The sequence below is a fragment of the Balearica regulorum genome, chromosome Z (assembly GCF_011004875.1).
Source record: "Balearica regulorum gibbericeps isolate bBalReg1 chromosome Z, bBalReg1.pri, whole genome shotgun sequence".
In the NCBI taxonomy this organism is placed as follows: Eukaryota; Metazoa; Chordata; class Aves; order Gruiformes; family Gruidae; genus Balearica; species Balearica regulorum.
Window position 1 is genome coordinate 43,427,875 of NC_046220.1, and position 72,089 is coordinate 43,499,963.

At 38.4% G+C, this 72,089-nt stretch overlaps 1 long non-coding RNA gene across 2 annotated transcripts; it reads left to right on the forward strand.

The window, feature by feature from the left end:
- Positions 1-25,193: 25,193 nt before the first annotated feature.
- On the forward strand, positions 25,194-58,025 carry LOC142599566 (uncharacterized). 2 transcript variants are annotated; one of them, XR_012833137.1, is made up of 6 exons: positions 25,194-25,320; positions 28,276-28,470; positions 31,691-31,771; positions 31,853-34,280; positions 35,026-35,094; positions 55,429-58,025. It is a non-coding gene; the product is annotated as an uncharacterized LOC142599566 (long non-coding RNA). The 2 variants fall into 2 exon arrangements; XR_012833136.1 differs by having other exon boundaries at positions 31,691-34,280.
- The last annotated feature ends 14,064 nt before the right edge of the window (positions 58,026-72,089 follow it).

The window sequence follows — 72,089 nt, forward strand, 5'->3', positions numbered from 1 at the left end:
AGGCTTAAAGACAATACAAAGTTACATTGTTTTTGTAGTTTGTCCTGGAGGATTGGGTACTTATCCCGGTTGCCATGAGCCCTGGGACTCGGGGAGGAGACAGGATTGCTCATCCAGCTATGTTCTTTGTGCTTTCATCAGTCTGGGGGTGGATGCACACTTTGCATACCTGCTCCATTGATGAAGATACTGTCTACAGTTCTAAAGATGTTCCCTATGGTCATCTCTTTATCTACCTTGCTGAATCTCAGATTCTAGGCTCCTAAGCTGTGACTCTGAAACTGATATGCCAGGCTGAGCATCAGGAATCTATTTTAGAAACACTAGTGCCTGAGGATACTAATGTTCTCACAGCCAGCATGCTAATCTATCTTTACAACCATTCCAGCAAAGGAATTTTGCTTATTGGATTTATTCTAGAGATTAGTGTAGTTCAGTGAGGATGCCATGGAATGATACAAGTTTTTGAGTGTTGTGTGCTGCTCTCCTTTACCCCTCAATTGCTATACATGTAGAAATGAGCCTGAAGGTCCCAGGCACTAGTGAGACATTATTTTGACTGAAATAACCAGTCAAAATAATGTGGGTGTTTTGTTTTTTTTTTTCTTTTTGTTTTTTGAAGACAAGAATCTGCCTCCTATCAATCAGAGCAAAGTATGGGCAGTCCTATAGTTAGAGAAAAGAATCTTCACTTCTATTTCCTTTGTATTTTGAGCTGTACTAATACCGTTTATTTGCATTCACATTATGTGGAGTCATTTAGCTCAAGCTGGAGGATGTGGTGTTATTTAAAGTTTGTACATGCAAAATTCACAGAAAGCTTATATTTAACACTGGTGACTTTCCTTGCCAAAAAATCATACCAGTGGGAAGTGTCACCTGATAGGCCTTGGTCAAATGTCGCTTTGTAAAGGCCCTTGGCTTCTACTTGTATTGACTCAGAATACATAATAGTAAAGAATACGTGTCAGCACTGTTCTCATGCCTTGCCACCCTGAGGAATTAGTATAGATTTAGTAAGTTCCAAAAGGTCTTCAGGATGATGGGAATGTACTAAGCCACATGTTCCCCAGGGAATGAACAGAGAATATTTGGAGGCAGCCACACATTTCTGTTCATCCAGAAGATAACCTGAAGTGTGACATCCTTGTGCTTCTTCAAAGGTTACTGGGCTTTCTCCGCAGTTTTTTGAAGACGAGTGTGAGGACGTGTGATATAAAATTTTCATAGAGGTGCAAATGGACAGCTAAAACCAGAGCTCCTGCAAACTACGTATCCAATCTAAACTATTTTATTCCTTTAATGACAATTTATAAAGGAAATAATTTCCTTAAAGAAACAAAATAATCTGTTTTCATGGAAGAATACCTTGCTATTTTCCACAAGTGATATGTAAATTTGTGATATTTTATTCTGATTTGTGAAATGCAGTTCTGGCCTCCATTTAGTTTTTGCTCCTGTGGTAATAGTCTTGGTTAGGCTAAGGTCTGGCTTTTACACTTCAGCAATATTGCAATGAGGTAACTGGCCAGAAAAGTTCCATTTAAAAATGTGTCCACCAGGCATAGCAAGACACAGTTTCTGGGCTGGCTACTCATGTCAAGTCTCTAAATACTCAGAGGCACAGCTGTCATTGGCAGGTCTGCAGGGCCTGACTCGGGATCATCTTTCTGTTTGAATCTCAGCTATAAGCCCTTTCCTTGGATTTTCTTCCAAAATTTCAGCTTTCTGCTTTTGCAAATTTAGAGTTAAGACACGGCGAGGAGCATCAGTGGAGAGTTTGGAACCCAAATGATCTACAAAAGTCCAAACACTGGCCTTTAGATGGCAGTGTGTACCTGTTGAATAGGAATTTTTACGTGACAGAGTAAATCTGTGAAGCAGAAAAAATTTTCTAAGGTGGAACTGAAACGAGGTTATTTTATAGAACTAAAATGAAGTGGTGATTCCACCTGAGATCCCACCTTATCAGAATTTCATTGTTGGCTGGCTGCATACGACTAAAATTTAGTAAACAAACAGGAGGAAATGATGAAAATGGTATGCTTATTTTTTCTTTTAAATTTGAAGAACATATATTGAAACTTTTGATTTGGATTTACGAGAGCAAACCTAGATTGATAGTTGCCCTGTGATACTTTTGGCCTCTCCTTCATGCTACAAGGAGTTTGAGGAAGTTAATACCATAGTTGCATGTGATGTGTTAAGTAGATATCATACATCAAATTCTACCTTTGAACAGACAGACAGTGCCATCAGGGAGGGAAATCCATACATATACATAAACCCAGAGATTATCATGTGCACTTAGCAGCAAAACAGTGGTCTAATATATTGTCTCTTTGTGCTTTTGGGGAGGAGGGGAAGAAGAGGCTAATTTTTTGTAAGTGTCTTCAAAGAGTCATTGTGCCTGTCACTTAGAAGATATGCTGTATTTGTACTGTACATAAATATACATCATATTTTATTTATCTTGCAATTGTATTACATTCGTATTATAAAGACCTTTTGGTTTTCCGAACAGCTGAAGTTTTGTTGCATTCTTCAATTTCATTACTAAGGGACAGAATGGAGGTAATATTTGGACAGAAATAAAATTACTCAGTGAATTTTACTTCACATTTCTTGTGAACCAAATACATTTTGCTTAGAGAGTTTCTATTAAGCCTTTGGGGTAATCCTTGTGTACTTGAGAGGAGAACTTTCTCATCTGTCTATAAAGGAAAATGAGTAGATATTTAGAATTCTGTTTGAAATACACCAATTTTTACAAGTGAAGCTCTAAAAATGTAGACATACATATGTGTTTTCAGCTCTAAAAAGCATTGGATTCTCATGGTTAAAGGGTATAATTTATTTCTAAAGAATCTCTGGAATGCATATATCCACCAGATAGGAATTTCTAGTCCTGCCTATCAAAGAATACTCTAAGGATTGCAGATGTTTCCAAAAGGAGTCATTTATTTCAAATCAGTGACAAATGAGTATCCATGATTGTACAAATGTTTATCAACAATGCATGTGGGTAATCTTAAAATTCACCACCAGCTAGCAGGTAACTTCAGCAGACAAAGGCTCATGTGACCCTATTTTTGCCCTGAACTTCATCTTTATTCAAATAAAAGACATTTAAGTTGCCTAAAAATATTCCATGCTTTACAGTCCTGTAGCTGTGATGATCTAAGGATTGCAAATACTGTGCAAGATATGTACAGGCTAGTCTGCATGAGCCACCCAATGCCAATTTTTATGCAATTGTATTATCCAACTCAAGAAAATGTATTGGCAAATGCATTTACTTTAAAATTTGTGTGACTTTCTACAGATGCGAAATATTTTCTATTCCTGTTTTTATTCACTTGAATAGGAAACTTCTCATTGGTTTCAGTGGTGAAGGATTTAGGGGTTTATCTTACTTCTGTAGGTGTTATTGAAAAAAACTTTCACTGAATTTAGGGAAATCTGATGTGTCCTTAGAAATTTTTAGAATTAGGCTATTTATTTAGGTTTATTCATAATAATGAATTTAGAAAGGAAACACTAGGAAATACCTACTTGAAACTGCAAGGGCCTGCAATATGATCTAAAGCAGACCAGAATATCCAGCCCTTTTCAATATGTCACTTCAGCTCTCATACTTCTCTTTGCTGCCTGATGGTCTCTCTCAGGTTTTTATCTATTATGTAGATCTTTGGGAGTGGAATCTCTTTATGTGTTTTTACAGGGCCTACCATCATAGCTTTCTTCACCTTGATTTTGAAGAAGTAATAATAATACTTCTGCCCATATGGCAAAATACAGAAGTGCTGAGAATCTTGGAAGGTGCATGTCCGTTCTAATAGGAGCAGATGAGTGAGAATCAGTATATGTGCTCATTTTTCTAGCATTATGCTTCAATTCAAGAATCCTTAATGTCAGCACCTGTCCTGTTATACCGAAGGTAAATTAAAAAATTACAAATTTATCTGGTTCAAAAGACATACTCTGCAGGTTTATTTAAAACACTTTTACTGAATTGCAGTTATACAGTGACACAAAAAACTCCAGGGTAGTCTACACTTATTCTGAATCCAGTCTTCACGTGCAAGTACTATTCTGTTTGAAAAGCTGTGTTTAGCTCTTGTCAAAATCTTTCTGCAAAGGTTAAAGTTTGTGGCATGTTTTTGTTTGTTTTTTTTGTTTGTTTGTTTGTTTTAATTAGTGATTAAATACTATTAGTTTACCATTGACATAATCTGATCTAATTTGATGTAGAAAAAGTATGTGTAATTATGGCTTCCTCTTGGCCAAATATGAAATTGAACCTTTCAGCAGCTCTTTCCTATCAGAGTAAATACAAAATTATAAACTTCATTTAATTTGGGCAATAGTTGTGTTTTTCAGTAGTGTCTTTGATACAGTGTTTAAAATATCTCAGTAATAAGGCAAACTGTAAAAATTTAGACTAATTCATTATAAAAATACTTAAAAAACCCCAAATCCCCTAACATCCAAACATCATCATGTTTTTGACTCATCTTGAACTACACCTGTGTGCATACTGTAGTTTTGTATAAGCCTGCCCAACAACATCTGAAAACAAACAGAGATGCTGTCAATCTTGCTGCTTTTTGGCAGAGAAGAAAGTAAAAAAAAAAAAAAAAAAAAGGCTCTGGAGAGTGGTCTGAAATCTAGAATGGGGCCAATTTTCTTATTCTAATAGGACGTAAACGATAACTAATGATTAGATTTTGTAGCCCTTTGTCTTTTCCTGTTCCTGTGATACTGTTCATATGTGCCATGAAATTAAATATCTGTCTTTGCTCATTGCCATGCAAACACACCCTCTTGGCTTAGGGACACACAGCATTTGAGCAGGCTTTGTAAAAAAGAGAAAGGTGTGTAATTTGAATGCAACTACTCTACTACCTTTCATTTATGGAGATTATTCCTCATGAAGTGCCTCCTGTTTAGGTAAGAATCCAGACAGAAACAAGCACAACAAAGGGAACTAGGGTAAGAAGGCAATTAGCTATCTTTTACTGGCAGCTAGTGCTGTATTAGCTCCTAATCTTTGGGTTTTTTTCAGTGCGTGATCCAAGTGGTAGCTGGACAGCCACATTTGGTACCCAAGATGCTTCCACCTGGCCTGCTGATGTTCCAGGAAATAGAGCTTACCACCTCTTACCATGGCTGTGTGCCATGTTGCACAGTGCTGCTCCTACCACTGCACCAGCTAGGCACAAGGAAGGGAGAGAAGGGCTGTGCTGGTGGGAGGAATATTTCCTTCTGCATGTCTGTACACTTCAGCACAGAGAAGCTCCAGATAGCGTCTGAGGGACCAAATCTCCAAAAGCCTGTTGATGAAAATCTTGGATTTCTCTGTTTTCCAGATATATCTTAGTCAAGTGTGTGTGGAATGGACCAATTCTTTGTTTCTCTAAGAATAAACATGTCTCGACTCCTATTTTATCCAGAATATTTACATTAGTGCTATTGCATCTGAGAAAATTGCTGAAAAATAAAACTGTGTTGCAAAAGTGAAGATCTTACAGTAAGTATGTTAAATGATGCTAATGTCATGTAATATTGAACTCAAAACTTATATCACACAATCTTTGAGGGAGTCAGAAGCAATTAAAAGTATAGTTAAAATACATCTCTGGATTTCTTGTCAAGCATAGTGCCTCTCTCCTGACACAAGTGCTAGTAGTTCTGACTCCTACAGCAATCATCATAGATATTAAAAAAAAATGGCTTGGAGTGAGGAATTCAGTCACCAATAGTTTAGAGCTGAAAACAAAATTAATCCTCCTTGAAACAGCCAGCATCCTTCAGGTGGATTTCACCACATCCTCTGAGGATGCAAGGAGCCATAGACTATACAACTGTCTATACACTTGTATCTAGACATCATAACTTTTATTGAAGTCCTACTGAGTTGCAGATTTATCTTGCTTTTGATGATTACAACCTTCTGGTCCTGACCTGAAGTAACCAGCACCTGAAGGTAGTGGTATTTTGGAAAGCAAAGGTCTGAGTGACCTCAACATGCTCCCTTGTGCTCTAACAGCAAAATAATTTGTGCTGACTACTTCACACAAGGGGCAGAGTGAGCTCAATTCGTGTTTAATTGAAATAAGTATGTTTCTGCCTGTTTGTCACTTGTTCTTTTAGTCATTTAAATTTAAGTTTCTAGAACTTGTGTCATATTTGAATGCCAACTTGTACTCTTTAAAAGTAATATAAAGGTATTCTGCCTAGTTCTTCATTTGTGTCTCTACACAATAAAGCAAGCATTTGATGAGAAGTGTTTGCAACAGGTTCTAATGCTTTTTATTTGCAAAATGCACGTGAGTAGAGTATAGAGGTGCTAAAGTTGTAATGTATTCCAAGCTGTGAGGTCAACGGGAACAAAAACCTCTCTGTCACTACATAATCATTTGAAAAACTTCCTGCTGACATACATTCACTCCAAGAAAAGACAAGAAGACAGCTGCAAACTGTATGAAAATAGATGGAGCCAAGGTGGAGCACATGTATGTGTTTTTAAGAGATTATCTCTAAAAAAAAATGTGCTTTCTGCCAGCATTGTACTCTATTTACACAGAAACTATTCAGGCACATGTGTTTTCAAAGAAGTTGCAATTTCCTGTCAGATTTTTTACAAATCCTTTCTAACAGCTGTAGACGGAAATCCAGCTACTCCTGCAATGAATGACCTTCAGTGTTTGGATCCCAGAGAGTAAAGAAACATTTACTCTACAGAGGAAGCCCTGCTGTGAATATAACATTAACATTACTGTGCATTACACTCCTCAGTTGGTTTATTAGAAACTAATCCTATTTCTGCAGAGCAATTATGACTTCTTGAAAACCAAAGCATTTTCCTTAGTAAGCCTATCCTGCTAACACTTCAACATTAAAGACTGATAGTGTCAATAACGAAGATTACATTAGGTAGAGGTTGACAAGATATGACTTCTGGTTTTATGTGCAAGTTTTGTTTAGACAGTGTTTGTTTTACCTTTCAAAGCATTAGTTTCCATAAATTCCCTATGTCTTAGCTGCACAAGCGATATTTTTAAACATAGCTCTTACACTGGAGTGTACATTAAATATTTGTTCAGCTGATTAAAACAGTTCTACATTTATTTAATGTTTGAACAGTAAACAGTTTGTTGAGGACTGAAATGTCTTCTACACATCCACATGCACACACTCAGGTCTCATTAGAAGGGCTTCTGTTGTGAGGGTACTTTACCTAGGTGATACTAGGTATTACAGACCCTCAGATAAACCTTCTTTTTATAGGTGATTCAACCCCAATACTTATTGTTAGTAGATGGCACTGGCAGTAGCAAGCAGCAGAGAGATAGGAGGGCCTTTAGGAAGGATAACACAAAACTTGTTTCACATTGGTGGAAACACTTATTGAGCATGTAAAGGCAGCAAGTCTCATGTCTTAATAACATTTCAGATGATGTTCAGCTCTAACAGCCATGTTCTTTGCACTGTACCCTTAGCACACGGTGTTTAAACAAGAAAGAAATTGAAAAAAACCATCAAGATTATTTGAAGGAATACTATGTCTGGGCTTGATACTGATTGTACACAGAGATTAATAGGTTTGGAGCAAAATATTTCTCTCACAATCCTTTGCTAAAGTGATGAAGAAAAACAGAAGAAGAGCTTTATGTATTGTTTGTTTTGTCCAGAAAAGTTTAAACTGCAATGCCAGTCTGAAAAAATCGCATTATAAAAATCTTTCTATGAGGTACAGCATTTGCTTTGAAATGCTTTCTAAACCAAGTAAATGCAGCAAGCAAATACATAATAGACTATTTTTCCCCTCCTGCTTCTAGCTTGTGCAACCACCTCAGCCTTGGAGAGCAAGAAGGGTTCTTTCATCTTGTTCATCGCTAGAAGTAATAAAAATTCTCCAGGTCATATTAGATCCAGTCCTTGAGTACCCTGTCATTAACACCCATCCAGATACGCAGCTTTTGGTGGGTTCCGTAGCTATAAGTGACTGGAACAAGGCTGATGATTTTCTGGTGCCACACAAAGCACCGGCATTCCTTATCCTTGAATACAAACTGGCTTTCTCACTTCTGTTGTATTGGCGCTCTGATGGTTGATCTAACAGGAGTGGAGACCAGTAAAACTTCACTTACGTCAGTTAAATTAGCAAGTTATGACTTCAACAGTATGAGAAATTCTCTGCATCTGTAAATATATATCATTGTTCAGAGGAAAACTTTACTGGCATTGCAAAGGAGGGGCTTTAATCTCACATTATAGGTTTCATTTCAGGAGTTTAGAGGACTTCAGTTAATTCATGTCTGCTACCTGTATTTTCTAGAAGTAAGAAACACAGAACAGGAGGGAAAAACATGACTTGGATAATATCCCCAGGTTGTTTAAGGTTACTCGCATGTAGATGAGTGAAAAGAACTGAAAGTAGATTTACCTGCAGAGCAAAGAAAATTACTTTAGCAGTTGAACGTAGAATAACATATTGCTTCTGCTTTCTGGTGCACTGTAGTATTCCCTCATTCCCTACCCCAAAATTAATGTAAAATTGAACATAGCTTCCTTTTAAATCAGTTAATTCTTTATTGTTGATTTGCCTCAGAATAAGGCTACATGTTAGTCTGGCATTGACATGTATCTTAAATTAACAGTTCCATAATTCTAAAAATTATAGAGTACATGATACTTTATTTGAGATCTTATCCCTTTGAAGGTTTTTTCTGTTATCCCTGGTACCCAAAAGAGGTAAAGGATGTACAGAGCACAAGAAAATGGCTGACACACTTAATTACAATAGGTGGTTCATACATTTAAAACCAAACTATTTTATGCTCTTGATAACATGCGTCGTATGTCCTGTTCTGTGTGCATTGAAAACTGATGTTGAGAATGAAAGGAAGCTATCTGCAGATCAAGTCCAGGCCTTGATTTTTGTTTAGGTTGTAGAATACTTACATTTCAGGTGAGGTAGGGAACTCCATTTCCTATGTCATAAGCACACGTCTATCTACAAAGATAAAAGTATCTCCCCATAAGAGATCACAGGGTAAAGACATGACTGAAAACAAGGAAAAAAATATTTTCTATTACAAGATGGAAAGCCAAGACATGGATTTTCAAAGTGTGTCCACAGATTCACAAGAAATATGTGATGGAGGTGGATCCCCAGTCAATGTTTCCTTTACATAGGCCTTTTCTAATATAAAACTTTTTTTTTTTCCCTAGCACAATTTATGAACAAATTTTCAGAACTTCTGAGTTTTCTCAGTCAACTTCATGTTACTTTATGTGAGCTGGAAGTCCAGTAACAGCCCTTTTCAGGCTTGCAGGGCCATCAGTCTCTTATGAACTCCCTAATCCAGTCATCTGGGAAGTGCAGTAGCTTTTTATGAATCACAACAATTTGTTGCACATACTGGGTTCAGTTAAAACACTGAGCGGTGACAATATTGTTCTAGGGGGTCTTTAAAAAAATTTTCTAATGAATGATGCCAAATTGTGAGGGATACTGTATTGGGGCATACCCCAGTAACTGAACACTGTAAGATACAAAAGGTTTTTAAGCTAAAAAAGTACAGAAGCAATTAGTCTAAGATCTGTGCATTCTAGGTGACAGCTTACTAGTGGATGTCATCATAGGAAAGTTTTAGGGAGCTTACTGAACTGTTCTTTAAACTCTCCTAAAAGGTAGTTTATGACAGTCTGATGAAAAAGGGAAAAAGTCAATAGTTTTCTTAGGTTTTACTGGCATAGTAAATTGCATCAAATAATGAATCGGGTTATTCAGGAGACAGGCTGTGAAAAGAGAGGTGCCCCTTAAGGAATGACATAATTAATACTTAAAAAATGTGGATAGAAACAAAGGTGATCAAAGGTATGCTTTTTGAAATAAACCCAGCTACCTAAATTGTACTGACCACTTTTCAGTCAACTGCACTATGTGACTGCTATAATGGTACAGTTGGTAGTGATTTCAGCTTTCTAGCAATGCTGAATCTAAGTTGTAAGCTAACAGGTGATTTGGCTCAAAGTTTTCTCTATTCCAGTCAGTTGGCACTATCACAGAATAATTTCGGTTGGATGGGACCTCTGGGCATCATCTAGTCCAACCTCCTGCTTGAAGCAGGTCCAGTTAGAGCAGGTTGCTCATGGTTGTATTAAGATGAGTTTTGACCATCTCCAAGGATGGAGATTCTACAGCTTCTTTGGGCACATGGTCCAGTGTTTGACTGTTCTCATGCTGCAAAAATTTTGCGTATATGAAAAATCACTATTTTCCTACTTCTGGCTACTGGGTTTTATTTTGTGACTATGCACCTTCTATTAACATCTCATTGTGCTCTGATTAGGTAGTTGCAGACAGCAATTAGATGCCTTCTGAGCCTTCTCTTCCCAAGGCTGAACAAAACCCCACTCTCTAAGGCTCTCCTTTTGTTTCAAGCATCTAATCCCCTTAGTAACTGGACTTACTTCTGGATTTCCATGCCTGTCTTGTGCTGGGGAGCCAAAATTGAGCACAGTGTTCAGATGTAGTCTCACAAGTACTGAGAAGATGGAAATAGTCACCTCCATTGACATGCTGGCTATGGTCTTGCTAATACAGCCCACTTCACTTTCCCTGAGCCTGCAACTTGCTGCTTCTGAGCTACCATACACAGCTGTAGTGAAAAAATCCTAGAATCTTCTCTGACACATACTGGAAGGAAGGCAGTTCTGAAAACTGCCTGAATGGCAGGTGATGGTGATGATACTTTAGCAGATGTGTGCTGGTACTGTGAGGCTCTAAGTCTCTGCTGCTGTTTTTGATATGATGTTAAAAAAAAGTTTTGTTTTTCAGAAAGTTAATATTTATCCATTATTCTCTCCAAGAACTCCTGAAGATACAAGCAAGGCTTGTGGATCATGGATAGAATGTCATGATTGTGCATCACTGGGTGCGATTTAATTTTTGTTAAAGGTAGGACAAATAGACAACACTGCAGAAGAGTTTATCATTAATAGTTGCCACTTGCAATCTTTTTCTGATTTAAATATATCCATTACTTTGATCTAACACAATGTATTGTGATTCACTATAGCAGTGCTCAGTGCCTGTGATAATTTTCCCTGGTGATGCTTTCCATTAGCATTGGAACAGTCTATGTCCTACTTGACTCTGAATGTAAACCCACTATAATCTGTATTTATAAATGGGTGAAGGACAAATTATTTAATACCATGTCATGTATCCTTAGAACATAATTAGCTACGCTATGAAAACCACCCCATTTTTGTGCCCGTTTAGACCTACAACTTGGAATGAGCTGCCTGTGATTTGCAGGCATCCAAGGATACCTGACAATGGCTGGTTCTTGATCTGGAAACACCAGAACAACCAGTGTTAGTTTAAATAGCACTGTGTCCAGACATTTTATTTATAGCAGTTACTGCAGAGTAGGCATGTGCATGCAGTCATTTTAGTGGAGTAAAAAATGTACAAAATGGGTGTGAACAATTCCTCTTCTGACTTAGCAGCATTTTGTACCCATTTCGGAAAAGTATGGGATAATAAATGGTAGGTATGACAACGGAATTATTTGTTTGTTATCTGTGCCTGATTTAGTAATATGCTATTTTAAATTCCCTATTGTAAACAACAACAAAAAAACCAGTCCAGATGATTGTTAACTTTATGAGGAGTTAATATAAAAGGGGAGAATTGCCCCCTCAATATGGCGTGATCAGCTCTCTGAGATAGTACTTACGATCTTCAATACATGTGCAAAGCCAATGCAATAAAATAAAATGATTTATAACTAATAGTAAAACAGGGTTTTTTTTTTAAAGTAAACTGCATCAATCCAATATTGTTCATGACAGAATCCACTTTTGTCTGTATTTGTATGATGCCAAGACATCAATATCATTAAGGGCTTCTTTGCATACATGCAAAGTAAAATGAAACATTTCGATCTAAAATAGATGACGACATCTAGTGTGATGTGTCCAACACTGATTTCAAAGACTATTGGGACCATTTGTCAAGAGACAGAGAAAGAAATTGTAGGCCTCAAATGCTAGTAAGAAAAGAATGGAAAGGAAATTAATAAGTTGATCCAGGTACTTGAGATTTAAGAACATGAGGGATGATTTTTAGAATTTGTAAATGTAAGGATTGTGCCTTCCTGAGGTATATGGTTGCCTGGATTTCTTTAACAAGTGATTTTTGATGTGGTAAAGTCTTCTATTTCAAAAGTGAATTCCTTACTAGAGGTTGCATTTTATCCTTTTATAAACTATTCTGACAGGAAAAGCAGATATTTTCTGACATATTTCCATCTGATAGTTTTCAAAGCCTCAGCCCAGAGTCTCAGGGCCAACAGTTGTGTCACATATAGGTGTGATTCTGGTGGGGACAATTACAAACAACAAGAGAATGAGTGAAGGTATGCATTGACATAAAGTTGTGCCATTAATAGAATTACCCATATGAAGAAGTTGGTAAATTTAAAATATTTGTGTACTAGATTATTTTCCCAGATTTAGGTTATATGCAGCCAGTGTTTTAGAATTTTGAAAGTCTAGACAAGAGCTTTGACTTCGGACCCAAGACAGATAGATAGAAAGATGGATAGATACATAGATCGATCGATCGATCATCACCTTGAATTACCTCTTTGCCTGCTGAATGGACAAGCTAACAATGTAATATATGCAAAGTCTCAGCTTTTTGGAAGAGCACTGCAAAATTTACTTGCCTATAGTTTACAGGTGGACAAAATTAATTTGCATCAATTAGTGAGAAAAATTTAGCTCAAAGAAACAGATCTTGAATAGCAGTTCTTAATGCATTTTTAACATCTCTAGATAAAACATACTACCCCCTTTTTTAATAACAAAAATAAAGGCTTTTAACTATAGTGTTGCTGTCAGGCATCAGAATCATGCTTAAGTAAGAATAAGATTAAGCTCTGTGTGGATTTATATTCCTTCCTCCCACAAGGAAAAAAAAAAATCCCACCAAAAATGAAACAAAAAGAAATGCACACATACCCCTCACCCCCCCACCCGCACCAAAACAAATAAAATCTGGAGTATATTTGGCTTCCTCTTACTCTCTTACGTATCAGCAAATATGTAGTTGCTTCATCAATCTAGTTTAGCTTTGTGTAAGCCTTTATGTGAGAAACTATTAATACATTTGAAATGCCAACTATAGAAATAATTCACCAACTATTTAATACAATTGAAAAAGAGGAGTTGAAAATTATCTTCCACTTGCTCTTTCAGTTCAGCAAAATTAGTGGGGGATGGGTTTCATACCTTGCCAGTATCACTGCAGGCATCCTGATTTCTGCTTCGTTCAGTATAGGCCTAAGGGCAAGCCAATGTTTGCTGCAATTTTCTACAATAATAGCAAGACAATTTAGCAGTAATGGATAAGTAGGGAGAAAATTAAGCAGTTTGCTGAGATACAGAAATGAAGCCAGAAAATATTTGGCCTCATGTTAGGCTTCAAATTCATAGTCAATTCATTAGTGTAATTTAGTCCTTGCATAAGGCTTTGAGTGATAAATTTTACTAATACATTTGAAATGCCAGCTGTAAGAATAATTCACAGATTGCTGAGTAAAATTAAAAGATTGGGTAGAATAAATCCTTCATTTTCATCTGGTACATGAAGATTTATAAAGCCCCTTGCAAAAATGAGTCTTTCTTCTTATGATAAACGGATAATTTTAAAGAAAAACATTATAATATTGCATTTCCATTTGTGAACCAAATGTTTTATTGGGTCAGAATATTTACTGACCCTTAATTTTACTTTTGACTGGCTTGTTGAGGATGACTTGTAGGCAGATCTCTTTTTTCTCTCAGATGCAGAATCCACTTGGACATCTGTCAGTATGTTAGGGTCCTTATTGGCTCAAACATAATGGTTTGAATTCAATCTTAAATAATTGTTTTTGAACTGGTTTGTTTCTTATATTCTAACCAAAGCACAGTCTCAAAAAAATCCAGTTCAACTGATCAAACCAGCAGTGGTTTGATCACTAAACCACCACACTGAACCTCTTTAGTTCACTGAACTAAAGCTCAAAGGTCACTCAGCTGAAGTAGCTCACTTAAAATTTTTATAAATCCTATACACTGCAGTCACAACAAACTAAGAAAATCGTAGTTGCTTTGAGAGCCAGCTTAAACAATTTGTATTTAGGTGTGAGAATATTACCTTTTTAGTGAGGATTTTATGGATATAGGGAGCTTTGTTGCGGCCTTGTATCTACTTTGATTCTCAGATTGAAGTTATGTATACGTGCCAGAGTCCTGGATTCTGCGGTGCAAAGTGTGGTAGTGGGATTTGCATTCCTGAGTGTTTTGGTTTGGTAGATACCAGGCCTTTGGAAGCCAGGCTACCACAGAAGCACATGCAATGTTACATATAAAAGGCTGGAAAGTGAGTAAAAAGACTCTTCTCCACTAACCTTTCTTGAGAGCAATCCCTGACAGAAGTGGAAGTCAGCAGATTGCAAAAAAAACACCAAACAAACAGAAGGATAAAATAGCTAAAACCTTCATCAAAGCTAACATTCTCTTGAGATATCTTGAGATACACACAGCATTTCTTTTTGCATCTGTAAGAAATAGATACCACAGAAAAGAAAGGTGAACTGAAAGTTGCTTTTTCTCACAATCTTATGTCCTGACATGCTCAATGAACTAAAACTTGACTAGTAAAAAAAAAAAAATCCACAACAAAAAACCAAACCAAAACAAAAAAACCCAAACAGAAACCCCCAGAACTATGAGATGGTTAGCAGAATCTGAGTATGCAGCACCTCCTATAACAATTAAATTTATGAGAAGGTGGTTTGTACTTGAATTTAGAAATTAGAGAAGGAGTTTTGATTGGCTTGAGCAACATAACCCCAGTTTGGGAGAAGCTAACTGAGTTCACATCTCTCTAATGATTTGCTCCCTGATTCAAGCACAAAAAACTCAAGGAGAGGCTGCTGGAAGAGTCAGAGCCAAGCCTTTGAATTTTCCAGTCATCCCATGAGTCAGCCCAGCCAGATTAACTTCGTGTGGGATGTGTATTGCTGGAAGCCTGCAGATCCAGGAGATCCAAGGCAATAAAACATTTAGATCTCAAAGTCAGGCTAAATCTGCACTTGGAGTGCTCTATGATAATCACTGAAAGTCTGGGAATCACTGGGAATACGGAGGAAGATTGTGGAATAGATTATATTACTACTAACATTCTTCAATGCTAAGTCAGTCTCACAATACAAAGAGAATGACAGTGCTCAGATTAATTTTTCTTTCTAGCAATGGGCTTCTTTGAAGAAGAAAATTATGGTGAAACTTAACTAGAACAATCTAATTTTGCCAGAATAAAATGCTACTTTTAAAAGTAAAGGATGGATAAGTAAAAGGGAAGAAATATATGGCTTACTATAGTGAGATTATGTTAACGAAAAGGAAAAATTAAAAGTTGAAGAGCATATGGGAAAGATGTGATATGAATGGGGAAAATAGTACATTTTGCTGCCTTAGAAAGATGTAAGCATTGGTCTCACGGGGCAATGATGCAAGTGGCATCATACCTCTAGGGGATATAGAGATTTCAGCACTGCTGTACTCAATAGAGATGAGAACCAGACTGAGCCACAGAATGCCAGCATGGTTATTGTCACTCTTAGTGGTCAGAAAAAACAGCAATATAGACCAGGTCATTTTTTGAAAAACAGTTTATCATTGGTTAAACAACACTTTCGTTTGTGTTTGGACCAAAGATAACTGAATATGTAAAATGACAGAATTGTTCCCCCTCAGAAAGGTGCTCTTATTTTGGAAGCTGTTGTTAGTGCTAAAGATTTTTCTATGCTGACTACATTGCTGTGATTGCAGAGGGTCCATTAACAAAGTGAAGTAAATGAGTGACCACTTTTACCACCTCATTGGGAGGGCACTGTGGGGCTTGGTTTTTTATTTGGGTTTTTTCAAGTCTTACGAGTAGTAATTTTTCTAGTATTGGAATAACCGATGTTAGTTTTGGAGCATCATTTGTGTAGATGCTTTTATTTGGGGAAAAATGGTGGAGAGGATCTGGGTAGAAAGACTTGCTAGCCTATAGCTAAAAATCCTCCACACTTGATGTGCATGTATACATCAAGGCTGACAACATAAGCATAACCTAGCACATAAACCTCTAGGTTAAAACTAACTCAATAAAATTAGTTCTGTGCACAGATAGATAGGTATTAGAAGGGAGTTCTAACACAGAAATTCATAAATACAGAGAAAATGGTGTTGGAAATGACTGACCACAAATATTAGTGATGCTTCAGGTGAGTGCCCATTAGTGTCATGAACTCATTCCCAATGGAGGGATATTGGGAAGGAGAAGCATTTCTGCAGGTCCTGGGTGGGAGGCAGAATATGTGAGTGGGCATACAGGCAGCCTTTGCCTGAGTCTGTCTCTGGCAAGAACAGGACAAAAGCTAATGACCTGCCGAAAGAAGAGGCCTTGTGACTTCACATGGCAGCAGCAGTGCTACTATCTTATGGAAAACTTGGAAACCCAAGTAATGTTGAAAGGCACACAGAAATTAATTGAATATTGTTCACAAACTTCACTACTTGGTAAAATATAAATACTTGGTGTATTTTAGAATTATTTTGATTAATTTTAGTCTGATACAAATGTGTGGGGATGTGCAGTTTTGAGGCACTTCCTTTCAGTCAGAGTATTGCCTGAGCTGCACCATGAAGGCCACATATGTACTAGCTTGGACTGTTATACTGAATATGGAGACTGAAGCAAGTCTAGTCTTACCTCCCCCTCTTCCCAGCCCCACTCCCCAAAATCTTTCAGATTTATGCATAACAAATACGATTTTTGAATATTTTTCTTGAGGTCGTTTGTAAGAAGCTCTTGTTCACTAAATGGCAGAGAGCTAAATCTGCACTGGGAGGACAAAATACAGTACTGTCCTGTGGGGAATTGAACCTTCAGTTCGAGGCAATCAAAATGTTGAGCTTCAATTGCTGAGTATTTTCCTGCAGTGCAAATCAAGAAGAGATAAAGAAAAGAAGGTGGGAGGTAGAGAGAGGCCAAAGATAGACAGAGTGACGTGCCTGAGCTCTAAGAATAGGGAATTGATGTGCTTACACTTGTGATAATGGTATGTGTGAAGCAAATAGATAAAGCTGTCTCTTTAGACAATGCTGCCAAACAAGCCCGGCTGAATCACCCCAGCAGGCCCAAAAATTCAGCCTGCCTCCCTCCCATTATTCTTCTGTCTTTCAGCCTGATGTGCGCTGGAGTGGCATGCTTGAAATGGCTCTCCTCGTCTGACTCTGCTGCTCCTCCTCTGCCTGCCTCCCCTCCTGCCCACTGTGCCGCCCTGCCAGCTGGCATGCCTCCTCCTCCTCCTCCTGTTCTTCCTCCAGCTGGTGCCACCTGGCAGAGCTGCCAGCTGCGCCATGCTGGGGGAGCTGGCGCTTGGGCTTCTCCTGCCCTTCTGCCTCCTCTTGCCGCTGGGGCTGTTGCAGGCAGCTGCCTCCTTTCGTGGGGAGTGCCCTCCCCATAGGGGTGCCTTCCGAGCGCCGGAGCTCGGTGCTTGTGGTGTGGTAGGCAGACACACTGCTGAGAGTAGTGGAGACATTTACAGGTGCAGCAGAGCACAAGGAAGTTCAGGTCCTTATCTTTCCTTTCACCAGATAGCGAGGGCCTCATCGATACGGAGTTGTATTTCAGCCAAGGGGACATTTTGCATAGGGATGTCAGTATGAAGATATACAGGAGGTCAAAAGCGATAGTAATAAACACAGTTGATCTATTGGAATGAAATTAACAATTAAAAAAAAGAGTTTTTCTTATTGATTAACTGCATGCATTCATGTCTAAATCTACTGTGGATGAATTTTTAACTAAATACATCTTCATATTAGAAATGCTGAGGGTTTCGTAATCTGTCACACAGTAGACGTAAATACTTGCAAGTGTCAGAATCTTCTTAGGCAACTAATACTAAAATTGCAAAAAATAGGGAATTGACTTTGGGATCCTTAAATATGCATGATGGTTACTTCACTATTTATTCACTCCTGCCTCCATTCACTTTACGGCTTAGTCAATGAATGTATCTATAGTTCTATTGTATGACATACCTTTTCCTCTTATTGCACATTTTTCCTAAATTTTTTAACAGACAAAAGAATAAATAATTCTTTTCAAGCCTAGAAACAACACAGTGTTACCTGCAAAAAGATCACTTTTTTTTCCCATATATTTGGACCTGATTCAAATTTTGATCATTTCACATTCTTGTTTTATGTAGGAACCTACTTTGTCTTTTCTACAAAGAGTTTATTTACCAAATCAGGATTTCACTGTATTATACAGACTACCCTAATTAGATCCTGCACATTTCCAAAGCCAAAACCTTAATAGTGTATATAAACAATATATTCTGTGATGGCTGATCTCTGTTGTGCCCTTTGTCTTCACATACTGGGACAAGAGTGGATAACTCATGAACAGCAGTGGCTGCTATACCACTCCGAGCTCCTCCATTTCTCTTCACATATGAAGATAAATGTTGTAACAGAGCTCACTCATCAAAGGTAATATATAATGTATGTATTCTTTTCTGCATGCCACTCTTCAGTACTAGAATGGCTTGAGATGACAGGCACGGAAAATTAAGAGCTCTTGGGAAGTAGGGGAGTAATGGCTTTTGAAGAGAGTAAAACTTTTGATGAGTTGACATTACTGCACCAGAGAAATAAATGTAATTTTACTTTAACATAGTAAAAGGAGAAATATTTATGACTCCTATGACATAAATATGCACAACTTGTATATATAAGTGTTTATGTGAAATTATTTGACCTAGGCAGATGGCTTTGGAGATGGACATAGTTAGAAGAATAATGCTTATCCATTACATAGCATGGTAATGACTTGTGCTCTCAGCGTGACAGTGATATTTCCTAACTGAAACCTGAGGACTTTGAAGTATTGTGCTTAAGTTTATCTTAAATGTGTCAAATGCTGCTTTAAAAAGTGCCCATAAATACTTTGCTGGGCTGAGACCTTTTCTCAGTGTCTGTCCTGATAATGGATATACGCTCATAATTTTAAACTGTAAAAGATAACTGTAAAATAAATATTTTACTGTAATCAGAAGTTTTCAAAGAATAATAAATAGCTCATTCCCACCAAACAGGGAGGCTTCAAGACTATGATTTTCAGGTTTATTATTGCAACATGTATAGCACTTTTAAAATACCATCAGCTTCTCAGATTGAAGTGAGTCCTGTGAACACATAGTCATGTTGCAATTTTTAAGGAGAATAATTCTACTTTTGTGTTTTAAATACTTGTGCCTAAGGAAACTTTTTTTTTTTTTTTTAACCATATAATCTATATTTAAGTGTTGCTTTGGAAAATTTTAAAAATGAAAGGCTCTACGAGATTGAAAGTTTAGTGTATCTTTACGCAGAAGCATAAACAGATCTTATGAATTATTTGTGCTTTAATTACTGTCTATGTTGGTCTGTCTGTTGACAAATCAGTGGTCAACTGCTAAACAGAAGGATTTGGCTGTTGCTGTTTGAGGAAATGGAGCTATGTGTAAATAAACAATATAGCTTTTTCTTAGGGCTTATGCTGTGCTTTTCTTATAAGTCCTCTCCCTTCCCCTACTGTATGAGGTTAGGATACTTTTCCAAATTTGTGATCACTTTCGTTTAATCCTAGCCTCTTTGCTGTATGTAAGTTAACAAGCACTAAAGGATGTTATACTGAATGTCATGAGAACCTTTCAATTATTCTTATAGAAATGCTCATATTACCTCCACTATCTAGGAATTAAGTAATGAGCACTCTTGGTCTGTGTTTTTATCTCATTTAGAAATAGCTTAGGCATCTTTATTTAGCCCTTTCCATTGGTTTCTCATATTTAACTGATTGTATGCAGACCGGTAATTATGAAATAACAGTTCTCCACTCCTAATTTCTTTCACTACAGAAATATTAATTTAATTGGATAAAACCATTGCAAAAGCAGTAGAAAGCCCAGAGCAAATACACCTGTATAGATGAAGAAATTGAAGTTGACTGTTCAGCTGTGGCAAGCTGCAGCCTGGATAGCATGCCTGAGTTGACGAAGTGTGTGGGCCTCTCTCTCTTCACAGGAATGTGCTTCTGTCATCAAACAACAAAAGCCTCCTCATATTTTGTATAATATATGAAGCTGTGTTTTCTGTCTCTGAAACAAGAAGAGTCTGTGTTTCTATTTAACTTGCCACTGGAACGTTCAAGTGAACGAACTCACTATTTATCAGGTGAAACACAGTATTCACATTTTCTAGCCTCAGTGAAAATGGAGAGAATGACTGTTGATGGCAATGCAGGGCCAACCTTCCTTTCAGAGGCATGAACCCGTACATTAGGCCTGAAAGCTGGATTTTTTTACATAATACTTTGAGGCAGTAGTTCTGTACTAAGTGTTGAAACCCTGGAGGTTTTCATCGAGCTAATATATGAAATATATTTATAATATCATACAGTTTTAAAAACTCTTTCTTTCCTGTGTTACACGTTAGGCACCATAAAAAGCATCAGTTCTGACTTACGATTTTTGTTAGAAGTCTGCTCATACCACATTATCCTTAAGATAACCACCTGTACCCTTAGATTGTTCTTGGCTTTGTTCTTGCTCAGTTTTAGAGATTCCTTGTGCCATGTATAATGGGCACATAATACTGGAAATTTCCCCTTTTTAAAAATCCAGCGCTGTAGTAAATATGACCTCATACTGCCTGTCCATGCTTGGTCCTGAACAAGAACATTTGGATTTTCAAGGAGGCTGAGGGGAATGTTCCTGTTCTGGCCTTTGGTCTGCATGGATGAAGAGTGGTCTCTGACACAGGTTAATGAATGAAGTGGAAACCTTGTCTTCCTGCAGAGAAGTGAGAAGAACTGTTAACTTAATAGTCCCAGCACACAGCTCTTTGTATGGCAGCCAGACAAAAGCTTGGTCCTCAAAACTTGCTCAGCCGCCCCACCGCCCTCCCCAGGTTATCTTCCTCGATTCTTCCGCATTTGGGAAGCTGCACATCTGTGACATAAGTTGATGAAGGAGGAAAATATCTTAGTCCAGACTGAGAGGCATTTTTGTGTATCAGTACTTTTATATGGTGTGAGGTTTTTTGACCCAAATATTTATGTTAAAAAATGGAAAGGAAGTAGAATTTTCTTGATACAGGAAAAAAAAATGTTTTTTATAATCCTACATAATGGCAGCACAGAACAAAAAAATAAAAAAAAAAAAAAGGACTAATTATCACCTGGTCCATAACATAATTACAGAATGTATTTATTGAAACAAAAGACTGAATTAAGACATTACTTCATTTGGCAGCACTTCCATGAGCAAAAGGGACATTTCCTCATATTGATTTTCAGATGCAGTTCCCCATTCACCACAATTTGGTTCCTGTAGTAATTGGTATGAAATCAATATTTTTTTATGTACCTCTCAGCCCACATCCCAAATGAACTTGTTTAAATAGACAGACCCTGTAGTCCAAAGGATACTGAAACTCTTGGAAGGGTTTTACATGAAGAGGAATCAGAAATGTTTCATTCTCTGAAATCCAAATTAGAATAAACCATTTCAAAGCAAGAGTGAAGAAGCCACAAATTTATTATAAAATCATTCTAGTTTGTATTCCATAATGTATTTTGATGGAAAACTAAATGAATCATCTTATCTTTTATTTGTGAGGAAAAGCTTGGATCAGCTGCTGAGCTTTCCCCAGACGCAATGTATGTTCTGAACAGTTGTACACTTCGGGTCTTTTTGCAGGCTGGCCTGCAGTTGTTATGCTGCCTACAAGATGTGTTTGCTCAAGGGGTCCAGTCATCACGCTAAATAAAATCGTTCACTTTGGTTGGCAAATATTGACTCAAGCTGTTACGCTTTTATGTATTTCAGAGACTCACAATGTTTGAGAGCTCAGCAAGCAAACAAGAACAGGTACAGGAAGTTATTGTGATGTTTTGGACTCATGTTTGTTTTTCTACTGCTGATGTATGTTCTCCTTTGTATGTGGCTTGTTACTAATGACCTTGTTATATAGTGCACTGTGGCTGATAAGGCCAAAGGCTTTAAGAGAATACAAATACATTTCACATTTCCACTTGAAGAGTTTATTTTAATTGTGTTTTGAAATGTACTGTACCCTAAAGGTGCTCTCTCCTCTGTAATGTACATTCTAGAAATAAAATCCTGTGAAGAATGGAATGTATAATGGGGTGAGGTGTAATGGAGAGTTCTGTATTCAGTTGGAGCTGTATCTGATAGTACCATTCAACACAAATCTAAACAATCCTGAGCTATGGAAGAAAATTAAATAGGGGGTCAGAAGTAATGGCTTTTTTGAATGTCTGTTTTATTAATTTCTCTGAGGAAGAGAAACAAAGCAAATACTGAAAAGCCTCCTAAAGTTTCTGAGCTTTTACGGTTGTTTTTTTTTCCCCATTTTTTGCTCCTTTTTTACAACAGCAGAATCGTAAGCATGCAATATTTGTTTTTTAATTGAAGTATGTCTTTTTCCAAATGACTGGCTTACAGAGTATTTTGTTTAGCAGTTACATCACCCCAGTGGTAATGTAACTGTAATCTGAGTTGAGATTCATCTTCAGAACTCTTTGCTGGAGTCAGCATTGTGCAGTAGTGATGTAGAAGGACTATTGCTAAAACAGCACTACATCAAAAAAATTTGAGGACACAATCCATCAAGGAGTTTAGAAAATGCTGGATGTTTTCGTATGTTGGATACTTTAACAAAAATCAAGGCATGTTTTCACTTCTTCATCAGGTCTTTGCAAGTAAATGAAAGTTGGACTGCTGACCTTGGGAGAGATGGCCAGAAGTGGCAGGAGATGGAAGAGATGGGATGTTTTGAAAAAAAATCTGGCCAGTACTGGCTAAGTTCTTGTTCTTGAAATAAGATAATTTATCTCACTGAGAGTTTTATTGGTTTGTTTAACTGTAGCAAATTACTGTGTGAAAATAGGTTAAAGACGCACCAGGCTTCTATTAGTATTTCTAAGTTCTTCCTACTTCTGTGCTGGGGTTAAAATTTCATCTTTCTGGAATATCCAAGTTAACATTTAGATACAAGTGAAGGTGTTTACACACATTCAAAGGGAGAGTGGCCAAGTGCTTGAACAAGAGATCCCTTGGGGATTACAAAATGCATGAATTTTACATCAAGTTCAGGAAATCCCCCAACTTGAAAATAGTTGGATACTAGAGTAGAAACATTGCGTATGCTTGCCTTGTTCTTGCTCTTCTCTGAGTATCTATTTTGGATGCTGTTCAAGAGATAATATGGGCCTATGTGACCCCTTGTTTGGAGCCAGGGAATTGACTCTTAAAGCTCACACATGTTGTCTTCAGAATGCAAAGGATGGTAGGGTCTGCCTGCAGCAACTCCTGTGTTATAACATGAGAATGTGAAGGATTTTCTGCCAATCCTGTGCTGGGCATAGCTCAGTAGAACAAAAGGTTGCATGTGTCTCAGTCAAGAAATGACATCTAAATAAAAATCCGAGTCTGTTCAAGTTACTGAGTCCCATGAGAACTACCATGCCCTCCTAGAAGGCAGTCCCCAGAATATTAAACTAACAGGCAACAGTATCCTCTTACACATTCTAGTCTATGAAGAACAAAAGATGGATGTCAGCTGTCTTTACCTTTCAACCATAGCAAGACCTCTTCTAGTCTGGCCTTAAAAAAGATGGACAGATCTACCTCAGAAAATTAAAGAAAGACAGACAAAAAACATTTAGTTTCTTCATAGAAGGTCTCATTTCTTTAATATAGCTACCTGGATTATACTTGAGCATGAAAAAGTGAACAATCCAGGAAGAACCCATTTATTAAAGACCTGACTGCAGAAAGATGGTAATTCTTTTTCAGTGTATTTGCTCTTCTTATGTCTGAATAAAGAATGCAAGTAGAGTGATGTGGTAAGTGTGCATTCTCAAGTAAAAAAGCTGAGGTATGGTATTTACGCAGAATTTATGTATTTTCATTTATATGATATGGGCTGATATGTGTGCAGCACAGAGTTGACACATGTGCCTGCCCCCATAATTTTGGGACACTGCAAAAGGAAGGAGCTTAATTACTGGAGTGAATGTGACTAATTAAATATTACCTGTTGTAATGATGGTTGAAGTGGACATCATGCCAATAAAAGAATTGGAATGGAGAAGTTCAGAAAGAAATAATCTGAATCTTGTTTCTAAGATGATTCCAACTAATATTTCTAATAAATCTTGTAAAAAATTCAGAATTGTGGAATGTTGAAATTTTATAATCAGTGTACACAGGTTGTCAGTGAAAAAGATCACACTTCTACTTTTGATGAAGTTGAACCCATAGGAGGAGGAGAAGCTCTGTTGTGAAGCGTAGTGTTTGGTTGAAATTTTACTAGTTTATTTGGGTTGTGAACATGTTACTAGTTGTCAGTTAATAACATGTTTTTGAACTAAGCACTTTATCTGTGAGAATCAGATATATTCTGTAGTTTATTTCAGCATTTTAAAATGGCAAGGCTCCTAATTCTGTTAGAAACCAAGGAGCTGAACACTGACATTTTAAAATTCACATTTCAAATTATGGGGTTAAAATGAGAAGTTATTTGATGATCTCTAGTCAAGTAATTCTTTGGATTCATTGCATATGAGTGTTTGCTTTATAACTACAACAGTTTATCTGGCTAAATCTCTGTTTACTAGTCAGATCAGGAGAGTACATAATTGCCTAAAGTTCAGTGACAGAGGTTAGGTCACTCAGAGCTTTCCTTCTGCAAACATGCTGATCTGTTCAAAAACATTATTAGAGCAACTGTTTCTTAGCTTGGGCTTTCCACTTACTAAGTTGAATACTTCTGATTCTCTCTGAAATATAATAGAAGACTGAGGGTATGACTTTTCCCCCCAAAATGTGTAAAAATTTCTAGTATAGGACAATTGCATGACATGACTTTCTGAAATGAAATGTGTGCAATACAAAGGAGAAAGTTTTCTTAGGCTAAAACAACCACCTATCAGTACATAATGTTATTACAGACAAACAGTGGCATGTTCCACAGTAAAAGGCCTCTGCAGGAAGACAGAACAGTTATTTGCTGTTTATTGTATCTTTAAACTGAGTTCACACTCTCATAAATTTAAGCAGCAGTTGGTGTTGCTTGGAAAAAGTTCACCTGGGCTTGAGACTCTTAGGAGACAAGGTAAGAGCTGTGTAGATCTTCAGTGTTGTGTTGCAAAACCACAGCTTTTTTTCTTCTCTTAGAGAGCTAAAGTTGCCACTGTTCTGCGAGGATATCAGTTGTGAATTGTAATTCACAATTCTCCAGTGGACCCTGGAGATGTAAGTGGTGATTGTGAACTTTAACAGCAAAATGTTGAAATCCTTGAGACCAAACTGAAATTCCAGAGGTCATTCAGTATAGGTTTCTATGGAAAGTATGTTACTGAGTTTAGATATTAAATAGGCCTGATATTTACCTGGACGCTATTCTCATTGCACAGTGTATAATATAGAAACCTTACGAACTATTACAGTATAGAAATTTTCAATGAATTGAACAATTCTGTATTGACTGAGGTTTTCCAGCAAATACTGTTGATTACTTACTGATGTCCTAAATATATTTTTAATGTACATTTCTTAACGTATGCATCCCTAACGTAACTAAACTCTTCAATAACTGCTGTATTCCTGTATGCCTAGAGCTGAGCACAACTGTTGTTGTTTAACCTGAAATTAAATATATATATATATGTAAAAAATTCCTAAAGTAGAAGCAATTCTATAGGCATGAAAGTAGGTGACACCTGTTCAGTTGTGCCTTTGTAGAACTCCTGTTCTACAAAAACACTGTCCCTGCTGGAAGTAGGAATATAATGGTGGAGGTGATGGTGCACCATTTCAAGTTTCCTGGTATGAGTACAGTGATATAACTTGTACAAATATTTAAGCATACAAACCACTCAGACTCTAAATTCAGGTTATTTGAGGAGAAGGTATGGCCAAAAAAAAAAAAAAAAAAAAAGAGAGAGAAACCTTACAGAGGATACTTATCTGCACTTCTCTCCCTGTTCTGTTCTTGACAGTCATATCCTTTTCTATTATGTCATGAGATATCCATTGATAGAATTAGAATTGTAGGATTCAAATATAATTCATATATGAAAGCTGCTTGAAACCTGTTCAGCAAAGGATTAAATGTAACCATTATGACCTTTACATGGTAGTAATACTTAACAGCCAGTAAGCATTTGGGCTGTTACATTTTCCTTTCTTGCTGAAGGCTGAAGGACATTACAAGGAGCTTGTGTTGGAAAGGATGGCTGAATCCTCAGTGGTACTCTAATCCTTCCCAGTCCCTAGTGGTACTCTAACTTTTTTAGAGCTGCAAATGAAGGACTGGCATCATTCTCCAACAGAAAACACCTGATTTCTTCCCACATTCTCCTGTATCAAAGCACATGGCAGAAAGGAGGACATCTGAAGGGGGAGACCCTCCTCTGCTACATGCCTTCCCATCCATGGGCTTTCTGCCTATCGCCTCCTTCTGGGTGTAGGGTATTGTTGCTGTCTTTGCACTAGTTCTACAGTTTTTGTCTCGTGGCAATGATAGATCTTGAGCCCGTTTATACTGATGTCTTAACATTTTACATGATGTAGTTTGCGTTTGCAAATGAATTTTTACAATTTAAGTTCTCAAAGAAGTAGACCATCTAGCTGCTTGGAGAATGAAAGTGCCACCAGCCTCAGCCTCACTCCAGTTAAAAGGCCAAGTCCAGGAAACTCCAGTATTTGGAGAAAATAAAATGTTGATTAATGGTATGGGACCCTTTTACAGCTGAAGAAGCACTCTTTCTCTTTTCCTCCTTGCACAAAGTCTGATAGATTTATCTCAAAAGGGATAATTGGGCTTCTGCTTAGCAAGATGCAAAGTCAAGATGGCTTGTAATTTGATGTTGTGAAGGTAACTATTGGATTAGATTCACAGGACTAAGGGAGAAAAAATGCAGGTAATGTAAAAGCAAAGTGAAGCTCTTAGAACTGGTGGGGGCAAAAGAGTACTGAAAAAGAAGAAAAAAGTTAATTTTAACTTGTGTAACATCTCATAGATTATAGTCACATTGGTTTTGGCTGTAGTGAAGCTAATGTTGATAAGATAAAAGGGTACTCAGTTGTGTGGGTAATTCTTGTATCTATATTAGGAATTTGGTGCAGCATTCATCATGTGATGATGTTGGTGAATTAGAACCAAAGGCTGTAAACTGCTGCTGAAGATAAGCCTTCTGTATTTACAAGGAACTAGGTGTCCATGGATGTCATGAAGACAGGAAAGTCTGTCTCCTCTGTGTTGCAGGAAGCAGTAGTGTTCATGAGTATTGAAAGAAATTTTCCATGGTCAGTGTTAGTTGATGCTAATTAGTGTTCAGTTTTGGGCCCCTCACTACAAGAAAGTCGTTGAGGTGCTGGAGCGTGTCCAGAGAAGGGCAATGAAGCTGGTGAAGGGTCTGGAGAACAAGTCTCATGAGGAGCGGCTGAGGGACCTGGGGCTGTTTAGTCTGGAGAAGAGGAGGTTGAGGGGAGACCTTCTCGCTCTCTACAGCTACCTGAAAGGAGGTTGTAGCCCTGTGGGTGTTGGTCTCTTCTCCCAAGTAAAAAGTGATAGGACAAGAGGAAATGACCTCAGTTTGTGCCAGGGGAGGTTTAGATTGGAAGTTAGAAAAAATTTCTTCATGGAAAGGGTTGTGAAACACTGGAACAGGCTGCCCAGGGAAGTGATTGAGTCACCTGGAGGTATGTAAAAGACGTGTAGATATGGCGCTTAGGGACATGGTTTAGTGGTAGACCGGGTAGCATTAGGTTAATGGTTGGACTTGATGATCTTAAAGGTCTTTTCCAACCTAAACGATTCTATGATTCTATGACTCTATTCTATGATTCTATGCTGTACTAATGGTAGGTGAGTTTTGCCATACTGTGTTTTCTGTGTTTTATATCTGAGTCATTATTGATGTTATTAAATTATACAAATGATACAAAACTCAATTGCAATATATGGAGCAATTGCTAGATCCTTTTTTAGAAAGTAACTGTTTATTCTCTGCTGTATCATTTTTTAAAAAAATTATTTATTTTTCCCATAAATCACCTTTTTTAGATACCTGGGACTGCATGGCTGTCAAAGAAGAGACCAAAGAAATTTCTTCAGGGGCAATGGATTTTATCTTTGTTCCAACATCTGCATTGTCTGCTGTAGAAGAGCACATCAGCTCTGTTTCCAGCCATGATGACATACAGGACAGGTTTCTTTAACTGAGCTGAGCATTGGTCTTGTTGAATGGTTTGGCTGACTGTAATAGAGCCATGCGCTTCCCCTGGGAACTATAATTACTGTGTGCAATGTGCACCTCTCCCGGAAATAACAAAGTGCTCCACAGTAAGGAATATAGAATCAGTCAAGTCAGGAATAGATACATGTGAGCTTTGAAGATAATATAAACTATGTTTTCTTGTTGACAAAATACTCAAAGGCTTTTGTTTATGCTTTTTTTCAAAACAAGGCTTCCCAGACATAAATCAATATGGCAGCATTTGAATCTCAAGAACTAACAAGAACTCAAGCACCAAGTATAGTTTTCAACACTTCATAACTACTCATTATGTTTATTTCCCAGTTTTCTTTGTTATTTGTTTCCTGTCTCTGTTCAGAGCCAACACATTTTTGGCTTTCAATTTGAAGCGGGAGGCACTGCCAATCAGCAGGAAATATAATACAGATAAGATTCGTATAAAGTCTTTTGAACTGTTGAAATCTCTGGATGGGAAATGGATGTTAAATTGTTTACATTTGGCACAAGAAGAAAAAGTTCCATTTTTAAATTCAAAGCCTCTCCACCTTTGTAAATGAAAACAAATCACATGGGTCATATAGAGTTCCACTTCTGCAAAATCCATCATAAGTCTGATAAAAGCTTTTGTAAGTCAGCAACTTTATCTGTAGCTTGTTTGAAAGTCATTCTGCAGCTTAAAATGAAGTAGCCCTTTGCCCTGTGTCCTTTAGAAAAGTACTGTATCAGTAATATGTTCATGACACAATAAAACCACTGAAATGTTAAGAACTCTTTTATTAGTGGTTTAATCCTTTTAAAGAGATATGCAATGTTTCTACATCATTTTAAATTTCCATATTAGTCCCACAATTTTAATTTATTGAGGATATACATCCAGAGGTTATCACTCTAGGATCTGTTTCTACTTTGCTTTATTTAGTTTACAAACAAGAATCTTCAGGGAAGACACCCTTCCCACCCACCCCCCCACCCCCCACCCCGCTGAATTGTGTGGTTCTACAAATTTACAGGGTGTAGGTAAGGAAAACACCCTGTCCCAGTTTTCTGAACATTAGGAGTGTTGGAACTCAAAGTTAATGTTCACATTAGTGGGATGTTTTTATATCAGTTCTTATATGTGTGCAGGATGTAGCTCAGACAGATTCTGGATGGCAGTAAATCTCAAAGATGAAGTTGGGAACAGCATCACCTTTGGAACAGTTAAGCATTGCTAATGAGTACTAATCATATGGCAAATCAGAGAGTGAGAAGCAGTCTCCGGCATAGCTGCAGGCTGTTGTATGGAACATCTTATATCTCAAAGCCAGCACAAGCAGTAATAGCTGAAAAAGATGTTCAGGACAGGCTTGCCAACAGAAAAGCACTTCAGCAATTGAAAATATTCTCCAGGATCTGCAGGAAAGGAAACCTGTTTAGAGGAGAAGCTTAACCTTGAAGCCTTGTGACATTTTGGGGTTGGATGGAACTCCCCGTCAATGATGGATATGGTTGAATAGACACTAATCTAATTCAGGGAGAAAAATCTCTTGAAATTATAATGAAGGGTTATGCAATGTTGGCAGAAGCATGATTCCAGGGGTAGGACTTAAGCTACTGCTTGTGCTTTTATCTTCTTTGGATCACTTAATGTAGGAATTTTCACATGAAACATTCTTGTTTTCAATGTCTTTCCAAAGCAGACACCATAGAGCTACAAACATTGTTGAATACTGAAGAATCCTAAACCATCCTGGCTGCATGTCCCCAAGGATGTTGTAAACCAAGTGAGTAAGGATACATAAAATTAGTCCTTTTAGTTTCAAGGGACTTTTATCCCAAATGATTGAGTATTGTGAAATATAGTGAATGTAGAGATCATGAAAATTAATGTTTTAGTTATCTTTCATTTTTCCATGGAAGATTAGAGGGGACTAGTACAATCTTAAAACCTTCTGTTTACTAACTTAGTAACTAAGAGAAACATCAAGAACTTTTTCATTGTCATTGGAGATTTTCATGAAATACAATAACTTATAATAAGTTGTACTTGAAAATAGAAATAACTCAACAACATTAATGAGATTTGACATTGGATTTGATAAATGTGACTGTATAGCAGACGCTTTACTAGTGAGGTCCCTGACTGTACAAACACAGTAAAATGCTATAAAAATAAACTTTAAAATATTTTTTAGACAATTAAAAAGAAAAAAAAAGTTCTGGAAAAAAACTAGTTTGTAATTTCAGTGTGTGAAAATGTATTGTCACCCTTCATATCAAATGTATAATTCTGAAGAGGAGGACAACTAACCATTTTTATCTGAATTTATGTTGGAGCCCCTCATTCATTTGCTTTATTAAAATAAGTAAGTTAGTTATACATGATAATGAAATGAGTCCTCTGTCTGAAGGATGTTTTCCCACACACTGATGATGATTCAGGAAAGCTGCAGCAATATTCTGTCAAGGCGAGATGTTTGTTAACTGTGACAACAAAGAATTAGAAGATACCAGATAGACTGAGCAAGTGTTCTTAGTTTTCTTGTTTTGCTCAGTGTTGAAAAAACTTGTGATACTGTCAAGCTGAAATAAATAGTCCGCTAGGTTGAGAGAATATGAAAGGGGCACTTTTTAAGCGCAAAACTGATGTCACTTTGGTTCTTTTGGATCACATCATTGAATTTGTAAAGATATTATTGAACTGAGGAAATGATCTCACCCTGCAGCATAAACATGGCCTGTTCAGAGGAAAAAAGGTGGATGTGAAATTCAGAGCTGGGAAATCACAAGACTTCAGTAGAAAAAGATATGTTGTTTATCGAGTTTTATGAAAATAGGTGAAATTTCTCCAAATAAAATGTGTATTGTAATGAGATTTTCACATATGTCAACTAACAGGTGCAGCCTCATTGAATTACATAACAGTTCGGTGCTAATTGGGACAGAATTTAACTCTCTTTTTAAGAATACTGGAGAATACAACAGCAATACTGGTATTCTATGAATGGCCAGTTATTTTTCTGGATTATGACTTGAAGAAAATTGCTAAAGATGCAAATCTGTATATTTCTTTCAAAAGTTTCTGAATAGTCACTGTGTGGATTTCTAACACAGCCTTCAATTAGCATTGTAGCTCTTTGTACCAAGCTTTGTGTAATCTTGTCTTTAACTTTTAGATTACTTTAACTTTCTTAATTGTGTATGCAGAACTTAGAGCGTAATCAAAATTCTAATTCTTTGCAGTTGCTGTTGATGTGCCTGTAGCTTTCAAGGAAAACTTCCCATAGGAAGACTAGGGAAAACATGAGGCCACTGCTAAATAGGGTAAGGAACTGATGAAGAACGACACAGAAAAGACCAAGGTACTCGGTGCCTTTTTTGTTTCATTCGTCACTGCTAAGACAGACCTTCAGGAAGCCCAGGCCCCTGACACCAAAGGAAAGGTTTGGAGCAAGGAATACTTACTGTCAGTGGAGGAGGACCAGCCTAGAGAGCACTTGAACAAGCTGGACATACATAAGTCTGTTGGGCCTGATGGGCTGCACCCATGAATACTGAGGAAGCTGGCTGATGCCATTGCAAAGACATTCTTGGTTATCTCTAAAAGGTTACAGCAATTGGGATAGGTTTCTGAAACCTGGAAGAGAATAAATGTCACTCCTATCTTAAAAAAGGATGATCTGGGGAACTACAGGCCACTTGGCATCACCTCAGTACCTGGGAAGGTGATAGAGAATATACTCTTGGCAAACATTTCCAAACACATGAAGGACAAAAAAATGATCGGAAGTAGTGAGCATATATTTACAAAAGGTAAGTCATGCTTAACAAATCTGATAGCTTTCTACAATGAAGTGACTAGGTTGGTGGATGAGAAAAACTGATGTTGTTCCCCTTGACTTTAGTAAGGCCTTTGACACTATCTTCCATAACACCTTCATAGACAAGCTAAGAGGGTACAGATTAGACAGACAGGCAGGTAGACTGAAAACTTGCTTAGTGGCTGGTCTGAAAGGGTTGTGATCAGAGGCACAAAGTCCAGTTGGAGGGCAGTCATTAGTGGTTTACCTCAGGGAATGATACCGAAGCCATTACTGTTTAACATTTTTATTAATGAACTCTGCACTGAGACAGAGTGCACCACCAGTGAGCTTGCAGACAATACAAAACTGAGAGGAGTGGCTGATATGCCAGAGTGTTGGTCTGCTGTCCAGAGGGACCTTGACAGGCTGAAAAATTGGATAGAGAGAAATGAGTCTTTCCCAGACAACCTACCCCTAGCCTTTCTTCTCACCAGCACTAGGCTGGAGAGATGAGACAATGTAAGCCCCTGTGCCAGGTAGTCCCCTCCCTGTGTCCAGGTTCAAGTTGTGGTACCCACCAGCACCATCCGGACAGCTTCTCCTGTCCGTCGGTCTGCAGAATGCAGTGGCTTGAGGATAAAGCGATACTGTGTGCTAGGAAGTCAGAAAGGGCTGCAAGGTCTTTTTCTGTTATGTTCAAAGGATTGATACCCTTCCTATTGTATTTCATTAGTGATGCTGAAGGAAGGAAGTATCATCCATTTAAAACCACAATATTATATTTTTGGTGTTATAACATTAAGACATGGAATTATGGTATTTTACCTTTATAGATAGTATAGGTGGTTGTCTTGTTGTATCTATGTTAATTCTTAAAGAGTGTATAACACTTATTCGAGGTGAGCGTGTGTATTTAGTGAATGTTTGGAATACTTACGATCTAGTTATTACACCTAACTGACCTAATTTTGAATCTGTTGTGAGTGTGCTTGAGTCCCAGGTTAATTTAAATAATACCAGAGTTTTGGAAAAAGAATCAAGTTCCATGAGATTTTCTTTATCTGTGTTTCCCATCTGGCTTGCTGTTACAGGCATTTAATCCTGTGTTTGCTGCCAGTGTTTCCCAGAAAGCCTTATAATTGCTTGGAATTTGTATGAACAGTTCCAGTCTGGTGCACAATTAGGGATGCACTATAAAATTTTCATTGCTCGATTTAGTTGAAATTATAAGATGGATGGGTAACTATAATGACCATAGTTGTACCATATAAAAATGACTACTGGAAATTTGCAAGAGGGAAAATTTAATGGTAAATATTTCTTTTTCTTTTACTCCAGAGGTGAGGGGAAAAAGGAAACACAGCAATAGAATTTAAAATAAATGCTTGATGTTCTATGAAACTTTCCTCACTTTCCTTCTGTCCCCTGTAGTTGCATATCTCAAACTGGAAACCTGTTATTCAGAATATGTTTATGTGCCCCTTTAAGAGGTTGATGTGGGGTTTTGGATGATATAAAAACATGACATGTGCTTTCTCTTCTCCAGAAAAATAAATACAATTGTGCTGCTTATTTTTTATATAAACAAATGGTTCACTTGTTCACTTTCTTTTTTTTTTTTTTTCTTACTACTAGCTGATGATGCAGGGAGGCATATGTCCAGTAATGATTGGCAGCTGGCATCAACATGCCATGAAAAAAACCCTGGCAGATTACTCAGTAGGAAATCCTTTATGCCGAATGGCACTGATTGGGAGTGATTTTGAAAGGAACTTCATGTTTATAGCTTGTCATGGAGAGACCTAAAGCTCCTGATTCTTCTCTTGTTTGTTTAGCCAACTGCTACAGTTTCAAAAAGTTGTTATGTCTTTAGCCACATGTTTGCTGTGAAGTCAGAAGCTGTGAAAGGAAGTGCTGTGCAGCTCTGAGAATTCGGAGTGTAACAATGGACACACTTGTCTGCAAGTTATGAACTGGGGAGCCATTGTGGTTGTGCAGTACTGTGCGCTGTGATATTTGACCTAGCTCAGGTACTGGAAGCCTTCTTAATGTGGTTATTCACGTCAATGAATTTGCCTCATTGCGAAGCATGTTGAATAGCTCGCTTTCAGGTCTCTGCTTTGACCATAACAGTGTTTTGGGGTACTTTTTTTTTGTTGTTTTTTATCATATTGCTAATATTTCTGCTCTTATTGTGCACCTTGTGGTGGTTAATAATCAAGGGAAAGCTGTTATGGTTTGTGTGTAGGCTTCTAGACTGCTGAGCTTGAGGAATGAGGGAAGAAGGTAAAATACTACCTGTACCTACTTTTTTTTTTTTTTTTTCCAAGTCCAGCCAGCGATGCCCACTGCAAGAACAGGCAGAAATGTAATGCAATCTGTTTTTCTGAAACTACTCAAACACCTGACAGAATGGTAAAAAAGTTTAAGGACAGGGAATCTGATATGTGACCTGATTCAAGAAAGTGTCTGTAACTAAGTGTCATGTTGAAATAGTAAACAGACATGACAGCCTTCCTACGCCTTATGTTCCTGTTAAGCATTGTAGACTTATTGCTTTGTCATGAGGAGACCTGTCAGGGTGGTTTGAGCAAAATAGTGATGTGACAGGCATTACATAAATTGCTTGTGGGTTGATCGGCAGTAGTGAAGATCTGTGTTTCCTGCAATAAATAGCATATTCCGTGTTTGGTTGGGTACCAAATGAATGTAGAATTTGTGCCTATGGAATTTTTTAAACAAGCATTGCTGAATAAAACTGTTCCCTTTTTACAGTCACCAAAAGCTGGCGTATGTTACCTGACACATACGGGATACATCATGATGATAGTGTTCTCTCTGAAAGTCAGTAATAACTTCAGCAGATCTCTCCCTTACACATTGTATTCCAATTATTTTGAAAGCTTCTATCTGTTACATGGAAAATTTCCTTCAGAAGAATGCAAAGTGAATCGATTCCTCCTCTGAATATATGCACTTTCACTATTTTGAATAAACTATCTGGTAACAGTATTCACTGTGGTAGGATGGCATTTGAAGCCAAACAAATTAGTGCATTGCAGTGGGCTTAATGCAGAGCCTGAAGAAAAAAATTATGCAGTATTGTTTGTTCACAGTATAAGTTTTGTTCATTCTTTATTTGTTCTTGCACATGCTTTTGCATAAGAGCAATGATGGTATTTGCCAAGATGGGCCATTGCACATCACTGATATGTTTCAGTGGAAGTTATAATTAGCAGTTTCAGAGTGAGAAAGCCTGGGCCTATTCTTTCGATGCTGCTGTGAGAAAGTCTTCAGGAAGGAAGGAAATGGAGACATGGTGCAGAGTTGGTTATAAAATATTTTCATTTTCCATTATGCATAGATTCTACCACTGGGCAAACCCGGGACACCATAGCTGGAGTGTCCTAAACTCAGTGTGTCTTATTCAGGTCATATTAAGGAAGCAGAAATTTCACAAAATTAATCTAATGCCACTGAGTTTAGCCCAGAAAGCTTGTTCATATTTTCCTTCCCTCCTGTGAAAATAAGATAGTAACAATGCAACTTAATTGGGGTATCTGAGCATTTATATATCAGACAGATGGATTACCTTAAGGTTTTAGTTTTACAGGTTGTTCACAAAGGCATCAAAACACTTGGGCCACTTGTGGAGAAAGTTTCTGAGCCTGTCAGAGCTTTGTGCAAAAAATGATTGCCCATGAAGGACATGAAGGGCATGAGCTATTTAATAGAGAGGAGTTACATGATGGACCAGAATGGATTCTTCATGCTTGTACCAAAATAATGACAAATTCATCCCTATATTAGAAAACATAATATGAAATGGAATAGTTTGCTTCGTGAAATCAGTCTTGCTGATTTTACCACAAGCTGATATTTCTATTTGTTTTTCATTACAACTTTGAAAACTAATATAGCCATTACCCATCCATCACCGAAATGCAGTAGGAGCACAACTAGTATTTATCAATATGATATTTATCAATGATTAGAAGCAACAGCATTTTAGGGCTCCTTGTAAACTCTTTCCAAAGTCAGAATAGAGAGTAGTTCAGGCCAATGGAATTTTAATTAATTTACTAGTAGTTTAATGAGAACATCAGCACAAGCATTTGCTTTTAGGAAAGTTGCTTTGTGTATTTAATTCCTCTGTAGTGAGACCTCATGCTGTAATTTCCTTTTCAAAAGACAATAAGCAGAATGGAAACTCAGTGGTATTAGGTTCTTTTTGGTCAGAAGCATCAACTGGCTTTGGGATTTGAACTGTTGTTTCCATGGAGCCCAGATTTCAGTTATGATATTTGTTAATATAACTAATAATAAGTATAATCATATAAAAGCTACATCAGCTGGTAGGCCTAACTACTTTTGTCTAACTACTTTGGAAATGAAATTGTGTTGGTTATAGCTGTACCATTTGCCAAAACAAATATAGTTATGATACTGAGCTTATCAGGTGCAGGAGTTCTCAATGGCTTCATATTTTTTTACAGCTTAGCCTTTACTTTCTCTCTTCTGCTCTACACTGTGGCTGAGCACCTTCGTAAGACATGAATGGTGGCATCTTTGTGGCTGGTTTTGCTTTATACTAGATCCATCTTGCTGGCTTGATCTATGACTTTCTGAAGCAGCTTGTAGGGTCGCAAAGAATAAGAAAGAACACAATATTGCTTTTTTCACAAGGAGGGTGTTAGTCAGTGCCTGTGCACCAAAAAAACCCCTCCTAGAAGTCAATGCCCTAGCATCAGACTCGTACATGTTTTTTCCCCACATTTCCTGCATGCCCCTGACAGTGAGCAGGAAACATCTTCGTGTCATCGGTGCCTGAGAGCCTTGCAAAGGGAAGTGAGGTAGGTGCGGGTGATACCAGGAGTCTGACCATCCTCCGAGTTGAGAAGGAAGGAGATATCCAAATTTCTTGTAACATGGGAAACATTCCGCTTCAACGCCAGAGCTGACTCTGTGGTACAAGCAGCACTGATATCTCAGAAAAAGGATCATTCGTACCCTCTCACAGATGCTGCTCATTCCCTTTATTCTAATGTCTCCTACAGCTTCAGGGTTACATGACTGAGGAAAATGAAGACGAAAAAAAAACCCAAACAACCCAGAATATTGCAAGCCTGTGGTGCTACAGGTGACCACTTCAAGTTTGATAACGATGATTGTTTAGTATTGATCAGTGAGTGTTGTGGCAATGGCTTTCACGATGGGTTATTTCTAAAGACTCTGAATACGGTGGTGAGGAAAATTTTTCTAGGTCACATATGCTGTGCAGCAATCTATCAATGCAGTTTGCTCTTTCACTGGGAAACTATTAGAGATCCAGAACTTTAAACAATTGAAATTATCATAATATGATGAGGACAGTTTAAGAAAAACTGTTTTTCACAAGAATGTGAAGGATTTACTCTTGAGTCATTGATTCCTGGGTTAGAAAAGCAGTTGGACAGCCATAAGATCCAACAATTACATGTTATCTGATTTATTCTTTCTAAATGTAAAAATTCTTCCAGAGCTAAATGAATACATTTTTTAGAAGCTATTTAATTTTATCTCAGAACATTTCAAGTCATGTTGACTTTTCATAGTTAGCTGTTTCTCTGTTAAATTCCCCTCACAGTTAGAAAATTATGTGTTATTTTAAGATTGGATTTATCTAACTTCACTATCCAGCCATTGATTCTTATTACACCATAGACAGTAAGGTTAAAAAACCTTCCCAGCATCAATTATCTTTTCCATTTGTGAGTTCCAATACACAGTCATCAAGACACTTCTTAGCCTGTATTCTGAGGGGTAAATAAATTGAGATCTGAGCCTCACATCACAACACTTGTCTTCCTTTAGTCCTTCTTTAAACTTTGTAATATTTTCCCTATCTTTTTTGGCAGTGTGAATAGTAGAACAGGATAAAGAAGTGGACCAGCTGTAGTCTTGACCCCAAAAATGCAATTGCAGCATATTGTTGATGCCATATGTTAAAACCAAGTTACTCTTCTGAACAGTGAAGTCATGGTATCTGCCCGGGAAAAGTGAAAGAGGGATACAGCTGAATTTGTTGATGAACTTGCAGCAGGATAGTATCCATCCATAATGTTTTGGCAACTTAATTTGTGCACCAAGAACCAAGCATCTGAACTTTGTATCAGGTCTCTGGTTATCTAAAGATTTTTTCTTGTTCTTACAGGGTAAATCATTCTTTGGAGAAGCAAAAATGTTCCTCCCTTTCATATATACAGAATCTGTGAAAAAAAACCTGTCATGAGTGTTGCCTTACCTATCCAACAGCATCTACTTTTGTGAATTCTTGGCCTTCTGGAAGCGCAGTACTCTTACAAGTCAGAGAAGATAAAACTCTTTGGGGTATGTTGCAGTGAATGGAGATGATCTATGGTGTGTGATCTGACTTTCTGCCTCCTCCCAGATGTAACAGGGAATGGCTACTTAGTCAGTGCTGAGAGCGAGTGGTGGCACCTCCTTCTCTTGCCTTTTCCCAGCAGTGGCTTCAGCCCAGGGCAGAACTGTTGCTGTTAGGAGGAGGGACAAGCAGAGGGTGGCTACTTAAACTGTGCATGACCTTTGGTGGCTCATGTAATAGAAGAAATCCATTTGATTGAAGGGAGAATGGCAGCTTTTAGGATGCATCAGTGGCTGTCCATTCAGGGATGCTGGAAATTAAGAGGCTGTTGGTGTTGCAGTGCTGAATTGAGTAGATTGCTGTTGTGATGACGGAGAGTCCAAAGGAACCTGTTTACACTTCTTCAAGCACTGTTGTTAGTGGACCTATTTCTGGATATTTAAAATTGGGCTAGTATTTCACATACCCAGAACTTTAAAGTCTTCCCTTGCTAGCTAGCCCAGAAATATTGTTGTAAATAAGTGAAATGTTGAACACCGTGGCTATTAAAGGTAAATCAAGCTGATATGTGAATAGTACCTCGGCCTATCTTTGTATACTTAACATATTACAAAATATGTTAAGCACACAAAATAGGTAATGTATATAGAAAGAACACCTCTTGATGTGCTTGACTGCTTACTTAATATTGATAAGTGTGTTTCACCATGGTCACCATTGCATTATTTCATATTATGTCAATATAACATCATCTAAATTGATGCTTTTATGCTGGGCTAAGGCAACAATAAAGCAGCAATTGCTTGCAACCTGAATATTAAACAAGTTTGAGCAGATTTTATAGCTTTAAATTCATAAGCATTTTAAAATGGGAATTCTAGATGTAAATTATTTTCAACCTCATTATTTGTGTGCTGAAAACATCCATGGTAAAAAAAAAACAAAACCCACAACCCTATCACCAGTGGCTTATTGTATGGCATTTCTTTTTCCCCTTGGCTATTAAAAATTAAGAATACAAATGGACTTACATACAGGCATATTTTATGTTACTTTATATGTAAACTCCTTAATGTGTAGGAGGAAAATCAAAAAGATTAAGGGGTATTAGAGGTCAGTATTATTTAACCCACTTAAAATTAGTTTGATCCTGTGGAGAAATGTTGATGACAAGCATCAAATCAACTTAGGCATTTCTTTTGATGTTGAAGCCTCCTTATGGGGTTTTAGGATAAAGGCAAATTCACTGGTTTCCTACTTTAGTGTAATCCTGAGCTAGTCATACTTGAACTTGTGTGTTACAAGAAAATGTAATCATGAATTTAAAGCAAGAGCCTTACTCTGAAATTAGCGGGTATTCAAGTAAAGTACACTGAATGAATATTTCATTGTCGTGATGCAAGTCACATTCCACTTAGACTAGAAATTCTTTCCTGAGAATTGGGTACGTAGTATGAGCTCTAAGGAAATTAGGATTTACTGAAATGCATAGAGCAGTCTGACTGTACAGTCTCTATATGAAATAAGGTTCAAGATTATTTTAGGCCACAGGAACTGGTTTACCCTTGAGGAATTGTAGCTGATAGAATAGGGAGGATTAAGACTACATAACTGTTGGATTATTTTTTTCTCCATATTTTACTATCAATAGAAGTTCAGGCATGGAAATAGTTGTTGAGGCATGAAAGTGCTGTTGCTTACTTTTTTCTAGTTCCCAAAACTGCCATAGGCTCTATACTGCTTATCTACATTACGGTGGGTTTATTAACAAGATACACCTGGGTATGTCTCTTGCGTAAAGTAAACCTTAGTAACATTCTCTGTTGCACATTTTGTCCTTAGTACTGCTTCTTGATGTCTTTTTTCTTTTCTTAAATCTGTCTCTTCAAACAATTTCAGTAAGATGATAAAAATGAGGTGTAGGGAAAGGAAGGAGTGATCATAAAAGGTAAAATTTGAACTTACGTTTAGACCCAGCCTAGATGTTCTGCTACATACTTATGTTAGCTTTAACATAAAAGACTAAGAGTAATGAAACATATTTTGCAATATCACAGCTGTTTCAGCCAGCCCTAGAACAGGAGCTACATGCAGCCAGATAAAACAGACTTTTGGGAGAAGAAGCCTAAATATGAAAAGTAGTTGGCTGAAAAAATATCTCTGTAGTGCAGCTGTGTCCTCCTCTGCCATCCCTGTGCTGCTGCCCTTCAGGTACGATGCTTTTCTGTTGCCTCAGTGTCCCATCCTGTCCCTGTCTTTGCATTCCTAAACTTTGGGCACCGTATTTGGGAGGTCACTGGAATGACATGACTGTATAATGATTAAGATCATATGGTAATACACAAGATGACAAGAGATGATATAAATAAAAGTGTCTTTATCAATATGAGGCCCATTATTTTGGTAAATAGATGTTGTATTAATTGTATTAAAGTGTGCCATTTCAAAATGAATGTGACATTAGGCAAAGTTCTTCATATGTTTAAATGAAACAAGTTGCTTGCAGGTCTTTTCAGATTTTCTTTACTTCCCTATAAGCATGTTTATGAGTCAGGAGTCCAGTCTGCTCAGTTTCTTAGCCTCCTGTCCCCGTGCACCTGGAGCTGCCAGTATGTACCTATGTACTGTGTACAGGGCCGCATCTTTTAAGAAGAAAGTATGTAAACTTGTACTTTTTCAAACCTCAGTCCTTATGGTGCACTGTGAGAATGAGGGGGAAAAAAACAACATTAAAATAAAACATCTTCATTATTTAAAGAAAAGTTGTGAAGTTAGGCCAAAGTGTCTTCTTATATGACCATGTATCAAAATTAGACTTTATCTCTTTCTCACTAAGCAGTCTTTCATGAATTCTCAATTTTGTAATTTACTGTAAGTATGAAGAGAGGAAATGAAAATTAGGAAATACTGGTAAGGCCAAATGAATCATTCTCCCTCTCTAATTTCCTTCAAATTTAAGGACAGTATAATTTATTCTTACCCAACACTTAGCAAAAAGCAGCTCCTATTTAATCTTTGTAATCCTGGCTTTGAAGCTGCTGCGGCTTTGTAATTTTCTGTACGAGTAGCAATCACAGCAGCGGTTTTGATTAAATGATTACCCATAGGCCTGCTCTTGAATGAAATGACAGATGTACTCTACTAAGATGCAACTAAATGCTGTGAACTAGGTAACTTCTCCAGAGTGAGCAAGTTCCAAATATCATTATGTACTATTACTATGAATTACTTGTGACACAAAACATAATACATTACTTTCTTTGACTAGCTTTCTTTGAAAGGGGGGAGGGGGGAGGAAAAAAAGCCTGATGAAGGTCAAACCCCTCCATAACGCTTGTTGCGTGTATGTCTGTGTAGATGGAACATGAGTGCCTGTGTCAGCAAGCGCTACCTCAGAAAGAGCTTGAAGAGTCTGAAGACCTTTCTGCCATTCTCTGTTGTGCTTTAAAGTGTTCATTTCCTCTTTGTCAGGTTTTCCAGAACTGTGTGCATCATGTCAAATCTTCTTCTAATAAGAGGCCGACAGCCTGTTGTCTGAAAGGAAATTCTACAAGATATCAGCATGGGGATATTTAACACGATGTTTGCTCTAAGGTTTTCTCCATTTATTTGCAAGAACTTTTGTGGGCTGAGGTGTTATGTTCAGTGGCACCCACAAATATAGCAGCATGAGGTGAAATATTTGCAGCTTCAGGGAAGTTAGTGTGAAAAGTTAACACACTGACTAATTTTATGTCCTGTGTAATTTTTTGCAACTTTGCTTGGAATTATTCTCTATTTTTCTTTATTTCCCAAAACACCTTTTTTTTTTCATGTTAAAAACCAAACCCATACTTGCGTATGATAATCATTGTTTACAGGTTACTCTTTCTGGAAAGGAACAAAGGTAAATGGCTTCCCACAGCAGTATTTAATACACAGTGGTACTGACATAAGTCGTCCTGGTATTGTGCTGTATGGGAACTTTTCAGTTTCATTAGAATTTGCAATTAACCTGACAGCCCAGAGCTTGCATCTGTATTTATGGAAATATTATTTGTCTAGAGAGAAAAACAAAACCTAGCTCCCCAAAAACCATTTAACAGCCTATCTTCCTTTCTCCAAAGAAAACAATAGTAATTTTTCATCAGCTTCATGGAAAATGTATTTCCTCATCTAGTAATAACACATAAGGGCAGAAATGTGCATTCTGCACACTCCCTTGTGGCCTTTTCCACTGTGCTCTTGCTTGCTGGCTTCTTGCTGTTGTGTGGAAATCCATTGGCCTTTAGTAACAGTGTAATTTCTGGAAATGGGAGAAAGCAAAAGAGAGAGTCTGAAAGAAAGGGGTTGGTAAATGGAAAGGTCAAGGGAGGGAAAGATAACAAGAAGCTGAGACAACTTCCTCCCCTGAAAAAAACCCCAACAAAACCCACCTAAAAACCCATCATCAACAAAAAAAACACGCAACCACAACGACAAAAACAAAACAACAAAAAAACCCAAACCACAAAACAAGGAAGGGATATCAGTAAAAAAATTAGAGAAAAAAAAAGAGCATACTAAAAAGGAGATGATAATTCATCATTGTCAACATTATTAACAATAGGGTAATGTTTACATTATGGTAATACTCACAGGCCCCGGTTGTGCCGTGCACTTCCCATAGAGACGCTACCCCATTGTTTCTGCAGACTGATCTCCCACTTGCCCTTGTTGCCTCCTCAGACCTCTCAGTTGTCCTTTCCTCTTTCCGTCCCTTTCTTCTCTCATGAAACAGTGAGAGAGAATTCCTCATTTCACCCATGGCTTGCAGCAGCAAAGCTGTATTGTCTTTGAAAGCCTGGCAGGTATGTTTTTTGGGAACAGGAGAACAAGTGATGAAAGGAAGAAAAAAGGATATGGGGCCATGTAACGAAGAAGAAGAAGATGCAGACTGAAAGGTTAAGAGGTTACTCCCCATGAACCTCACTACTGGACCCGCTGGCATAACTATCTGTGAAGTCACTCCTCCTTATTGTATCAGTATGGTCTAGGTTAGTTTAAACACTTAAAATAATTGTGTTTTTAAAATCTGGGTCATTTTGACAGAGGCAGTCTAGAGAGAAATTTTATATGCAGTTATCCAACAGATCTGAGGAAACAGCATCCTTCACATGCGGTTATGGGCAGTGACCTCTAACCAAGCTTAGCTGCAATGAAACCAACATTTTTTACATAGGTTAGCTTTTAGTATTTTCAGTATTTTGCTGGAAAGTTGCAAACCTAGTGTAGAATAATTGCAAAATGTACTCCTGCGTAGTTTTGAAAATAGCTGAAAGCTAGTGTTTTAGACTAATGTGGTACATACAGCGTAGTGTGGTGTTACTTAAAATGCACATATCAATCTTGAGCTCCTTGTTGATTTATCACTTTAGAAAGTGATAGAAAGATGACTTTCTTTAGTGGACATTTGTCAAGGTCACTTGGCATACTGTTCTTTTGGATAGTCTGCTAAGTATGAGAAGGATGGGAGTTCATCTCGTACTGTATATGATCAAAGCTTTCTGATGTTTATGAAGACTCACCGGACCTCAGTGGACTGGGACACTGGGACACCTTTTATCTTGGTTACCACTTTTCTTGATAGTTGAGTCTTTTCACAAAATCTGTGCATTGCTCCTGGTTTCTTATCTACCAAGGAACACTCATCAGTGAAATGCCTCTTGTAGTCTCTCCTTACTACAGAAATATGTCATGGGCAACTGCTCTTTAAGATGTTTCTTACTTAGATGATAACATTGTTAAAAGAGCATGCTATTCTTGCATGAGAGCGAAAGAAACAAGAAATACATTATTTTTTCTCAACATCTTATGCACATGACACTTGAAATTCTGTGATTCAATCCTCATGTATAGCTTGGCTATAGGCATGATATATTACTTGCAAAACTGTCTATTTGCCTTGGTGGGTCAGTTATAGTGTGGGAAAAAAGGACCAAAAAGTGCTACAATATGACTGACTTAAAAACTATATTGTCAAGGGAGTGTGTCCCTAGCAGAACTTTTGAAACCTCATTTTAGTTAGGAGGAGTTACAGAGTATTATTTTTTTTCTCAATCAGTTATCTTCAGCTGCATTGCTCACTGAAGATATTTGCAACATATATAATGTGTTTAAAACATTCATATTTTGAATACTGACTGTGGTGGGTTGACCTGCCTAGGGGCCAGGTGCCCACCAGAGCCGCTCTATCACTCCCCTCATTCACTGGACAGCGGAGAAAAGGTACAACGAAAAGTTTGTGGGTCGAGATAAGGACAGGGAGAGATCACTCACCAATTATCATCATGAGCAAACCAGACTGAACTTAGAGAGAAAATTCATCTAATTTATTACTAAGCAAAACAGAGTAGAGGAATGAGAAATAAAATCAAATCTTAAAACACCTCCCCGCACCCTTCCCATCTTCTCAGGCTCAACTTCACTCCCGGCTTCAACCTCCCCCCCATCATCAGCAGCACAGGGGGACGGGGAATGGGGGTTACGGTCAGTTCATCACGCGGTGTTTCTGCTGCTTCTTCATCCTCAGGGGGAGGAATCCTCTTAATCATTCCCCTGCTCCAGCATGGAGTCCCTCTCATGGGAGACAGTCCTTCATGAACTTCTCCAATGTGAGTCTCTCCCACGGGCTACAGTCCTTCATGAACTGCTCCAGCATGGGTCTTTTCCACCTGGAAAAGCAAACTGCTCCAGCGTGGGTCCCCCATAGGGTCACAAGTCCTGCCAGCAAACCTGCTCTGGCGTGGGCTCCTCTCTCCACAGGGCCACAGGTCCTGCCTGGAGCTTGCTCCAGCGTGGGCTTCCCATGGGGCCACAGCCTCCTTCGAGTGCCTCCACCTGCTCTGGCATGGGGTCCTCCACGGGCTGCAGGTGGAATCTCTACACCCCCTCATCCTTCCTCCATGGGCTGCAGGGGGACAGCCTGCTTCACCATGGTCTTCACCACGGGCTGCAGGGGGATCTCTGCTCCGGTGCCTGGAGCACCTCCTGCCCCTCCTTCTGCACTTGACATCTTCTCACTCCTCTCTCCGGCTGCAAAACCTCTAACTGTTTTTTTTTCTTCTTAAATATGTTATCACAGAGGCGCTGATTGGCTTGGCCTTGGCCAGCGGCGGGTCCGTCTTGGAGCCGGCTGGCATTGGCTCTGTCAGACACAGGGGAAGCTTCTAGCAGCTTCTCACAGAAGCCACCCCTGTAGCCCCCCCGCTACCAAAACCTTGCCACACAAAACCAACACATTGACTAACAACTTGAAAACACTGAATGGCTTTGGATTGGTGTGATGGATTCAAATATGCTTATGTGTGACCAGTAAAATTTCTTCTATATTATTTAATATGCCATTGTACTACAAATATTTATGCAAAATATAGATCCCATATTCTGCTATTTCTCAAATTCTTGGAATATTTTTGCAAAGCCATAAATTTGCTCTATAAAAATAAAAGTAAGCATGCTGAGCTGTGACAAGTCAATGTGATGAAAGAAGGCAGGCAGGGTGATAAAGTTTGTTTTTCTTTTTAAATATACAAACAGTGATTTAAACCACTAGGAACGTCTCTAGGCAGCTATGTTTTTGGACCGAACTCTCTATCCCACAGTTGCCACTCCTTATCCAATAAGCCAAGTCATAGGACTGGCAAATGCTCTCTCTGATGCGTGCATTTAAGGGTACACACATAACCGCAGCCTTGTGTAAATCACATCTGACAAACATCATTGCATGGAAATAGCTCAAATATTTCAAGTGCCACACAGAAATGCCAAAAATACCAAAGTAGATTCTGCTTGGTCATTATCTCCCATGTGGTTTTCAGCATTCTTCTCATATTATGTTCAGATTCAGCAGCCACAGCTTCAGCTCCAGCCTGTTTAGGGCCACATGACCTTGGCACCAGCGTGCTGGTGCGGTTCTCGGTGGAAATCAGGGATGTTGTTCATACTGGGTTTTTGTGGTTGTGATTGAGAATAGTCAGAAAAAAAATGATGAATGACTGATTTATCTTTGCTACTTTCCCAACAGCTGATACACTGAGGAAAAGTTAAATATTAAAACAAAAAAATTAAATATGTCTTTTCATTATATCCTAAAATAAAACATTCTTCTAAGGATTAAGAAATCTTGTTATTGACAGATCTCCTTTATAAAAGTCATTAATGTAAATCCTTTGTAAAATCCAAAAGAAAAAGCATTTTAACAAATTGGTCTGTGTTTCTGGAATTGCAGGTTATGCAAACTGCTATTGTTCCTGATAGAAACTGTGACATGTATATTATTTATGTTCCTTTATCAAGACATAGAACTACAGAAAAATCTATTGAATGGTCAATTCCTGTTTGAATAACCTATGTCAATTTGTGATTTTTAGACACATTAGCAGGAAGAAAGGAACCAGTCCTCACTGACAGTAAGTAGGCAATTTTGGAAGACCCGGTGGGGAAAAAAGCCACTTTGGTTTTTTACATTTTTCTGAAACTGGGATACTGAGTGATCCACCTGTAGTGAAATTTAATAATAATAAAAAATATAGCTCATGACACAACTATCCACATACCAATGCTCAGAGTCTTCATCTTTCATTTCAGTGAAAAGATGCTTTGTTATGTATTAGATCAACCTACCCAATATCAAATTGTGATCTGCAAATGAAGGAAATTACCTTGTAAGAACGAGATGCACTTTTTGACAAAAAAGCACCCCTTTATTCATGTTTTTCTTTGGGAGGCTAATTCCACACATAAGGCATCAAATAGCCTACCTTCAGGGTGTTCAGTTTTGTCTGACTGATTTAAAGGCAGTTGCAGAATTACATTGTTATATCTTTCACTGTAGACAAGCAGGTTCTTTATGCCACTGTTTCAGTCGAAGGAGCCAAATAATACCTTTTTTATTGCAGTATTTTTAGACATTGGATACATCTGGAAAAATATTCAAGCAGATAATTAGATTGCATTAGCAATGTGTCTGTTGTGGTTTCCCTGATCCCAAAGAAGGCAGCCCTTTATGAAGGACTTGGCCACAGTCTCCGCAAAATCTGCTGTGTAAATTGGCCCACACTAAAGCATGTGGAAAACATTTTTTGGCTGAAACTTGAAACCATTCATGTGGCTTTGAGACAGGGAAGCTCAGCCTGCCAACATCAATAGAACTTTGTTCTACAAACCAAAATGGTCATTTAGACATGTGTACTTTCATGCTCGCAAATGCACTGAGGTCAAATATTTTTTAATCTTGGGAATTTTTCCTCTTTATACAGCCTCGTATTTCATGCAGGAAATGAGGCTGAGTACAACAAACACAAATCATTGAGACTGACAGGGCATATTGGGTTCAAAACCCAAGCTTTGACTCTAATTGCTCTCCAAAGGCCTCTGGCTCAAGGTAGCTGTTGATTTAGTTCAGCTGTTTCAAATCAGCACTGTAAGGTCTTGCTAAGACAAACTGGTTAGGCCACATTACATTTGTACCATTGGATCCCTCGGGTACAAGTATAACACAGTTAGCATTTTAAAAGATTGCATTTGTCTGTACACTGCAGGCAGTAATTACGAGCAGGCAAATCTTTTGTGAAAGATGGTGTGACCTTCCTTTTGGTGAAAGAGTGATGATGGCTTCTGGTGGAGGAAAAAATAATGTTTCTATTCAAGGTTCAGAGAGGGACCCCACCTTGTTTCATATGCAAGCCAGCCTTGTCAGATATTTGTTGCCATTGTTTTTGTTTTGCTTCAATAATACTTGTTTAGTTAGATAACATGTATCTCTAAAATGTAAAATTTCTGTTACTCTGCTGCTGCAAAAATATTGCAGCACCTTCTCGGGGAGAAGGGTTTACTAAAGAAAAGCTACCTTCCTTCTGCATGAATTAAGCCGTTGACACTCACTCAATTCCATGTATTAGTTTTCTGTATTATTGACTGCTTCTGACATAAACTGGGTCTGACTTTTCAGCAAGGGCAAGCCTGGAGGATTACCCAACAGAATATAAATCTGCTTGGTCTATTATATTCTCTTACTGTTCATAGCAATGTTAAGTGCTGAAGTGTGATTTATACCAATACATTCATTTGCCTGTCTGCAGTCAGAATTTGCATAGTAAAGATTTAATCCCCTAGAGGGAAAGCACAGTGAACTTATGCCAGGTTTAATTCACAAAGTGCTATTTTACCGGTTAACTCTTCTGGCCCAGAGGTCATTCCAGAGTGTCACACTGGGGCTTAAAAATCACAGATCAAATCAACTGGCCAGATCGAGCTGCTTTTAACATGGCAGTGGACTGTACAAACGGTAGGGCACTAAGCCACTTCCCAGCCTGCTAAATAGTCAGCCCTCACTGCAAGTCCAGCTGGTGGACCTGTTGATCGAGGATTGCAGTTCACAAGACATGGAGGACCTGCCTCTTCTTCTCTGTAGCATGTCCTCTGTGCTCGCCAAGTGAGCTGGGAAGGGATGACAGGGTTGACTTTACTGGCTTTCTACCATCTGGGCAACACAGATGAATAGGTGATCTGGGACTGGGTCTCATTAACTGGGGAATAAACAAGAGGAGCTGGAGACATGTGTGTGCCTGCAATGCTATGACCTTGGCGTTACAGAGGTGGGATAGCTCTTATGACTGGAGTGTTGGGATGGAAGGGTACAGGTTCTTTAGGAAGGACAGGCAGGGCAGACGAGGATGGGGCATCGCCCTCTATGTCAATCACCAGCTGGAGTACATGCAGCTCCACCTGGGCATGGATGAGGAGCCAAGTGAGAACTTATGGGTCAGGATTAAAGGGAGTAAAGGGGCAGGGGACATCATAGCAGGGGTCTGCTACAGACCACCTGACCAGGAAGACCGAGCGGATGAGGCCCTCCATAGACAGATAGGAGCAGCCTCATGTTCACAAGCCCTGGTCCTCATGAGGGACTTCAACTGCCCCAACATCTGTTGGAGGGACAATACAGCTCAGCGCAAGCAATCCAGGAGGGTCCTGGAATGTGTTGATGACAACTTTCTCCTCCAAGTGACAGAGGAGCCCATGAAGACAGGTGCCATGCTGGACCTTATTCTCACCAATAAGGAGGGCCTAGTAGGGGACGTCAAGCTCAAGGGCAGCCTTGGTTACAGTGACCACACAATGGTGGACTTCAAGATCCTTAGGGCAGCGAGGAGGGCGTGCAGCAAGCTCACTACCCTGGACTTCAGGAGAGCAGACTTTGGCCTCTTCAGGGATCTGCTTGGTAGAGTACCATGGGACAAAGCCCTGAAAGGAAGAGGGGCCCAAGACAGCTGGTTAATATTCAAAGGTCACCTCCAAGCTCAGGAGCGATGCATCCCAGCAAAGAGGAAGTCAAGCAAAAACACCAAGAGGTCCCCATGGATGAACAAGGAGGTCCTGGGCAAAGTCAAACAAAAAAAAGGGAAGCCTACAGAGAGTGGAAGCAAGGGCAGGTAGCCTGGGAGAAATACAGAGAAACTGTCCGAGCAGCCAGGGATCAGGTTAGGAAAGCCAAAGCCCTGACAGAATTACATCTGGCCAGGGATGCCAAGGACAACAAGAAAAGCTTCTGTAGGTACTTTGGTGATAAAAGGAGGATGAGGGAAACTGTGGGTCCCCTCCGGAATGAAACAGGAGACCTGGTTACCCAGGATATGGACAAGGCTGAGGTACTCAATGACTTCTTTGCCTCAGTCTTCACTGGCAAATGCTTGAGCCACACTGCCCAGGTCACAGAAGGCAGGGACTGGGAGAATGCAGAACTGCCCACTGTAGGAGAAAATCGGGTTCAAGAATATCTAAGGAACCTGAAGTTGCACAAGTCCATGGGACCTGATGAGTTGCATCTGTGGGTCCTGATGGAACTGGTGGATGAAGTGGCCAGGCCACTCGCCATCATATTTGAGAAGTCATTGCAGTCTGGCAAAGTTCCCGCCGACTGGAAGAGGGGAAACATAACCCCCATTTTTAAAAAGGGAAAAAAAGAAGACCCAAGGGAACTACAGGCCAGTCAGTCCCACTTCTGTGCCTGGCAAGATCATGGAGCAGACCCTCCTGGAGACTATGCTCGGGCACATGGAAAATAAGGAGGTGATTGGTGGCAGCCAACACAGCTTCACTAAGGGTAAATCATGCCTGAGAAATTTGGTGGCGTTCTACAACAGGGTTACAGCATTGATGGCTATGGAAAGAGCAACTGACATCATCTACCTGGACTTGTTCAAAGTATTTGATACTGTCCTGCATGACATCCTTGTCTCTAAATTGGGGAGACATGGATTTGATGGATGGGATAAGGAATTGGTAATCCACTTTGGTAATTGGTAATCCACTAATTGATAATCCACTCAGTGGATAAGGAATTGGCTAGATGGTCGCACTGAAAGAGTTGTGGTTAACGGCTCAATGTCCAAGTGGAGAACGGTGATGAGTGGCGTTCCTCAGGGGTCGATACTGGAACCGGCACTGTTCAACATCTTTGTCAGTGACATGGGCAATGGGATCGAGTGCACCCTCAGCAAGTTTGCCAACAACACCAAGCTGTGTGGTGTGGTCAACATGCTGGAGGGAAGGGATGCCATCCAGAGGGACCTTGACAGGCTGGAGAGGAGGGTGCATGCAAACCACAGGAAGTTCAACAAGGCCAGGTGCAAGGTCCTGTGCGTAGGTCAGCACAGTCCCAAGCACGACTATAGGCTGGGTGGAGAATGGATTGAAAGCAGCCCTGAGGAGAAGGACTTGGGTGTATTGATTGATGAGAAGCTGAACGTAAGCCGGCAGTGTGCTCTTGCAGTCCAGAAAGCCAACCATGTCCTGGGCTGCATAAAAAGCAGCGTGGCCAGCAGGTTTAGGTAATTTGGCCCCTCTGCTCTGCTCTTGTGAGACCCCACCTGGAGTACTGCATCCAGCTCTGGGGGCCCCAGTACAGGAGAGACATGGAGCTGTTGGAGCGAGTCCAGAGGAGGGCCACTAAGTCAATCAATGGGCTGGAGGACCTCTCCTATGAGGACAGGCTGAGAGAGTTGGGGTTGTTTAGCCTGGAGAAAAGAAGGCTCTAGGGAGATCTAACTGCGGCCTTCCAGTGCCTGAAGGGGCCTACAGGAAAGCTGGAGAGGGACTGTTTATCAGAGAGTGTAGTGACAGGACAAGGGGTAATGGGTTTAAGCTGAAGGAGGGTTGATTTAGATTGGATGTTAAAAAGAAATTCTTTACTGTGAGGGTGGTGAGGCACTGGAACAGGTTGCCTAGAGAAGCTGTGGATGCCCCCTCCCTGGAAGTGTTCAAGGCCAGGTTGGATGGGGCTGTGGGCAACGTGGTCTAGTGGAGGGTGTCCCTGCCCATGGCAGGGGGCTTGGAACTACATGATCTTTAACGTCTCTCCTGGTTTTGACTAGGATAGAGTTAATTTTCACAAGAAGCTGGGACCTGCCACAGCCAGGACAGGTGATCCAAACTGGCCAAGGGGATATTCCATATCATATGACATCATTCTCAAAATAAAAGGGGGCTAGTCAGGGAAGGGTTGCTGGCTCTGAGCAGCTCCGGGATGGACTGAGTGTGGGCTGAGTACCTGGTCGGTCATTGGGTCAGTAAATTGCCTTTTGTTATCACCCGTTGTGTATATTCTAAGTACTGTCGGTGTTATTTCCCTCTCCCTTCGCTATTCTAGTATACCATCCTTACCCCAGCTCATGAGGTTTGCCTTTGTCTTCCCATTCTCCTCCCTATCCCACCGGGACAGGAGTGAGTGAGCACCCTGTGGTGCTCAGCTGCCAGCTAGGGCAGAACCACGACAAGGTCCCTTCCAACCCAAACCATTCTATGGTTCTACGATTCTATAATACCATCTTTACAGTCTCTAGTTCATCTCTCAAGAGCTAAGAGGTTCAGCAAGGTGATGGCAGGGATAGATAGTCTCTCTGTGATGATTAACTATAATCCCACACTCGGGCATGGTGACTGGGCAGAATGACATCTGAGGAAATGGGGGTGGTTTAATTTGTTGAAAGATGTGTAGCTCGCTGACTTTAATATAAATAATGTGATAGTCATTGTGATCCAGAACAGACTGACAAGTTACCAGACTGTTGCTTTCAGCTCCTTTATTGCCTTTTTCAAATACAATGGTTAGTTCATTGCCAATCCACTATCTTAGTTGACTGTGCTGTGCCAAAGAGGCCCAAGCAGTTCTCCAGAATGAGAGGTACCTTTTCTGAATCTTGGGTTACACTCTGCTGGCCATTCTCACGCAGACATGAGCTTGTTTTGTCTGTGCTCCAAACCAGCTAGGAATTGTGTTAGTACAGACCCATATCAGACCTAGTAGGCACTCTGGTGAAACTCATATTTTAGGTTGTATCTGCAGTAATGTGTCTTGCAGCTTTGAGGTGACTGGGATATATGCAGAACAAGTTCTTGCCTGCCTGTAAATTGTTGCATAGATGTGTCCGTAATGGAGACGTATAGGCTGGGTGAGAAACTTGCACTGTCATTTGTTTCCTTGGTCCACTGGATAAGTAGAAAGTTTTCTTCCTTTTTCTCCATGAAGCATGTTTCTTTTCTCTTTATGTTAAATTTAATTCCATAAAATATTATTTTTACCCACTTGCTATGCTTGCAGGAAGCTTATAATTCCATTTTCCAAAAAAACCCCCAAAAACCCAAACCCTCAAAGCTTCCAGAACTGGGTTCACCTCTTTCTAGTTTAATCACATTTTAATAGAGAAGAGGTCTAGAAACGAAATATAACCAAATACAGATATATACGATGAAGTAGTTAGATGAAAATCCTTCATAGCTACTGTGTGTTTGTGTGTAATGCCCATTATTAAGGTGTTCAAATTATTCTCCAAACATTAAAGAAAATTTATCCCTTTTCTCTGGTGAGGTATTTGGGAGTGGTTGTCAATATAAACTTGTTAGTTTACAGCCAGATAGTAGTTACTTGAAATTTTGTTGTCTTTTCCTGTTGTTAGCAAGATGGAAGTTGTCACGTCTGCTGGCAAAAGTTGACTTTTAATAGTAGTAACTAGGAGTATTTTTAGCACAGTTTAGCAAACAAACCAACCCAAAACCAGAGATCACAGAGGGTCACTGCAGGTCTTTTGAGAGATTAGAAAATGAAGATAACAATAATGACATGTACAGTAAGACGATTATGATAATGAAGACAGATTCTGGACTGAGGGAAGTCCTTCCAGTAAGTATATGCAGTGTTGTATGCAAAACCATTTTGACAACCTGCTAAATATTATTTTCATGCCTCTCTATATATGTTGTCCTCCAGTTTATGGAAGAATAGATTTGCATTCCATTTATGGAATGGAATTACACTGATTCCGATTTGAAAAACAAAATATTTATTAAGTAAATATGTTACAATGCCATTAAATATTGAGCATTTTGCAGTCACATTGAGGAGTAGGTGCCTGGGTAATATTCTGCAAATGTTGACATATCTTCTTTTGCTCAGTGCTTGCCCTTGAAACTAATCTGTTCATCCTTAGTTAAATGTATAAGATCCTCAGTATTAGCCATATTCCTAGTTTGGTCCATAAATCTACTAATTTAAAACAAAAAATAGTGAATCTGACAAACTCTTAGTCTTTCTATAAGAAAATCAGCACATTTAAGAATACAGCAGATTGATACAAACAAGCACTTTTGTAAGTCAAATTTTAATTTTGCCCAACAGAATTAAATAGCTGTAGTTTGTTTTCACATGTAGATGCTGAACATTGTGCTGAAGTCAGCGCAAAACAACAGTCAAAATGTGTTTGTCACCAATGAAGTTTTCTGTGTTAACCCAAGTAGTGTCTGGTATTTAGCAGTCAAGTCTGGTGTGATGAGCACTACTCTTACTCTTTTATCCTCTGTAATTATTGCAGCAAAAGCATAAAGAAATACTTAAAGCAGCAGATCTTCCAAACACAGTCACAGAGCTGGTCCTCAGCTGAAATGGCATTTCCAAATACCTCAGAAGTGACAGTTCAGGTCTGAAGTTGTTCAGCCTAGATCACTTGGTGGTAAATACTGGATTTGCAGTTTGTTTTCATGAGTGCCTTTGAGAGAGTTGAGCTGTGACAGTGCAACTACTGCTAGAAACAAAGTGATTCACCATAGTGCCCCTGCAAACAGCAATTTGTAAAGCTAGAGGAGTTGCTTTTGAACATTATAACTTCTGATGAAAGTGATTTTCTTTCTGGGTTTTAAGCTTGTTAGATTATTTTCTGCCTTTGCTAGCCTGTGTCAGCAGACTGTCTCCAGCTGCAAAGCATTATAGGTGAAATGATAAAACTCATGCACTCCCCTCTTTTGAAAGGTTATTTATTGTTCCCTTTTAAGACACACATTTTTACTAGCTTCCTCTTTATTTTTCAATGTTTTCTCCTTCCTGGTGTTTGTTAAAGTTCTTTTCACAATGCTTATAGGTCTTCCCTGAGCCTCTTTGCCTAGGAAGGCTTTGTGTGAAGCACAGGGCTCTGATTCACTTACTGATGTTGAAATGCTGAGAGACATCAAAAGGGAGGGAAAAGTCAGGAAGCTGGAAGAAGGGAAGGAAAGGAATATCTTTCCAAAGGAAAAATGAGACAATGTCTCTACCAAGCCCAGACTGTGCTAGTCTACAAGCCTGGACAAATCCTGTCTTTTCGATAGTCAAAGCTTTTCTGCATGACAGTGGAGCTGATTGCCACCTTACCACAAGTTTTACTTTTTTGAAAACTACTTTAATTCTGAGATTCCTGTTCAAGCTGGGCCAATTCCCCATGCCATGGGGAATAATGCTTTTTCTTTTTTTTTTTTTCTTTTCTCAGAAAGAAAATGAATGAATGAAATAATGGAAGAATGACTGAGCTACTGGACTGCTTTCTAATTGTTTAAAGGACTTCACACATCCATGTCTTGGCCACACTGTGAGCTTCTTCGCTGTGAGAAGGCACATCTACTGTGTTAATAGAAAAGGCTTACCTACAGCTAACAATATATCTTGCCAAACTGCATTTCAAATTGATAACTGTCTGCAGAACATAATGTTAAAGGCACTGAAGTAAAGGCTTTATGAATTCATACCGATGCTTGGCTATGTATATTCTCATTCATGTGGGTTGTGGTTAGTGCTCTTTAGAAAAGGAGTTCTGAATTGTAAAGGCTGCTTTTTTGTCACAAGGGAGGTATTTTTCGTGAACCTGGTTTTTGATGACTGTAAAAGTCAGATCTCCAAGGTACATCACTGAAAAAGAAAATAATCTGATGCTTAAAAGAGTTTAAATGTCTACTGACAATCAAAGCATTTCTTCTCCCCTCCCCCTTATTTTTCCGTTGTGTATTTCAGGGTTATCTGAGAACCGCAGTTGTGATTGTTATGATCTTTTTAGTCATCGCTTTGCTCTATGTGGGTTTTATGTTACAGTTTATAAGATGCCGAACATTTGCTGAGAGATCAAAGTACTTATCATAATGAGAAAAACGTACGTAACAACAGTTGTATAGCAAGGGTAAGGATTGCCTGAAGCAGAACAAATTTCTACAGATTGCCTGACAATGAAAGAATAATATAGCAGTACAATCATGAGAATAATATTACTTAATAAATCACTGCTCTTATATGTCTTACAGTGAAACTTACCATTTTATAAACTACTAAACACATTTTCTGCTTGATTAGCTATTTTATGTCCAGAAAACCTACAATAAAATCCTCTTCCTTGAAACTCATCTGAAAGAAAGATCTTAATTTTATTTTAATACTGAAGATCAATAGAGTGGCAGTGGCAGACTAATAACATGACTTTTACTTGGTTTAACAACATTGTGTAGTCTTAAGCTCATGCTCTTGCCCCATGGCCGCAGGGAAGCTTGGCTGTGCCTTGGGACATGCACACTTGTGCCTTACGGTGCTGTTGAACAAGGACCTGTGAGGCTCCAGTTTTGTCACTGTAGTGCGTAAGGAATCAATTTAATAAGAAATCTACTGACCACATGAGTCTCCTGAAGTCTCCCAGGAGCTGCACCCACACCCGCACTGCTGATCCCTTGGCCATATGGGTTTTGTGTAGTGAGGGCCTATGGAGGAAGGATAATTCTCTGAAACTCAGGCTCTTCCCTTCCCAGTTCTTTCCTTGTCCCTCTCCCTTTTGCTCCACACCTCTCCATGGCATGCAGAAAATGAAATAAAGCCTGTTTGCCTTGGCTTTTCAAGGGGAAAAGAAAGTAAGGCTAAAATTGCCAAATCCTGTAGCCTTTACTTAGGTGTTGTTCACTTCAGCTTTGATTGTGTTTTGTCTGGGTGAGATCTACAAAATTTGGCCCAGAGTTAGTACAGATTTGTTGGTATAACATGTGTTAGTGTTTACAGAATCCGAAATCCAAGTTCATGCTTCATACACCATTGCACAATAGATGGCAGGTTAAGCTTATGTCACGATCAGAAATTGTTTCCCTTTGAAAGAACTAACGTGGAGATTTCATAGCCTAGAAAAACAGAATAGCCTTCCTTCCCGGCTTTACGACTTCAGTGTTTTAACAAGGCTAAGAAAGGAAGTGGGGGTTCCTTGTGCCTGAAGTGTATTTGCTTGTTGCAGTCTGGCTTGCCTCCTCATTCTAGATTACTTGGAGTATATTTTCCTATGACAGATGTTTATTAGACTCTGAATTAGGAGTGTAAAGGTTCTATCAATTCAGTCATTTAAAAAGAGGCCCTGGATACCTGTCTGTATATAGTTGTTATTCATGGCTGTTCCTCGTCCTGTGCTGGCAAGATGATCAAGCAGATAAGCTAAAAGAGTCCTTAATACCTTGTAGTTTGATTATACACCACAAGCTTGGAAGAAGCATACAGTTCCAGAGCCCTGTAGTGTTTCAGTGTTCTCTGGCACGTGATTTTCTCCTTTTTTTTTTTTTTTTTTTTTTAATTTGGATATGTGTTTGATTTTGGAAGTGTTTTACAGGAGGCTAAGTTATAAGGGCTTGCAAGCCATGAACTCTGGGATGGGATTTTTAAAATCCAGTTTTTCCACTGACTTCAGCAGCAGCCACAGAGTTAAATCCATGCCAAGTTGTTACATTCTTACACTAGCTCTGGCAGCAGATTTTTCTGTGGTCTTCATCAGGTTTCTTAACTTTTCTATTTATATACCTCTGTTTATAAATTAGGGATTAATGATAATTATGCAGTTCATTGGAATAGGGTGGTTTTGTGGAACACTTTGTGGACTAAAATGAACAAGGATTATAATTACAGTTTAGATTATTATTTCAAATCGAAATTCAACGATGGCATGTCACAGGTGACACATTCTTAGAAATGTAGCAAAGCTTGCTGTAATGAATCAGCAGCATATTATCATTGTCTCCTTTTGTTGTAATATGTTCATTTGGTTACTACAGGGTTTCACCAGCACTTTAAAAACTTGTCTTATATTTTCTGTAATTTTATTGCCTTATCACGCCAGGTTATGAGAGAGGCTCTTGGCTGAAATCCTGCCATTAGAAAGATTGTTCAGTACCTAATAAAGTCTATGTCTTTCCACAGATGTAGTCTGAATACATTTGACCCAAAGGATATGCTTGTATTTGCATCCATTGAGTAGAAAAGCTATTTCCTGAAGTTTTGCAGTTCAGAGGCAGAGCAGTGCACGTGATACTGTATAATAATGCATTTTAAATAATATGAGCACAGTAAGCTACTGTTTTCTTGCTTTCTGCATACTATGCTGTTAAAAAAATTGTCCTCTTATGTTGAATTATTTCCTGGTCAAATCCCATTTACAAGTCGAACTAATGACAGCTTTTGCTTAAATTATATGGGTTTGTAATGTCTATTGTCTTGCTCTCTTTTCTGTGAACAGGGGTTCACTAAGCTGAGCTGTGCTAGAGTGCCCTGCTACACAGACTTACAATAAGAGATTGTTTGAAATGGCCTTGTGGCCCATTTGTGTAATAACAAGGAAGACATGTCCTGACCTGTCAATCTCACTCTAAAAGTGCTGTTCAAAGCAATATGTATTGTGCACGCAGAAACCAATGGACAAGAATAAAATTCCCTGAGAAGTTCAACTGGGAGCTGAAATCAAGTTCTTTGTTTAAAATGCCTCATAGCACCCCTATACCTGGCAGTCTATGTAACATATAATTTTTCAATTGCAGAATACTTTTTGTTTCAGGATTGGGGTTTTGTTTCCCCTCCTCTCTTCCTTGGTAATCTGTTTGGTTAATAGCCTGTATGAATCTGGCCAGGTATTCATAATTCAGTATATTATGAGCTATTTCTCTCTGAAAGACATATTAAAGCATTTTAGATTTTAAAAAATGTTTTTATTTTATTTTCACTTTTTAGAGCATTAGAGTCTGTTTATCAACATTGGGTCAATATAAACTCGCAGTAAAGAAAACTAACAAATATTGCAGTACTTGTATACACATTTTAAAAATAGAATTAAGGTCGCCAGTACTACTGGGATTATACCAGCCACATTTTGATGGCAGATTGGCTTAACCATCTGAGAGTTTTCTCTTGGTTTATTTTTGATGTCCTGCTGGAAATTCTCTAATCAGTCTCATCTTGCTTGGGAGTCAAGTTGACAGTCTCAGCAGAGCTAAAAGCTGCCAATCTGGACTAGAAATTAAAGACTATGCGTGTACCATGAACTCTTGTCAATATAGCTGTGTTGATCGTGGGTGTAGTAAGGTGAAATTTATGACTAGACCTGCTGTACCAACAAAAGCCCAGACAATGCAATTATACCAGCAGTATCAGTTACCAGTGTTGGGTTTTTGGCCTGCTGGAGAAGAGTATCTACAACTGGAATATACTGCAGCAAAAAAGTGCGTAGTGTTGCTCATGTTAGTTTCATCCATCTTGAGGACTTGCTGGTGTTGCTGTAGGTAAGCAGCCAAACAAAGATTGTTCCTATTAATGCTCAAGCTTTCAGAGACTGTTTGTTTATTTCATGGCTGTGGTTAAGGAACACAGTGTGACTGATGGAGATTTGTCTCTGTTGTCCATATATCTGTATTGTAAGTGAACACACAAATTTTCAGAAAGGCAGACCAGAAAATCTACTGGATTTTGTGAAAAACTAAGGTTTGAAGAGAAAGCAACAGCAGCTAACTTTGCGTTAAAAATTCCTCTCTTGTTCACCTAGCAGAATTGATGGACTCCACTCATTATATTACAGTTGATGATGTCTCTATCATTTCAAACAAAACATTCAAAGAATATTTTTCTCTGTTTTTGCCTCTGCATTATAGGGAGGTATCGCTATTGCCTGACTGTGACAATATACTTGAGCTGGTGCTAGTGGCATAGTTAAAATAACCAAGAAAAAAGTACTGTGTGATATCTTCATTAAAAAATAAAAAAGCTGGCAATAGCTATTGTTTTAGATTTATACCACAGATGTACCAACTTCATTCTACTCGGCAGGGGCTGAACTATTATAACCAATAGAGATTTCAGGATAACCTCAAGAATGACTGAACAGAATTCGGTGGGTGTATAATAGATGTTTGTGCTGTAAAACAAGGACACAGTGCAACTAGAGTAGAAATCATGCAGTACAACAGACATAAAACAATGTTCTTTCTCTGCATTCTCCCCCATGTCCCTTACCAGTTAATATTTTACCTCTTAGTTAAAATACATTTTTGGCATGGGATTAGTCAGCAAAACTGCCTGTGAGAAACAGCCAATTTTATAACACACTTGAGTAAGCCTAAACAGCAGGTGCTGCCATGCTCCCATGGTCTCTAGCAGCAAGCCATGCTCCACTGTGTGTCTGAGATCAGAGGGGCTGTTTAGAGCTTTTATTTCTGAGTACTATAAGGTCCTGTGAGAGCATAGATGGCATTTTAAGCTGTCACTGGTGTTAAATCTTAAAATTTAGCTTTATTATACAAGGTTTCTGCTGGTATTGATTATGCATGTGTGGGTGTAAGAGACACCTCCCCTAAAATTCTCGGGAGAGGGGAAGTCACTACTCATGTCGCTGTGTTCTGGTGGACTCATCATGTTGATGAGTGGATGACTCTGCACACTTACTGTCAGGGGACCACTGAATCTGGGACAGCTGTGACCTGGTGTGGGATGAGCTGCTCAGGGCTGCAGGTATAGTAGACCAGAGGCACAGAGACATGAGAAGTCACTCAGAACGAAAAGTAGGATCTAGTACTCTGGCCATATATTCTTTGTGACCTACTACCAGCCTGTGCTCACTTATTTAAACAAAAACATGAATGGAAACCAATTAATGTTGTTACTGTACTAGTTATTACTGAGTTTTACAAAACAGTCACTGTATTTGTGATGCCCCCACCCTTTCAGCTCTTGATTGTCCTGCAGATGTCTCAAATAGCAACACAAAAATCCATTTTATATTTGTCAGAAGGGAGTCAGGGACTTGGTTAGGACTTTGTGCTTGAGCTATGGAAAAGAGGGAGGAAGTGAATTCAGGAGCATAGCATCTGGAATAATGGATACTTTTTGGGTCTCACACCTGAAACCTTTCACATCACTTATAACCGTGTCCCAGGCTGCCAGCAGACTGGAGAAGACACCCCCTTCAGTTCAAGTTTGACATATAATTTCCAGAGTTTTTCTCCACAAGCACAAACAACACTGATACCACTGAAGTTGATGTCACTGCAGTCAAATACCACACAGACAGAAACTTACACCTATTTTAAAGCTGATTTAACTGAAAGCAAATGAGGGTTCTGCAGGTAGCCTGACATAATGTAAGAAGTGCTGAGTTGATTTATTAAATTTCATGGGGAGTTTTCTGTTATTTTTCTGCTGATTCTGATTTTGTAAGAATTTTTCCTTACCAAAGGGAAAGATTGGTAGTACTGAGATAATTTTCACTCTATGGGTATGATTTTTTAATTTTTTTCTACAATTTCAGCAAAAACTTTGCTACTGACATCAGTGGAAATGATAGTTTAACTTGCCTGAACATGGGTTTTATTTTTAATTTAATATGATTTTTGGCAAGGAAGTGTTTAATTTGTTCCAGGGGAACCCACTATAATATCTTGGCAAGACAGAAGATTTAAAGCCATAAGTAACTTGCCCAAAGGAAAAAAGGCACTAATTTTGCCAGGTGAGGATACCCGATTTACTTAAAATGATGCTTTCATATACTAGGAGGCTTGCAAAATGCAGTAAGCTGAAAGGAATTTAACTAATTTCATAATTAAGAACTGGCTTCTAGCTTTGGTAGCAAACACATATGTAAAGCTTTATTTTAAAATAACACATGTATTCAAAGAGGCATTCCAAGTAAGATTCCAGGAAAAAACCACAACAATAAAACACAAAACGCCCTCCAATCCCCCCCCCCCCCCCCAAGATTTTAGCAGCAAAAAGAAAAGAAATTAGAATCCTTAGCATACACTGAAATTACTGCTGTTCATATCTAATTAGAAGAGAAAAATATTTCATCCAATGTAAGTTACTAGAAACCTATTCTGACAGATTTGCATGTTAATTTTATTGTTCTTTCTTAATCTGTGGTTTAAACCCTTTTTTACTCCCTTGTTTCTCCAAATTCATCATGTTGATATTTGCAGTGTTGAGAAAAAGCTGTCTTGAAATAGAGCTTATCAGCTTTGTCTTTTGCTGCCTTATGTGCAAATACTAATGTCATTTTGATAGTCATCCTATATTGAAGCAATATTAATGATCATATCTTAGAATGAAAGAAGGTTTTTTTCAAAGAAGCTAACCCTCAGTACTTGATTATTTAACAGACTAAGCTTTTATAAACTTTCTGTTTTATAGGATAAAGATTTACTACTCGTATTATTATTAATTTGAAAGAAATCAGGCACATTTTGGTCTCTTTTTTCTTAATTTGGTATGGATGCAAAATAGATTAATTGACATCAATAGAGTAATTGTCATGTAAATGACATGCTAATTTGGAGATGTAAAACTACTTGGTCTTTTAATTAGATCTGTTTTTCCAACTAGAATATTTACACTTTAAAATCAGGAAAAATCATAAGTAGAATGAAGACTGTGTCTTGCTCTTGGAGGAGCAGGCTAGATTTTTATTGAGGAATGCAGCTACTAAATTGTCATAAGGAAGAGCTGTAATGAAAAAAAAAAGGTTGGAGCATAGATGTCATGCTTCACTTAAATTTATGAACTGTCTTGGCACTAGGCGGCAATAGGCTCACAACAAATCCCTGTATGTTGCAATTTCCTCCAGAGAGCCTCTCCTACAACCACCAAAAAGCCCTTTAGGGTTGGGTGGACAGGAATACCATGCTAATGCTTTAATTCTATTATGCAGTAAATCACCGTTAGACCAGACACAGAGTCTAGCAGGTTGTCACCACCCAGCAGCTGAACCAGCAAAGATGGGAATGATATAGGTCAGAGGTTTCGCCACCTGAAAGGTCATAAAGTGTATTGGAGGTGGGAACTTTACACCCTAGTTCATGTGGGCACGGAGTAAAAACTAAGTCCGTGGTCTTGTTGCTGACATCAAGTGAAACCATGTTTGTACTGAAAGGTATCCCAGCACACCCAGTACAATTAAACCTGCTGGAAATGTCATGGTTTATTACCCACCTGTTGGATTCAACTACTGCCTTCATGGTGATGACATTTGCAGTTTCAGCCTGGCAGGCTGCAAAGGAATTAAAAAACATGCGCGCGCGTGTACACACTCACACACGCCCTCCACACATCCCCTGCTCCCGCACCGCGTTTAATACGTTTTCCAGCATGCACAGGAAGCCAATACAAGCAGTCTGGCAAAGTAGGACTTGACCTGCAGATCAAATGGCACTCCAGAGACCAGTGATTGAGTTTTGCCACTGCTGACTGATCCCATATAATTAGAGTAGATCACAATATTGCAGGGCAATAAAATATGCTGTTGCGGTGTTCTTCGTGTAAATATGGAAGAGGTAAAGAAGGAAAAAGAAACCCTTACATTTTCATTACCGGAAATATTCTGGTCTTTTTTAAATACACTGCCTCAAACTAAAACTTGATTACTGAGGCCATTTCCTCATAACTGTATATAAATCTTGTCATATACTCTCTATAGACTTGCTTTCATGTGCTAATAATGAGAATCAGTGCTTTATGTGCCCAGTTGCAAGTGATGTCCTTTTAAAAAAGGAGTGAAAAAAACAAGTACTAATAAAGCAGTGAGAGAAACCCTCACTTTCAAATAGACATGCATGCTGAAATTCAGGAAATAGATGATTCTGAAGTTGCTTTTTCACTTTAGCTTTGGTGGTGCAACTGACCATGGGGTGATCTCTTACCATAGCTAAGAACAGATGTCAAGATGATATGAAATAGCTTCCGTCAAGGAGTTAGCTGGGTGTCACTGAGGCACAATAAAATCCTACTAATTTTATTTTCTTTCCATGGAGTCCTCACAGGGTGTCAGATTTTGTAGGTTTTTTTGATTTATATGCCTTCTGTTGTTCCTGCGAAAGTGGCACTTTTTGGGGCAAATAGCTTGGTCAGAAACCTGCTCTGGAGTATCCATTAAATCTAACTGTAAAGAGGCCTTGAACTCTCACAAGATGTTGCCTTCTTACCTACAGTCTGAAACAGAGGAGTATAATGTAACAAAAATGAGAGAGATATTTTCATGTTTTTAAGATATGTTTTTAACCCCACTTCTTTTCGGCAGTAGCCCTTTCCTTCTCTAAGCATGGGTCATATACCTGCAGAGATATTGCTGCAAAAATATGTGTGGAGAAGAGAGATAGTGGAGAAATGATGCAGCCTTTCTGCTTCCATATTGTATTTCACAAACTTCTCAAGTGTCTTGGGTAATTCTTTGATAGCTCTGTTGGGAAAAATGATAACAGTACACTGACTCCTGCATTGTCTCCACATACGTCTGCAGTTATGTTGTATCACCAATATGAAGTGTAGGCAGGGAAGTTTCCCAAATGAATTTGTGTGAGAGAATATGTTGCAGTTGGGGACAAAGGTAAAGAAAATGAAAAACCTAATCCTATTTCCACACAGTTATAAGTCTGATCAAAATTTCAGATAAATTGTAACCTTTTCTGTCATCAGGGAACTTCTTGTGTGCAGCATAGTATGCCCAGGATCAGCTTTCACCTTTTTTTTTTTTTTTTTTTTCAGTCAAATTTGCTGATGAAGAACAGGTTGAGGCTGATGAATGGAGCAATAAAATGGAAGATCAGGATCACCACTCTCTCTCTTACATTGTTGTTTCTCTTGCAGAAATTCGCAGTTTGTTCCATTGTTGGCAAATCTCAAATGTATTGCAGAACAACAAATGCACATGTACACAAGAGTGATATCTAATGGGAGTGACCTTTACAGCTCCAATTATGACTGATAGTATTCTACTGCCTTTATGCTTATTTTAAAGTCCCCTTGACACAGATTGATTAAAGGCAAGGACCCATATGAACTTATGAAAAATTTATGGATTTTCGAAAGAGCTTTAACATGTACCATTTAAGAACTAATCATTTCTTGGCTGTCACTATTTTCTTTCCCCTTCTCTCCATCACAAAATCTCTCTTACATTGGGAATATATGCTTAATAATCAAAACCTGATGCTGTGGATTAAAGAATAAAGATGTCACTGGATAAAATAAAACAACAACAACAGAAAAGAAATTAGATTTGTATGATTTTAACTATTCTTTAATCTGCTTCTGGGCAACAAAAGTGATTTGTGTCAGCCGTTATTGCATTAAACTTTAATTTTCTTCCACAAGAACAGGATTATATAAAGGAGTATTGGATTGCACTCAGCATGGATTAGCTGAGCGGTGTCTTTGCTGCCAAGGACCAAATGGATTTCCTTCCTTTTGTGATTTATATTTTTATTGCTGTTTTTTTCCCCCCCTTCTAATTCCCATTACCTGTCATTTGCCAGAACTGAGGTACCCTCAAGAGCAGCAGAAAGGCAGGCAGAATTATTGGCTTTTTGCATGTATTTATGTTCCAAGGATCCTCACTAGCCAATGTCAAAGGAATAAGCTAGCCCTTATCATAGAAACTGATTGCTAGTTTAAAACTGAAAAATTAAAAGCTTATTCATTGTTAAAGGGGCATAGTCTTTTCTTCTTGAGTTAAATATATACATATGCATAATCAGCTTAACTTTTCCCTTAAAAGTTGATAAAAATTTCCAGAGTTTTGCATAATGGTAGATCAGCAAAGGTTTGTTGGACATATAAAATGATGAATGGTCAAAACAGAGATGCTGGCAGTGTGAATGGAAGAGGAAAAAGATTCGCTCAGTAGAGAGGCAGAGAACATCCAAAATTTGCAGGGATAAAAAGGCAGAAAATAAAATCTAAAGCCTCTGCTAACACACTGAAAGTCATAAATTGCAGTTTGTATTTTGCAGCCCATTTTAGAAATGACTAATGAATTTTCCGGTCTTGACATTTTAACCAGTAAGGAGGTGCTTGGTGCTAGATGAGACAGAGGTATTTAAGGAAAAATATTTAAGCTATTAAGTTACAGAGGATGGTTTGGGTTTGTAGGCAGTGAAGTACAGCAGCCCGAATGACTATCAGTAGTCTCTATTGGTCAGATTCAGCAATACCAAAGGACTTTCAAGTGCAATAAAAAATTAGAAAAGCATAGAAAAGCATAGAAAAGCTATTCTTAAAAAGCATAAATGAAAAGTCTGATTCTCCACCACACGGATGAAGTAGGAGCAGAAGCAGGCCCTGTTGTTATTACATCACCAAAGTAATTCTTATTAATAATAAGTTCCAGAGCACATTTTCCATGGATCAGTCATAAAAATATTTTGTGGGTGACAAACAGTCCAGAAGCATGAAACTGAGATGTGTAACTGCTGAAACCTGAGCTACCCTTGATCCTGTGCTTAAATACTTTTCTTGATGTTGCACATCCGTTGCACAGTCCAGAACTCAATCCACAGTCAAACCTGGCCCAACCACTTAGTTTTGTGTTGTGAGGTAAACTTGATCTTTCCATAAATTAACATGTAAAAGAAGTACATAAAAACTTTCACTTGATTCCTCACTTGGCAATGCTGCCCACTGAATCTGAGTAAAGGATGCTTCCACATCATTTCATGCCAGAGCTTACGCTTTCCTTATTCCTCAGATTACACAGAAGGAGTCTTAGTTCATGGCATTTTGTTTGTTGGTACACAAAAAAGAGTGCGTTATTATTATATTACTGAAATTAATCTTCATGATTGTTGCTGTGTTATTTTCTGAAATTGTTGAATTAGACTAGTGTTTATTGTCTCACTCTTGATTTTTTTTTTGTAACTGTTAGATTTCTCAGAAGTAGCTTTCAGCTCACGGGTAAATAGAATCTTTAAGTCACGATGCATTTTCAAACCAGCATTTAGTGCCTTCAGACTACAGACAGAGACACTAGTCTGTCAAACACTAAATCAGAAAGGATATTTCCTGCTGCTTCTATCACATCAGAAAGATATACAGAGAGACTCCCTATAGTGGCTTTAAGACTTAGTGTTTGCCTGCCATTTCTCTTTTACATGAAGGAACTATTTGTGATAGAATAAATATTGCACAACACAATAATGTAATTGAAATGTATTCCTTTTTACTGGAAAAAACAAACAAGCAAAGATTCCCCTCCAACATGCATACACAAACCCACAGTCTCCCCCACCATGCCTCAAACAGGGAGAAAGATGAGCTCGTTTTAGGACGTTCATCAAACTCCAAAGAGGTGGCGCTGCTTCCAGAGAGATCTCTGCAAAATGGAGCACAAAAAATGCACCCTTGTCTAGCTGCTAGCCTGCACGCACCTCAGGCAGAAAAACTAGTGCTCTTAAAACTCAGAAAGAGGCCACCCTATAGATGTTGTACTTGCACTTGTCCCTCTTACCTGACTAAATTAAGTTAAAATTCATTTAAATGGGGACTAAAGGGAAGTCCTAGAATATTAATCTCCTGCTATCGTGAGCAGTCACTTCATGTAATCTCTTTTAGATGCTCATCATATTACATCTGGAATGTAGTTATATTTTCCTTATGACTTTTTTATCCCCACTACTCTTCCTGGGATGTATTTTTCGTGATGCCATGAAAACTTTTGAATTTCTCTGCAGTCTTTGCAGCTTCCCTGGATGCAGCTTTTATATTATCCATAGACAGGAATGTAGATGTCATAGTAGAAAACAGTTCTTTAGGAAGAGATGTTTATGATCTTCTTTGCAGCTTGATTCTGAATTTGGTGTTGTTCTGTCTAAAATACAAAGTCACCTCAGCATGCTGGGATGCACAGGCACCAAACCAATCAAGGTGGGCTTGCTCTGTAAATGCAGAACAGAAGTTGCTTGTGCAAAAAACTCAGGTTAGGTGGACATACTAATAGGACTCTATGTGGCTTGCATCATGAACCTGGGATGTATGTCACCTGTGCAGTAAAATTGCATTTGTGCAAGCCACAAAGAATCATCTGTGTGTGTGCATGAAATATACTATTTTGACTTGGATTTTATGTGGAAAGGTACAAGTGTCAGATGTACTGTCCACTAGTAGTGAGAGGAGCTCAGATCTTTACACAATGAATCTCAAACCATCAGTTTGAAAGATATTGTTGAGCTGCTAGTTTCTTCCAGTTTTATCTGTGGGGTTTTTTGTTTTGTTTTGTTTCTAATTTTGTTCATTTGTTTTGGTGTTGTGGGGGTTTTTGGGTTTTTTTGTTGGTTTTTTTCTGCTTGGCTGTGGAGACATGGATACCTACAAGTAAAGTTTTTCTCAAGATTTCCGGCTTAACTGTGCAGATCAAAAAGGTTTGGGCAGGGGCAGAACTTTTGATGCTAATAAGAATTAGGCTGCTGTTGGCTGTCCTCATAATATTTCAGTAGTAGTTTATTTGGGAAGTTGTAATGCAAACTGAACAAAAGAGTTAATGAACTATTTTGCATTTGAGGAAGATTTAACTTTGCTTCAATCTGACTGAAGTATGGGGGAAAGCCTCAGTTGTTTCATCCCAATTCATCTGCCTAACTCAAATCAAACATGTCAGTGGCTGAGTAAATCACAGGCATACCTAGCTATATATAAGCCTATTACAAACATGTCTTTGCTTTTCATTCTATGTACTCTCCAAGTCTGACTCCTGAAGATTTAGGCTATGATTATGCTGCTGGTTTTGACAGTGGCTGTCAATCAGAGCAAGTCACTATTGAAAAGTTTATAGTTAGGTTTGCATTGCTTTAGGTCTTCCAACTTGTTAAATACTTAACTGGGACACTTTTTCACACCTGGAGATGAACTCTGATTAACTTACTTTCAGCAGTGGAAAATTCTTTTCAGTGACAGCTTAAGAAGATCTTAAGCTGTTATAACACAGCTTTTTAAAAAAAAAAACAAAAAAAAAAACAAAACAAAAAAAACCCCCAAAAAGTAAATACCTCAAGTATTTAGTCCAGAGTAACATGAAAGAAAACGTGATTGGTGCATTCTTGGTACACCAAGCACTTAGTAATGGCTCCATTCCATAAGCAGTATATTGGTTACACTCTTACTGTATACACACAATAAAGTAAAATCTACAGTAAAATGAGGATGCACATGACTAGATTATCATGAGCCTATTTTCTATAAGAATTTACTACTGTGATACACTGTGGTGCCTGATACTGTGTTTTTCAGAGGCTAAAGAAACTGGAATTTGATTTTTTTTTATTTTTTTTTTAAAGCATGCTAAAGAAAGGATATGGAAACTTTGAAGTGATTTAGCACAGAGTCACAAGAAAGATGCAAGGAACAACAACATAAAGTATTTTACAGTTCTATGTTTTAATTAATCAAATGACAACTGAGAGGTAATTTAATAATAGTTTCTAATTACTTACATGGAGAAAGGTATAAGTTAATGTAACTCCTCTACCTTCTTTCAGAAAGTCGCCATAGTGAGTCTAATAAATGGAAGAAAAAACTAAACAGAACCACACAGGATGTGAGGTGTGAATTTTCAATAAGTGTAATGATTTTTGGAATAATAAACCAGCATTCTTCCAGTGGATTCTTTCTGGTCTGAAATTAAGACAAGATAGCTTTCTGAAAGAAATAGTACAATTGTATCACAAATTATTTAGCTTGCAGGAGGTATTACTGGTTACAAGTGCACTGTAAAATGGTCTCACATGGCTTGAAAGTTATTTTATGTATAAAAGTCAATTAAGCTTACTTAAGTTAATTCAAGTATTTAATCTTTTGAAGTTTATAGTATCTTTATTTGTTAACCTGAGTGCTTTTGCCCTGCTCTATCCTATCACATTTTGAAATCTCACTTGATCCACTGGAGTTGTGTCATCAAATTTGTTGGTGTACAGCTGAAGCAAAAATAAATTAAAACTATAAAAAAGTTCTTTTTCTGTGATGCTATTTCCAATTTTTGTTTGAATTTTACCTCCCTGGAGGACCTGCAGCCTAGTGTAAATGTTTTAGCTGTTCTTTAACTACACTAACTTTAGCACCAAGAGCTGACCTAAACAGGTCAGCAAAATGAGCAGAGCTTTTGATTTCTCTCTGTACAGGTGTTGCTCACATTGTCTGCACATTTTGTCTTGAACCAGAACTCTATCATTTGCCGTAAAAGATGTACAACTGATTGTAGAATAGACATCTGGTCAGGAGGGCTGCCTACTGAATTTGTAGTTTCCATATGATTGTATGTCTGGGAATTCAAAACTATGCACTGTGTACAAATCAAGGCTTGCTATTATTTAAATCAGTTCTTCATCTGACCTGTGTGCCATTCTCACTCCATATAAAAATACAATCAAGATTTTACTGCCCACCCTTTATGACAAGTATGAAAATATTAGATGCTATTGTGACAGCAGCCAGGTAATTCCCTACCACAAATCAAGATTTAACTTTCATTTGCTCTCATAGTTTTTCCAGTCTCCAGTATTTCTCTTTATGAAATAATAGTAATAGATTTTTTGGTATATTTCTGTGATTTTATGGTGTAGCAGTATATAGGAGCACAAGCTACCTAGAATGAAGCATTTCTGGTTTTCCTTTAAAAGGGGATGAAACTGAACTTGAAAGTTTGAATGCATTTCAAATGCTGGGCACAGAGATTTATTTGGTAAATCTAAGGTAATTTTGAAGGTAATTTTGAAACTGAACATTCTAGAATGCGCCATAAAGCCCAGTTCCTAAAAGGATTTGAGAGGAAAAAAAAAAAGCTAGAATAAGAAAGAATTTACCATCTACAGCTCACTGAATGTTATTAGTTTGGTAGGAAGAAGATGGAGAAAATCTCTAAAAATCTACTAAAAAAGGCCTAAATGCATATACCCTCTATAGCATGACTGTATTTTAAATTGTTGTCTTTTTTTTCCTTTAGGGTTGAAAAAGAAGTTGTAGTCCATCTTGGTTTTTCAGTTGTCTCTCATTAATCTGCTCTAACAAAACCCAAAATCATTCAGTCTGTGGCCCAATTTAACTCAGTATTCCCCTGTGAAAGAGCCATTTTTTTGCATTGAGAATGAAATATAAGGTATATGAAGAGATTCTGGAATTCTGCCATATGCTATAACATATGGGTAGTTTACACGATGTTACATCCATGCAAAGGAGAAGACCCTGATGGACAAATGTGTTGCATTATCCTATCAAGAACCCTTAGTAAGAGTACTTGGCACTTTCATAACATTGTGAAAGAATTAACTAATCCTCACCAAACCAGAGGTTTTATAAATATTAATATAAACATATGATGTATATTATATATACATTTTAAAGATAAAATTTATATTATTATATATTTATATAATGTAAATATAAAAGAAAATGCAGCCTACAATTAGGGACAATGAGGCACAGAGTGAGCATAGAGCTATACTAGGCTTGGTAATTAAGATATTGGAGCCCCTGCTCTTTTCTCTGTTTTGTAGCACGTGCCACTACTTTTCAATTTGCTATATATGCAGCAGGCTTTGAAACGTGTACACATCTCTGTACATTATACACAAAATGATTTTTGTTGCACATTTGTGGTGACAAAGAAATAGAGCTGTCAGCAGTTTCTCAAATATGTAGAAATACAAAGAAATATGTATTTTATTTTATGAGATACAACACACAGCAGTACAAATTCAGTGGTAAGAAGGCGTATGTTATAGCTGGAAAAATAAGTGTGAGTTGCTCTAAGTTAGATGTTGAAGGACAGATTTTGCTCTTATTTCTGCAGGTTGCTACCTGATGTAGCATTGGTGAAATCACATTTATATTGGTATAAGTACACTTGTGCTGTATTTGAGGAATGAAATGAAGGGATATGGCAGGAAAAATAATCATCAACAGGGGCATAAAGAAGCAATCAGCTTCTCACTCCTCTTATCACTCTGCATCCCACACCTTCCACTCGGATGTTGTGCTCGTACACATGCCTCAACCCAGTTGCCTAATCTTGAAAGTTACATTATTCTAAATCCTCTCTGAGTAACACCTACTTATGGAGATTGATCTCTC